Genomic DNA, 72,089 nt, shown 5'->3' on the forward strand with positions numbered 1-72,089 from the left:
TCACGTGACTTTTTATAACTTGCAGATTTATCTCTTGGTATATAAAATCAATATTAGGTATTTTTTGCGCATCTGACGTAATTATTGTATTAAGTGTACACTATATGACTTCAAGAAAAATAACATAATGCTATAGTTTTGATTTTTGTAACTATCATATGACATTTTAGCTTGTCATCGACTAACTGCATGTTTTCATATTTTAAATATCATCTAAGTACTTTCACTGTTAACGCATCACCTGCTTATTCGGCTTGTTTTGCTCAAGTGGCATTTTGTTTCATATTGTAATACTTCAACACCTTAAAAAGCATCGAACATCACAACATTCGGGCATGAAAAAAATCATGCCTAAATTTTCATATAGCGCATTTAGCTTATTAACTTCAACCATATCAGTTCAATAGCATATCAACAGCATATTATATCAATCACATCATATCAGTAGCACTTGGCTTGAATTTAAAAATTATTATTAAATTAATTTTCGAGATACTCATTTCTATTGCGTTGTCGTTGGGGTTACATGACATCACGCACATCATATGACTGCTAAGGCTCGCATTCACATCACATCTGATCATTTGCCCAAATGATGGCCAAACATTTTTTTAGTATTTTTTTAATATATATATACAATATATTTTTTTTTTTTTTGGATTTCAACGCCTTTCAAATCATCCCAAATCACATCATACAAATTTTACACGTAATTTTTTGTGCAGTAATCTCATCTACTCGCGCCACATCATACGATAATATATTATATCACAGAATAATTTTGGTACCATTTAAGAAAAAACAAATTTCCTTGTTCCAGATTAAAATTTGCACCCTCTGTGCTGCGTGCCGCGGAGCTCCTTCAAGAGAAACCACATTACAAAAATGTCTCCAATGCCGCCATTTTGTAAAATTTTTCGATCAAACTTTGTAGTTTTGTATTTTAGTATATAAGTAATAACTTCGCAAATCAGAGTGATTGTTTCCCCTTTCCTTCTATACAAAAAAATTCTTTAAAAATCGTGTTTATTTTACGCGTGTACAGTGGTGTTACCCCTTAATATTTTACTTTTTGCATTTCTATTGTAGCTTTACATGCTTTTTGTGTATTAAATTTTTTTTACAATTGCATTCAAATTTTTTTTTCATAATTTTTTTTTCAAATTTATTTCTTGGCAGTGCTCGCGCTCCTAACCACCATAAAAGTGTCTGAATGTGTACGCCACCAAATGCCCAACTTAATTGTCTTCTCCAACAAAGATCAGCAATACATACACATACACCTACTCTGAAGAGCTTGCACACCTATACGTGCAGCCATATTTACAAATACCTACATGGCGACTCGCTGCATGAATTTTATAGCGAATTCGTGACTTTTATATGGCAACTTTTATCAAATAAGCGCACAGCATTTAATTATACCTATTTTCGTGGGACATTAACTATTTGGACATATTAGCAACAATGCAGCAGCAGCAACAGCAACAGCCGCGGCAACATCAGCAGTCACAAAAGCCATAGCACAAAGTACAAAGAACAAAACAACAACAATAAACATGGCACTACATAGGCACCCAAATAAGTGTTGCGAGAAAATGTTGCGCTGCATCTTCTTTGAATTATGGTGTTAGTCTTCGTTGTTGGTGCTGCTACTGCTGCCAGCTAGACACGAACAAATAGGCTGCCACTATTTGTACTCGTAACTTGTGGTCCACGGCTGGAGGTTTCGCGTTGTTTAGGACAATAAAAGGGTTTCCTAACGAGTGTGCTCGTTGAACGCATAAATATCAAGCAACTGGTTGCTGGATATGTACATTTGTATGTGCATAGGTGTAGTATTGTGAAGGGCAACAGTGTTGGCAAGCAAATGTGTGGTGAAGGGCGGTAAACCCATATGAGTGTATGAGTTGAGAGTGGCGCACCAAGTGCTGGGTAATCGTGCACTGGCGCCTTTTTATTATCGCTAAGTAGAGTGTCCGCGTTCACAGTGTGTGTATGTGTATGTGTGCGAGTGTTTGCATCTAAGTCTAGCCGCACATGCATTTGTGAATTCGAAAGCTCCTATTAGGCTATTTAAGTACTCATTTTATTGAGGTATGTGTGGCTACAGCAAACGTTTGCTGAATGTGTCATAAATGTTGGCAAATGCGTCATTAAGCTAAATGATTGTGGCAGGCAGTAAAGGTGCGTTGCTGTTGGTAATTAGTGAATGTTATGCAAAATGTGTGTGTATTTATTTATTTATTTAAAATTTTTCTCTTTTCTCTTTTGCCAAGCGCAGAATGTGAGTTGCAGCGGAAATAATGCAATTTACCTCGCTGTTTCGCTTTAAAATGCCTTCAAACTATTTTTGTAGCAACTCATTCACTTTTGCCATCGCTTCTTCGCTTCATTAATTTTTCCGCCATTTTGCAGCATATTTTTGCTTTTTCTTAGCTTCTTAAAGTCTTGCCTACAATTTTTTAAATTTAATTTTTTTTGTTACTTAAACTGCTGTATCAATCACTGTCGGTTGTTATGCGTGACAAAATCTGTCATGCCAATTCGATGGTGTAGCTAATCGATCGGGTATGGCGTTTGAGTTACTGCAGCCAAGCCAAAACAAAATATAATTTCTGACAGATATAAATACAAATGCAGTGAGCGCCAAAGTCAGCAGATATAAATGCAGAAATGAAGATGAGTTATAGGCTAAAGGCTCACTGAATAGCATCGACACTGCAAACAGCCATGAAGGAGTACCTAGCTGAGATATTGCAAAGATAAAGAAACTAAAAAATTACAACCAAGCGAAATGGTTTGGTGGGTAGGAGTAGCTCCTGCTAGAAGAACGGTAGTAGTAGATCAACATAAAGGGTAATTTTCGGTAAAAAAATACTTTGATGGTGAGATTCGTTGCTAGTGGGTTTTATGCCCGAGAGTGTGGGCTTCCCAAAGGAACCGACTTTGCTTTACGATATGGCAACTGATATCCGTAGAAGTATATGGGATTAGACTGGCCACACCCTAAGCAAGAGCTTAGATAACATCGCCAAACAAGCGCTGTGATGCTACCGCTTCCAACAGCCAGGATTAAATGCAGGCAGAGTACAAAACACCTGGCGGCGTTTAATGGAGGCAGAAATGAGGTCTTTAAATAAAATTTGGAATGCATAGCCAGGATGAATTGTAGGCAGACCACGAACCACCTGGCGGCGTTCAACCGAGGCAGAAATGAGGTGTTTGAATATGACTTGGGTTAAACTTAAGGCCTTGGCCGAAACCGTGTGCGATGGCGAGAAGGAGTTGTTCATGGCCTATGCTCCAACTAGGAGTTAGAGGATTCTATACATGAATCACCTTCCAGGCGAGTTAGAAAGCATCTCTTTATTTACACTGACGAGATACAGGACCGAATACATCTATTTGACTAGACGGTATATAGGCAAACATTGAACGGCATTTATCGGGAGGCACTTACCATCTTCTTAAACTACGGCCTCTCAAACGCCATCGTCGGAGTCCAGTTCCTACACATCGCAAACGAAGAACTTCAGCTGTTTCTTGAAATCCTATTATCTATTTGCGTTAAGGATATTGCTTTAAATTAAACTCTTTCCTGTCCAAAATTGACCCATAAATAGTCAACATATGTCCGGCATGTAAAGGTACCCCGCTTAATACTAACTATTACTTATTCTATATTCTGCTGTTTAGTCACAGAACTTCATTAAATCCTTGACGATGGGTTGTGAATGGAAGACCATGGGAAGACCAATTCGAAAATCTCTTTGTCCTATGATAAATGAAAAGCAAAAAGTGACTTACTTCAGAGAGAGCCAGTACTATACGAGGGGTGCCTTTTATATGTCGGGATTAGAGAACAAAAACAAATTTTAATCATCGAAAATCACTTTATTGTTTTTCAAAATATTCTTCATGAAGATCTATACACTTTTGCATGCGTCTGAACCAATTGTCGAAGCACTTTTGCCACTCTGAATGAGGTACCTCCAAAACATGCATTCTGAATGCCGCAACCGCTTCTTCAGGTGTCGAAAAACGTTGACCTCTCAGTTTGTTTTTTACGTACGGGAATAAAAAGAAGTCATTCGGTACCAAGTCAGGACTATACGGCGGATGACCCATTAATTCGATGTTTTGGGTGCTCAAAAATGCAGTTGCTTGAGCCGATGTGTGAGAGCTCGCATTGTCCTGGTGAAGAGTGATCCGTCTTTGGCGATTGGTTTTCCTAATTTTTTGGAAGACAACTGGCAAACAAATGGTTGTGTACCACTCAGAATTTACTGTTCTGCGTTGTTCTAGTGGTACGGTTGCGACATGCCCAGTTTTTCCGAAAAAACAGGCGACCATTTGCTTGGAAGTGCTTCGTGCGCGAACAACTTTTGTTGGATTTGGCTCATACGCGTAAATCCATGATTCATCACCTGTCACGATGTCATAGACGTGTTTCGAAGCCCCGCGATCGTATTTTTTGAGCATTTCCTTCGACCATTCGACACGAGCCTTTTTTTGAGCGATTGACAAATTGTGTGGGATCCAACGCGAACAAATTTTTTGACAGTCAAATGTTTATGCCATATTGAATGTATGCTGGTCGCACTAATGCCTAAGATTGTCTCAATGTCACGATAGGTCACATGACGATTGCAATATCAGTTCGCGCACAGCATCAATGGTTTTTGGAACAACAACTGATTTTGGACGACCTTAACGAAATTCGTCTTGGAGTGAACTACGACCACGATTGAATTCACCATACCATCGATAAACACTGGTCCTTGATGGAGCTTCATCGCCAAAAAATGAATTAAGTTCATCCATGCAATGTTGCTGAGTTAATCCACGTCGAAAGTTGTAAAAAATAATTGGACGAAAATGTTCACGATTTAATTCCATTTTTGGACCGAGATGAATCTTTTAAGTTACTGTAAACAACACAAATAGCGCTGGTATTTCAAAACGTTCTGAGTACGTAAAAGCCCAAAAATGTCAAACTTTGCGATACAGCTGTCAGATGCCAGATTTCAACACCAGGGTTGTCAAATCCTGCCAAATAAAAGGCACCCCTCGTAATGTACTATATATTTGCCTGCGGGGCAAATAAACCCTGCCAAGCTCACATTGTCTTATCATCAGCAAAACTCATTTGATACTCAATTACGGCATAAGGAAGTACTATAATAGGGCTCTCAATATCGGAAGGAGAGAGCGTTCTAGCGCATTTCTGATCGAAGGTTGATGGTTCAAATCCCACTTTGTTGTTGTTGTTGTTGTAGCAGTATCTTTGCCCTGTCAGTGTAGCGTAATCACCGGTCGTCTTCGTCTAGCTCATCTAACGGTAGGCCCAGGAAACTAGCTGTTTTGACGGGTTGGGTCCAGAGGGACTGTTAGACGAGTGGGTTTAATGGGGAATGTGAAAAGGTGGTTAGTGTCGTGCGGGATACCTTCACATGCTGGACATATGTTTAGTATGTCGGGGTCGATTCTGGATAAGTAGGAGTTTAACCTGCTACAATATCCAGAACGTAATTGTGCCAAGGTTACACGGGACTCTCGGGGAAGTTGGAGCTCTTCGTCTGCGATTGGTGGGGGTTGGACTGCGATAAGGGTATTCGGGGGTCGGGAGCTTCAGAAGGTGGTGAGACTCTCCCGATGAATGTCGTTTATGGCCTGTCTGTACACTGTCCGATCCAGTAGCTGTCTGTTTGTTTTGTCTGAGATCTCGTCCGCGTAGTTGAGAAAATGCCTCCTGATGTGACTGGGAGGTGGTTCAGGCTCGAGCAGGTGTCTGCATGGGTGAGGCCTGCGGTAACACCCTAGCAGAAACTGCTTACTGAGCAATTTGTTATGCTCCTTAACAGGCAGCATCAGGGCCTCATCATGTAGGTGTTGTATAGGTGACATCAGAAGACATCCTGCAGTGTTTTGGCAGGTCTGAAGCTTCGTCCACTGCGAATCACTGGTTCCAGGCGACCAAATAGGCGCACCATAGTTTAGAACCGGTCGGCCTATTGCTTTGAAAGTCAACAGCAACATTTCCTTGTCTTTGTCCCAAGTGCTGCCGGTGAGCGACTTGAGATCCTTGTTGCGATTCTGTACTTTAGTTGCAATAGCGGTTGTATGCGCTGAGAAGGGAGCAAGCTGTCAAAGGTAACTCCCAATATTTTGTGTTGTTAACCGTCGGAATTTGTGTATCATCGACTTTTACCTTGAGTTGTAGCTTGACCTCCTTTGTCCAGGTGGTGAAAAGGGTCGCCGTGGATTTAGTGGGACAGAGTTGTAAATTCCTCGCAGTGACGAAGCGAGAAAGGTTGGCGAGGTAGTCGTTTACCTTGGAGCATAGGCTATTAATGTCATTGCTCGACGCCATTATCGTGCAGTCGTCGGCGTATGAAACCGGGGAGACTCCCTCTGTTGGCTGTGAGAGTTTCGAGATATAGAAGTTGAAAAGCAAGGGGAAAAAGACACTACCCTGCGGTACACTTTACTTTATTTTCGTCTGTTTAGATGTTTAGTCTCGAAATATCACCGACTTTCGATCGTCGAAATATATCCCACTTTGTCTTATAGTCAGCTTGCTTCTTTAGGTGCTCCATTTCGGAAGGAGATAATTCTCTATTTGGTGGTCAGCCAATATTTATAATGTCTATAAATACTTCCGTTCGGTTTTTTGAGCATCCGTGAATACTTTAATGGCGTCATCATCTTGGTTTTCGTGAATTCTATGAATTTTTTTTATCAAATTAAACTAAACTTTTCTAACTAAACAAATTATTTCTCAAGAAAGCGCAGAAAAGACGGAGCTCCATTTCTTCATGTGCTATTTTGAAAACCCTTTGGTTGCAGTATAACATATGAAGAACTCAGAAAGCGCTTTGGGCGCCTCGCCATTCAATTTCCAAACTTCTGGCGGTGTTTACCCGTTACTGCACGATCGGCATACACGCGGGAAAGCTAGGGTTACCATTTAACCCCCATTGCAGAAGTAGTGGGGACCTTTCAGAGAAGAAGACTGTTGAGCAGTTTCTCTGTAAATGCCCGCGTTTGGCAGCTAGACGACTAAGGCCACTGGGTGCTCCTTTATACGACAGCCTGGGACAGTGCGCCCAACTAAATACCATCAATCTTCTCCTTTATATCAACAGCTTTGGCTGGTTGTAGATATCTGGCTGTTGGTGGTCTCACAATTATATCAAAACGGCGATTCAGTGCTACTTGAGGAGTGCCAGACTGGCATTTGAACCATTTCCCCTACCTACCTACTAAACTTTGCTTGGGTTCTTCCAAGCATAACTTTGAAAATTGAAAAAAAGGAAATTGAAAAATATTGCAATCTGGCAAAAATCGCACACACTTTCTTCATCGTTAAAACTTTGATTTCCACCTGCCCGGCATATTCAGCTGAGACTCCTCTAAAGTTTTTTCTATCAATTATTTTCTAAGTTGCGCTTTCGTATTGTCTTCCGTGTTTTGCTGTTCATGCCGTACTACAGCAGTTAGTTTGTTTCGATTCCCAGAATATGATATTTCAGAGAAGCAGCAAGTAAGGTCAGGTGACTTCAAGCAATTACAGGACCTGACCCATCTGATCCTCGACGACCAAAACGTGTTGCTTAGGAATATACAAAAATATTTCACCGCACTGACTGCAGCACAAAAATCAGCGCTCGCATCTACTCGTACAACCCAATCAAACCCAGCCAACTAAGCAAACGTCAACATTCCAATGGCTTGGGCAGCAAATATTTGCTTACGAACATTTACATTTGCATTCGCATTTACATTTTACATTCTTCTGCTGATGTCTGCTGCTGCTGCTGCTGACTACTTGCATTGTTTTTGCTATTATTGTTCTAGCTGCCTAAGCAACATTAATGTAGCGTGCTGTTGTTGCTGCTGTTGTCATATTACATTGCTGCTGGTTGCTTGTCACTGTTTCAGATAAGCTGTGCCTCCAACGATTGCTGAATGCATGGCTCTCCTTGAATGCTGCACAGTTGCAACTACAATTTAGCTGTTGAATTTTAAGTAGCTGCTGTTGCATGTTGCTGTTGTTGCTATCTGCAACTGCAACATGCCTACATATGTCAACTGCCACATATATGTACATACATACATACAAACATACATACTCCTACATATTGTTACCACAGAGATGATTCATTACCTTGCAACAGTGCTTATTTAAATATTTGCTACCTGCCGCAGCATGCGTGCAGCAAATGCCACAGCAAAATGCATGATGTTGTCATGCTCACTATATGCACCTATGCATGTGTTTGTGGCAAAATATGTAAAGGCGTTGTTTGCGCAGCTGTGCTGCTTGTAGTGATTTTTTCTGCAAATTTTCTGTATTCCCTCCACCTTTTTCACTTTTCAATTTGCTGTTTATTTTAATTTTCCAATTCTTCTTTTGCTGTCTTCTGTCTTCTGCTTCTGTTGTCTGCTGGTCTGTGTGCTGCTGCACCATTGTCATTAGTAGCAAATTGAGGTGTTAAAGCAGCAATTGTGCGTGTTGGTGCAACACATAAAAATCGAAACCAAAAAAAAAAAAAACACTCAAACATGATTACCAACAAAAATCAACGCCAACAACAACTAAAAAAACTCTACTAAATTAACAAGCTGGCAGTAAGACAGCAAAACAGCAAACAGCAACAACAAAAGCTTAGTGTAGCATCAACTTGACAGTAAAAAAATTGCTGCCAACTACAACAATAGCAGCTCGCAGCATAGTCAGTAATTTGTTTACGTCGCACAACTTTGCGCAGGCATTGATTTGTGGTACAGTGTGGTAAAAGAGCTAATTTTTTGGGAAGAAGAGGTGATATTAATAGGTGGCAAGGCTATGTAGAAGTTAATATCGGTCAAAGTTAAGGCAAAGACATTTGTGGAATAACATCGAGATGCACGCCACAAATAGGAGGAGAAGCTCGGCCAAGCACGGAAGTGTTACGTTCCAATTATTTATTTATTTATTTTAAAAGTTTGGCAAGAAACGAACAATGTTTCTAAATTGTGGAAATTTAATAAAAAAAAAATATTAATAAATAAGTCTGTTTGCGAAGTTCATAGAGCACTGGCGGCTTCATCGGCCCTTATTTCTTTCGAAATGGGAATGGGATTGGCGATCGCTATGAATACATGCCTACTGGATTTTTTGTTTTCAAAAATTAATCATAATTCAAACCTCGACGACATTTAGTTCCAACAAGAGAGCGCAACTTGCCATACAGCGCGCTTAAGAATCTATATTCAAGCCACCAATGATGCTATACGGCCAGATTTATTGGAAAAAGTAGTCAAAAAAATGAACTGATCGAAAGGACCATGTAATACATAGCCGCGGCGGACATATGCCGGATATTATATTCAATAAAAAAAAATGCTATGAAATTATCTACCAGAATATAATAAAAAAAAAAATCATTCCAAGAATATTTCTGTTTTTTCATTATCATTTTAAGTTCTGAAGCTCTTAAAAGAAACAACCGATATGAAACAAATTATTATATCGCGTGAAAATTTAGATAATTACATAGCATAGGGTCAAATAGAGTTATTGTATAGTGCACCTCAAACCCGAATTATATGTTTAAGTAGATCTGCGCTTGAGGCTTGTTATCCTTTAAACCTAACAAAAAAAAATTAAATGAGTCCATGAATTATCATATGATGTAGTACGAGCATCACTTGATGTTAAGCGCCTAAAAGCCAATGAGAGTGATCATACGATATGCTTGGAGAATAATCATTAAAGCATAATTATCACTACTGTAAGTAGGACTACTGTGAAGTAGGAGTAGCAACACTTCAAATAAGCTACTCTGTGATGCAAGCAGCTGCTATGGAACTATTAATCTAGATAAGAATAGCTAGAGAAACACGTAGGGGATTTAAAAAATATTTATTTTTGTGGAATTAGCAAGCATTTGAAGGAAAAAACTCTATTTTGGACTAAAAAAACGGCACTTAAATAATTATAACAATCGTTTAAATTAATCTATCGAAAATCCCCTACGCTCTTCTCTTAAGAAGGTTATTATACAGACGTAGTGAAAAACCTGATTAAAAATATTTAAAATTGTTTGAGTTATGCTGCGTGCCAATTTCAGAAAACGTGTTTTGAGAAAAACGCGTTTAAAGTTTGGAAATTTGGAGAAATCGTTAGGTAGCAGTCACTAACGCTTGGTTAAAAGCTTAAAATATTTATGAAATAGACTTCGGTAACGTATAAAACTTTTTGTTCTGTATTTTAAAAGGTTCAAAGAATTTTTTAAGCTTATAAAAAAAATCAATTTTTTGAAATTTCTACAGTGGTGTTACCCCTTAAACAAAAAAATAATAGAATGAAAATTTTCGAACAAAAGGAATTTTAAATAAAAATTAGAAAATATAAATAAAAAAAAACAAAAAAATTAAATTAAAATTTTAAGGAAAAAATGCAATATGTAAAAACAAAAAATTTCGAGCAATAAAGAAACTTTATGAAAATTAATAACAACAACAAAAATTACAAAATATACATATATTTTCGGAAAAAAGGAATTTTAAATAAAAGTTAGAACATATAAATAAAGCAAACAAATAAAAACCAAATAATTTAATCAAAATTCTATGAAAGAATTGCAATATGTAAAAATCCAAAAATTATCGAAAATAAGTTTTCGAGAATTTTATAAAAATTATAAACGAAAAGCCAATAGTCTAGGTACAGCCAGCAAAATGAATAAATTCATGAAATGAAAACAAAAAAACAAAAAACAGAGACTATAAATTTTTCAAATATATAAAAATTAAAAACAATAAAAAAAAAATTTAAATATAAATTTTATGAAATCAAAAAATTTTGCATAAAAATTATAAAATATAAATATTCGAAAGAAATATTAATATTTTTAATAAAAATTTAAAAAACTGCAATAATTTAAAGACAAAAAAGTTTTAAAACTAAAGAATTTTTAGATTAAATTTTCGAAAACAATGGATTTTTTTCGTAAAAATTAGAATATACAAAATTTCTAAAGTAAGGAAAGAATTTTAACAAAAAACCACTAGTCTCATTTACAGCCAGTAGCATGAATAAAAACATTAAATGAAAAGAAATAGCCACACCCTTTTCAAACACTTTCTAAAGAAGAACTCTCTGGTAATCATTCCAGAAGAACTTCCGTGAAAGTAATTCCACACGATTTTGCCTTAAAATCGTTCCAGAAACCAACCTTTCAGACACTTCACAGAAGAGCTTCCTGGAAAGTCATTTCAGAGGAAATTCTTTAGAAAACAACACAATTAAATGTTGGTAAGTCCTCCCTCGCTTTGCTTGCTTATCAAGTCGCGTAGCCTCTTCTTTCTTGAATTGTGGCCATTCAATAATCTTCGTGATTTGGTCGACTTCAAAATTTCTTCTTTTCCACCAAAAGAAGCTCTACTCTCTGCCATAGGGTTTAATTTAAATACTTCCAGACCTGTGACATAGCCCACCCCGTCAGAGAAGAGATTTTACTTGGTGTAGACTCACTTAGCGTATTTGCACGGGGGGTTATCTTTTGGGTTTAGCTACTTAAAGCAGGTACTCAGGTAGATAAATTCTTCCACTAACTTCAAATCCTAACTACCAACAATAGCTTGCGAGCCATGATGCTGATACGTTGACTGATATTGATTAGTTGTTGTACCATAAATTACATACCTGTAGATCTTCTTTGCTTCGCGCACTCATCGCACTTATTCATACTCCTCAGTAATTATAAGCGAAGGCTATTGAATTCTACAGTTGACATTAGATTGAAAAAAAGCAAGCACTACAGAGCCACCAGGTTTGAACTTCAATTGAGAATTCAGCCTCTGCTCAATTGTGATGGCGTCAGAAAGTGAAAGGCTTTAATTCGAGTTGCTCTTGGGTGTCCATCAAAAACTGTTTCTTATTTTTTTTTTGTTTTTAGTTTATATATATGGGGCATTCTTCGCCAACCGGACACCCCCATCTGCCCAGAACAGTTTTTATAAAAAAAATTTTTCCCTATGCCGAAATAAAAGCTTATGGCATGTACTTTAATTTGTCATGTGGCACTTTTTAAATACTAAAAAGCCATTCCTTCCAAATCTCAAACAAAAAGGAAGTGATTATTAAAAGATTTTCCAATTCTCCAGAAGAAAAAAAAGTTTTACTGTGAATTCTCCTCAAACATGATGCTCGGGGGTTTCTGGGTTCGCTGCTGAATATAAATATTGAAGGAAATTGCTGAAATTGGAATTTTTTTTTCATAATACAGGATTTTTTTCACAGTAAAACTTTTTTTCTTCTGGAGAATTGGAAAATCTTTTAATAATCACTTCCTTTTTGTTTGAGATTTGGAAGGAATGGCTTTTTAGTATTTAAAAAGTGCCACATGACAAATTAAAGTACATGCCATAAGCTTTTATTTCGGCATAGGGAAAAATTTTTTTTATAAAAACTGTTCTAGGCAGATGGGGGTGTCCGGTTGGCGAAGAATGCCCCATATATATATTTATTTATTTATTTTTTTTTGTTTAATGCACCGCATTTTGGCTCGCCATACATGAATTGTGTGGACTCAATTACACCAAAAATTCATTTCGAACTGGTTAAATTAAAGCATGCATATGCCTGCTTTGCTGTTTTGTGTCCTTTTTTGCGAAATAAAGCTATTTTAAAAATAATAATGATTTTAATTCTGATAATTGTTTTTCTATTTTTTGATTTATTGAGAATAACCAAACAGCCGCTTTCACATCAACACTTTCTCATAATGCGTTAATCGGCTTTAGCACTTACATACCTTTGCGTGCCACAAAAACTATAGCAAATGACAATTGAAAGTAAAAGTTTTTCTATGGCTCTGCATATGCGTGTATGTAGTTCACTTAGTTGGCGGTACGTAACTGATCTAATCAGCGTCTCGAGAAAAAAATGCCAAAAATCATTAGCAATGAAAAAAATTAAGCCAAATCCGGTGAAAATTTGAAATACATTTATCAGCAAATATATTGAGCAACGGTAAGGTCAGGTATATAATACATATAAATAAAAGACGTCAACAGTAAAACGGAGCGCAAAATAATAAAAAGAAATTCAAATTGGAAGAAAGCAAGTAATAAGCAGTTATACAACAGCACAGCTTCATTAGTGATGGTTAGCGATGGGTTGAGTTGATGAGTGACTGATTGTGTGATTGCATATGGCACGTAATAAAGTAATTAACGGTTCCACAGTACCATTAACTGTCATCCGACGCTTCCTCGTTTGTACTTATAAGTAGTTGAAGAAAGTTGAAAGTGCGTAAGCGCTCTCGTTTATTATGATAATTTAAAAAAGCATGCATATAACAGTAATAAGTTTGCAGTTTCTTATTAATAAAGATTTCCAAGATTTCACTCAAAATCATATATTTGTTCCTATTTCGTTAAAAAGTAATTCAAAAATCACATTGGGTGATCAATTTTGCACTTGAAATATGGATATGGAACTTCAATTCGAACTATTAACTTCAGTGCTAAAATAAAATATGTCAGAAGTTCAGTTAGGTATCGCTTTTTGCTTGAACAAAGTAGCGAAATATTAAAATCGAATACGGAAAACCAAAAATCCATAAAGCAGCCAAAATCGCCAAATGTGCCAAATAATCGGGCCACCTATAATCTGCGTTTGGATTTCATTTGACTATTTTTTGTGTGAGACCCCGTTAATGAGAAATGTCAAGTTAACCCTCCAGAGACGATTCAAGAGTTGAAGCATGAAATCGAAGTTGCTACTGATGAGATAAATGCCGAAATTCGTAAAACTGTACTAAAATCCTACAATCCTATATGACGATTAAGAGTGGAAAGGAGTTTTGTTGAAAAATAGAAGCACAATAAATGGTAGAGTGTAATAAAATCTAAAAACTTAAAAAAATTGGCGTGGCGTCATGGGCTACTGTAAAATTTTGAACTTTTAAAAATTTCTAAAATTTTGAGAATTTTGAATAGGTTGGAATTTCAAAGCCGAAACATTGTCAGTTTTTAAAGAAATTTCGACCGAAATGCCAACTAAACTTTTAAACATTTTTAAATATTGAAAATTAGGGAGTTTTGAAACCGAAACGATGCTAATTTTTAAAATAAATTTTGGTTGATTTATGATTTGAAGTTTTAAAAATTTTGAAAATTATACAATTTGGAAACCAAAACAGTCAAAATTTTTAAAAAGATGTTTTGAAAACTTTGAAGAATTTAGAATGTCGAAACCGAAGCTTTGCAAGTTTTTAACAGAAACTTCATCTGAAGTTATAAAGAGTTAGCATTTTTGGAAAAATTTTAAAAGAGATTTCGATTGAAAGATCATCTGAACTTTCAAAAATTTTTAACTTTTGAAAAATTTGGAGTTTTGAAACCTGAACGATGTTCATTTCAAAGAAATTACGCTCGGTGTGTGATCTGAAGTTTTACAAAATTTGGAATTTAAAACCTTGGAATTCTAAAACCTTGAAACCGAAACAGTGTAAAGTTTTTAAACGAATTTCGGTGATTTGACGTCAGAAATTAAAAAATTTGTAAAAATTTGAAGTTTCGAAAACGAAGCAGTGTGAGGTTTTAACAGAAACGTTGGTCTTTATGTCATCTGAAGTTTGAAAAAGTTGGAAAACTTTAAAAAACTTGGACTTCGAAATCATAAAAATGACAATTTTTAAAAGAAATTTCGGACCATTCACCTCAATTGAAGTTTTAAAATTTTTGAAAATTTACAAAATTGTTGAAGTTTTGAAAAATTTGGAGTTTTGAAACCGAAACGATGCTGATTAAACAAAAAAGCACGGTCGATGTATAATCAAAAGTTTTAAAAAGTAATGGAGTCTCAAAAATTAAAAAATTTCGAAACCGAGAAATGTAAATTTTTAAAAGAAATTTCAGTGACTTTTCGTCAAAAGTTTTAAAAAATTTGAGTTTTGAAACCAAATCATTGTGAGTTTTTAACATAAATGTTGGCCAATATATCATCTAAAGTTTTAAAAATGTGAACTTTTTCGTAGAATTTGGACTTTTAAATCGGAGCGATGCTAATTTTTAGAAGAAGCTTCTAACTCAATGACCTCTGAAGTTATAATTTTTTTTATTTAACAAATGAAGAGTTTTGAAACGGAAGCGACATCTGAATTTTTAATAAATTAAAAAAATTTCAAATTAATTAAAAAATTTGTTTTTCTTTTTAATTAAAAAAAACACTATATTTAATATTTCAACTCAAATAATAATTTAAAAAACTTAATTAAACATTTTTTTTTTTAATTTTAAAAACTTTTGAGTTTTAAAACCGGAATAGTGTAAATTTTTTAAACACACTTCGTCGGTATTTCACTCAAAGTTTTAAAAGTTTGGAATGGCAGAAAATGATGTAGGTTTAAAACTGAAACGTGTAATTTTTGGAAAGAAATTTTAGTGATGTATCTTCTGAAGCTTTGAAAATTTTAAATTGCCCAAAATATTAGCTTTTAAGGCGAAATTTCGGTCAAGATACCATTTGAGTGATCTATTCAATTAAAACTTCTCATCTGGATTTGTTTTAAGAATTAATTGCTGTACTACGGTGATTTATTTCGAAAGTAAAATTCCCGAGCTAAACTTTTTTTCTTGTATATTAAATTAATTTTACTCTTTTCGAAATGAATATATTACAATCATTCATATGGATTCACGCATAAATCAGTCGGCTGATGTGTAGATACCAAGTGGTTCTGTTTCTAAGACACCATAGGTTGAAGCAGCGAGATGTAGTACAAAGTCTTTAACTATATTTTCTTGAAGCAATACGAAAGGCTTGAGAGTTCAAGCCAAATTATTATTTGTTCTCCTCAAAATCCATCCAGTACGTAACATTAACAGAACGTCGTTAAAGCTTGACTAATTAAGATGCACCAACTTTGCTATATGGGTCCAGTTGTCTTAGTAGGATTAAGAAGTCCAGCATTGTAAGTTTTGCATTAAGTTTTACACGATGAGAGAAGCTCTCCCCTTTGCTGCAAAAACTAAGTGGACACAAATTTAGTTACTTTTGGTATGCACTGGCGTTAGTTGTTCCATGGAAGAGGAAAAAATTAAAGATCCATTCAAGAATCCAGTTTTCGAATTATTATCAGTTTTCTGAATAAATCGGCATGTCACTATATATTTGGTCGTGCTACCCTTTTGTGATTGTGTGTACAAAAACCCATGAGCTCATTCGAATTTCTAGATACCCGGGACTGCTCGTCAGCACCAAATAAAATATTTATGTCCGCTACAAGCAAATATTCAAATATTTGCAACATGCACTGCTTCTTTCAATTACACATTCTAATATGCATATTGCAACCCAATTCCAACATTTCTTTCAAGCATACCCGCCCCCATCACCCTCAACGTTGCCTGCCATACACCAACTCGTTTACATTAAACTTGCAACTTTCCAACATTTGCGGCATGCAGTCAGTAGCATAAACAAAGGAAATGTAGTCGAAGCTGAAATAGAAGTAGTTGGCTGTTCAAAGAGCTGTTGGTCAAAGCATTAGTATTGTTGTTACACTTTTTTGTTGGCTATCGGCGTCCACTGTAACCAGTGAAGCGGCAAAGTGGTAAAACTAGTGGCCAACACCAACTCAACTAACTGCTTAGCTATTTTAGTTAGTAACCTCCTCAGTGCCAAATATGTATGAATGTTTTTTATTTGTTTTTGTTTTTGCTTCTCTTGCAGTTAACTCGTTTCTTATGTGATTGGCGGAGTAGATAAGTTGATGCCTGTGTTGTATTTCTATATATTTGAATATATGAGCGTAGGTGTATGTGATTGTTAGCGCAACGAATTGTACTTAAAAAGAATGAGGAACCAAACTTTAATAATTTTTGAGTTCTTTACTGTGATGAAATATTTAGTTCTAGTACTAAATTATTGTTGATTTAGCAATAACGCAGACCTTCATGACTCTTTCAAAATAAGCGGAGCCTAATTTTTTCGAACGTTGAAGATGAATCTGGGGTCAAAAACAATCCATCATCCATCAGGTTAGATTTTTTATAATTTTTTAAACATTATTTTTTGAAATAAGAGGGCATAAAATCCCACCAATAAGCATTTTAGGAATCTTAAAATGGTATTTGAAACCCAAAAACTAGCGTTTTTTATATTTTCTCAGGAAAAATAAATTTTTGAGAAACAACTAACTTTTTGAAGAAACAGTTTTTGGAAGAAATTCGCTTTTTGAACAAAAAAATAGTTTTATGAAACGAGTAAATTTAAGGAAACAATTAGTTTCAGGAAATAAAATGCTTTATGAAAAAAATTGGTTCTTAAATAAATATTTTTTATGAAAAAAAAAGATTTTGGGAGAAAATTATTTGTTTGAAAAAACAAAAAATGTTTTATGAAAAAAATTTGGTTTTCGAAAAAGTTTATATTTTTTATAACTTAAAAACAAATTGGGAATTTTACAATAGTTTTTGAAACCCAAAAACTGGAGTTTTTATATTGAATATTGAAAAAAAGTTGTTTGAAGAAAAATACGTTAAAAAAAAAATAGATTTTGAAATAAAATGTTTTTAAGGAAAATTGTTTGAAAATAATAAGTTTATGGAAAAAAATAGTTTTTCAAAACAAAACACAAATGTTTTATGAAAAAATTAAAAAAAAAAAAAAACAAAAGGTTTTATGATAAAAAAATAGTTTTCTGAAACAAATGAGTTTTTGAGAAAAAAATGTTTTTGACAAAAAAGATGTTTAACTACTTTAAATAAAATTTTTAAGAAAAACAAGTATTTTGACATAACATAACATATGCAATTTTTCTAACAACACAATTACAACAAATACCATTAAAAAAAACACTACCAAAAAAAACCTTTTTGTGTAGCATCTTCGACCGCATTTAAAAAAAAAAGCCGTATATTTATTTCAAAAATTATCAAAAATACACTTTTTCACTATTTCACCGCCTTTTACGAGTATTCAAAAATATTTTTTGCAAAATGTCCAAATTTTTAATAAAACCTTTTGGTTTTTTTTTTCAAAATGATGGAAATTCCTTCTTATACAAAATTTTTAAGAATTTACACCGTCGAAGAACGAAAAAAGTCGATGCATGCATAAAAAAATTAAACGAAGTAAAATCGAAAAAAATCAAAAAAACGAAGCTAAGTTCAATACAGTTGTTGTTGGTGCCATTGCTGCAATTTCCACTTTGCGGTCCTTGCTGCTCAGAACTTTCTTGAGCCTCTTTTGCTGCTACATTTTGCCCATTAATCTTCAACAATTCAACTTGTCATCCAATTTTGTATTTATTTCTTCCTCTTTCACTTTTTTGGTTGACTGATTTTTGTAACCCCATATGTTGGTTGCTTGTCGCCTTGTTGCTGGCTTGTCTTACTTGTTTATAATTTTCTTCGTTTTTTTGTGGCCCACCTGTTTCTTGCTGCTCATGTACCACTTGTCACCAGCCATCACTGAACCGGTCAGAATTAACCCACTTTTTGTAGCCGTTCTACTGGATTAGCAAAACTTTGGCGTCGAGTGCAAGAATAATTGCAGGAAAGTTTGAGGGGCTAATATTTTTGCAAGCTGCAAATGTTTTGTACTAGATACGGGATACGCTGGTGGTGGCCGAAGAAAGAGAGTCCATCCAGGGAGAAAAATCTGGCCTTAATAGCTGTTCCTAATTGCAAGCCGGTTTTTCTGCGGAAAAAATTGCTGGTCTGTACATTTTGAGAACAAACGACATTTAAGAAGACTTAGAGCTATTTTCAGCCATCATATGTAGTCTTATAAGCGTTCTTTCCAAGCTTCAAATCAAGCCCTCCAGTGAGAGTGTGCCTAAACTTTCCAGATTCTGGAAAAAGGGGTTCACTAGAAATCTGAAATCATGGACGGGGCATTCGCATGGAAAGTTGTGAAAAATTCTACCTCCTACTCCTCTTTTGAGCTGCAAGAAACTTGGCAATCATACAACCAATAATTCAGTATTTTCTTAGTATTCCCATTACAAATCGTGTTTTGAGTGAGTGAGTCGGGAGTTTGAAAGTGTTTAAGCTTCTTTTAACGAGAAGTTCTGAGAGATAAGACCGTATTTACTTCATTTATTCATTTTTTCAAACAGGAAATCAAGAGAACCTTAGCTCACTAAAATTTCAAAAGATGCTTTTAATTGAAGTAAAAATTTTAATTCTTCGTAAAGCAAAGCCTTTCTTGCTTTCATATTTAGTAGGCCAATATTGTTTAGCAACAGACAAGCTTCACTTTCTCTGCCTCCTGGTTAAAATTAAAAAATATATATATTTATCCAAAAAATACTACAAATACAAATACACTTTTAGTTTTTCTAGCTACAGCTTTCCTAGCTTCTGTGACTTTTTCTTTTCCACATATAAGCAAAAAAACAAAAACTTACCAAAACACAATCAATAGTGTGCGCTAAATTTACATTTCACGCCCGCGCACGTTAGTAACAGCACCACCAGAAACACCACAAAACAACAGCTAAAACAACAACAAATAATGTTGCTGGTATCTGCCCGACACAAGTGATGTTGAACAATTTTTTTTTTTGTTTTTTTCAAATAAATAAAAACAAAAAACGGAGCATTTTTAAAACAGCTCTTGGTAGCATTGTTGTTGTCTCACTACTAGCTATTCTTGTTATTGTTGTTCTCGCTTGCCCTTTTTTCGTGCAAGGCATGTTTTAACTCTTAGCGCTTTATTTGCATTTATTACCACTAGAAGGAGCTCAGCAGTACAGCTCTAGTGCTTACCATGTAATTTACATGGCGGCACACAGATATGAAAGACTTAAGCGACAAACTTCATAGGGTATACTTGCTCGCATGAATATTTAAGCGGTGTCACAGTGTTGCGCAGCAGAAGTAGCGAAAAAGTAAGACGGGTAAAAGTGTTATAGTGCACGATGTGGTTGGGTGGTGGTGACAAATAGCAAGTGAAACATGGGGCCAGCCACAACACAAAGCACAACTTTAAGTGATAAGCAGCAGATATAACAGAAAAAAAATTAAACTCCAGCAGTGAAGTAAAGCGAGTTGCTTGTGCTGGCTATGAGTCTTGGATGTCTGGAAAACCTGGCAAGCATGTGGTGGAGAAAGAAATGCTACTAAAATAAAAACAAATAAGTAAACAAATGAAAGAAAACATTAAAAATGAAATGAAAAAAGGTATTAGAGAAAATATTACTAAAAATTTTATATAATATTTAATGAAATATTTTAAACTTAGGAAAATAGACCATTCGATGTCCATAGAATACAAATTCTGAGGATTTGAAAAAAGCTGAATCGAAAACATAAAAGTTAAAATAAGATTTTTGCAGATTTTTTTCAGTAAAATTACAGTTATAATAAAAACTAATATTTTTTTGTTTTTAAATAAAGAGAAAAAAATTAAAATAAAATTGAAGATTAGAAAACAAAAAATTGTAAAAACAATTAAATAAAATTTAAACTTTAAAGCGGTAAAATAAAAATGTTCAAAAAAATATTTTAATTCAAACCAAAGGAAATATGAGGAAAGATTAAAAAATAACGAAATAGCTTTGCAGAGCTTTTAAGTGAAAAATATAGTATTTTTTCAGAAGTTTATGGAATGCAAACTCCAAAAAAATTTCAAAAGAATCTTCATATTAAATAATATTAAAAAAAATTAAAACCAAAATTCAAATACTTTTATACAAATTAAAAAATCTTACCAGACCGATATAAAATTTCAAATATACAATTAAAAATTAACAAAACTTTTTTTTAATTTAAATTCAAAACTCATAAAAAAAATTTTAGTTCAAAATAAAGTAAATAATAATTATAAAATGAATTAAGAGCTTTGTAGAAGTTTTTAGTCAAACATATAGTAATTCTTCAGAATTACATCACTTCGAAATCCGAAAACGACTAATAAAATATATTTTAACATATCCAAAAAAATTTTAGTCATTTCTAATAAATTTAAAAGAGTCAAATTAAAAATTAATAAAAATATATAAATAAAATTTTAAAATATAAATAGGTAATACCAAATAAAACAAAATTGTAATACAAAATAGTATAGCTCAAAATATATAAAATATTGATTAACAAATTAAATAAAAGCTTTTTACAACTTTTTTAGTGAGAAATGTAGTAGTTTTTCAAAACTTTCTCAATGAAATCAAAAAAAAAAATCGATATTTAAATCAAAGCCTTTTTACATAAATTTAACAGAGTCAAATTAAAAATTAGTAAAAACATATAAATAAAATTTTAAATTATACTACAAAACAAAATGAAAATAACATAAAAATCGTCAATTAAATCCATAATAAAGTCAATAAAAAGCACAAGTAACAAAATGAATAAATTTTTGTGTAATATTTTGCGTTATATTTAATTTTTTTTTTCTTTTTAATTTTTTTTTTTTCACTATTTATTTTTTTACAAACATTCAAAATCCACAAAATTCAATCAAATGAGCTTGAATTGTACTTATATACACCGTTCTTAAAAATTCCAAACATTTCCATTTAAATTGTTTACTGCACCTTTCTTCCCAAAGCGGCTTTTCGTGAATGCCTTCACCTAAAGGGTAAAAAAGGAAAACAAATACAACACTGCTGCATCGCCATTAGCGCGCAAGTGCTAGAAATTTTGTTGCAAGTCTCTTCCTTAGTCCTATTGTTTTAAAAGTACGTACAAACTTGCAACAGCAACACCAGCAGCATGTGGCAGCATGCATTCAACCGAAAACAAAAAGCTAAAAAGAAACGAAAAGATAACCCCATCACAAAAATACGTGCACACTCAAGAGAAACTGCAGAAAAAGAGAGTGAAAAAAAAGAAAACTCGCATTAGAGACAATGAACAATGGTCAACAACAGGGTTTTGCGCTATTCTATGGCAGCAATAACTAACCAACGAACCAACCAGCGCACCGCATGTGGTGTTGCAAAACGATAAATGAAGCCAACTTAATATTTATATATACTTATATGTATGTATATGTGTGTCTGTGTGCCGCCCGCAAGGAAATTCACGTGCATAGAAGTAGAGAGATACCTATGAAAATGTGGAATGGGTAGATTTTATACACCGATGTGCTGGGACGTGTTAAAGGTCCAACTTTACAATTTTAATAATTTAAAACTAGTACTAAATGCGACAAAAGAAATCTAAAATGATTTTCAACCATTTTCGATAGTTCAGAATTAGTACTAAATTTGTACTAAATTCAATAGATAGAGGTCTAATACGCTCTACATTGGTACGTTGACAGATTAGATCTAATAAATTTCACATCCACAGTTGCTATCAAAACTACTCCGTATCACTTTTCCATAGTTCCAAATAAGTGCTAAATTCAATTGGTGATAACTAAGATTCCGATAGTCGAGAATTAGTACTAAATACAACAAGGGAGATCTAGTAAGCTTTGCATCCATTTCCAATGATTCCAAACTAGTACTAAATTTCTATGCTCTACGCCCGCTTTTGATAGTTCACAGTTAGTACTAAATTTAGGAGATGCAATCTTATGCGCTTTGCACTCATTTTAGACAGTACGGAATTAGTACTAAATTCTACAGATGATACCAAAAATTTTCTTCGTCATTTCTTCATAGCTTATAATTAGTACAAAATTCAACAAAATTCCAATGATTTTCAAGTAGTACTAAACTCAACACAATGCTCTGCGCCCGTTTTTCGATAATTCATAGTGGGTACTAAATTTGACAAGTGAGGTATAATACGCATTGCATTAATTTTAGACAGTTCGGACCATGTACTAAATTCAACAAATGACACAAAATTTTTTTTAATAAACTTTCCACAATTTAGTAGAGAATTCAACATGGGATCCAGTAAGCCCTGTATTCATTCCCAATGATTTCCAGCTAGTATTAAATTCAAAAGAGTGCTCTGCACCCGTTTTCGAATGTTCTCAGTTAGTACGAAATTCATCAAATTAGGTATAGTAGAATTTGCTTCTCTTTCCGCCGATTCCCAACAAGTACTAAATTCAACAAATAAAATCTATTATTTTCACAATCAGTGAAATGTTACTGAGCCTAAACCAAAAATTCTATTTCCTACTTCAGATAATCCCTACAGGGAAAGCAGCTAATCTGACAGCCCAGCGCCTAGCGCATTTATGCAACGAATTTCTGTTGCATTCGCTATTGAGGCAAACATTTCACTGCGCATTGCTGATGTTATTGTTCCTGTTCGTATTGTCGTTGTTCTTGTTTCCGTTGTTGTTAGAAATATTTTAACAAGCCACAGCGTTGTTTATGACACCAATGAAGCATAAAGTAGTCAGGTCGACGAGCGCATAAATAAAAGTTATGGCTATTGCAATTGTAGCAGAAGTTGAACGACTGGAAGAATGCTGGCGGATGGGCGCAACTATTTAATTTTCTTTCGCTTTTTTTCTGTTATAGAGATAAAATTTTACGCAAAAAAATAGTTCGCCATGAATGTTCATTGGCAATTTTTATGTTATTTCGTATGGTTTTTCGGTTGTTTTTTTTTTCGTTTGAAAAAGGTAAAAAAATACCAATTGAATTCTTAATAAAAGCATCAACTGTAGACCAGTAATAATGGAGCAAGCGTAGAAATATTTTTAAAATATACTATTCGTCTCTTATTAATACTTTTTAAACAAACTGTCCCAGTAGATGGCGCTCGAATCGAGATATTTTGAAGAATCGTATTTCTAGTCAATTTTAGATCAAATTCCCAAAATATATTACTTAAATGAAAATTCGTATTCCTGCAAAAAAAATTTCCCCTTAGAAAGTGCAAAAAGGTACATGAAAACGACGGAAAAATAGTCAAGGCGAATGTGCCCTGAATCCATTTTTGTAGCCCGTTTATTAACCCGCTAGGTAGCTCTGGTGCTGAGCTATTTTGATAATTTATTAGAAAAACATTGTTTATCATACAAGCAATATTTCAGAATGCATATGAACCAAATCGAACCACATACGCGATTTTTTTAATATCTTGACCGCAGCGCCACCTACAGGATCAGCTTGTAGCCTATAGGGAGTGCTGATGTCTAAGGAATATAATTCAAATATTTCAATGAAACTCACTTAGTAGTTTTTAAGCCATTTAATTACCAAAAAAGGCATTTATTTCAAAAAATTTGAGGAATAAATTAAGTACAATAAAAAATTTAATATATTTAAGTGTAGTAAGCGGCCGCCGTAGCCGAATGGGTTGGTGCGTGACTACGATTCGGAATTCACAGAGTGAACGTAGGTTCGAATCTCGGTGAAACACCAAAATTAAGAAAAACATTTTTCTAATAGCAGTCGCCCCTCGGCAGGCAACGGCAAACCTTCGAGTGTATTTCTGCCATGAAAAAACTCCTCATAAAAATATCTGCCGTTCGGAGTCGGCTTGAAACTGTAGGTCCCTCCATTTGTGGAACAACATCAAGACGCTAGAGAAACCAAAACAGCCAAGAGCTCTCTTCATTTTGAGGCTCTTTAAATTCGAACGCCAGCTTTCTGATGCACTGATGCTGTCAGATACCTGTTGGACGAGGTTACTTTGCGTGCAAAACGAAATCAAATCCTTCATTCTCCAGATTTTTGGCGAGTAACCTTAGATTAGGTTTGGTTAGTTAGACAGGCTGCCCTTCAATCCAGAGCTCAATCACCAACTATGGAGGACAGATTTTGATGTCCAGAACCAAATTTCAATGGAATTTTCAATTTTGATGTGTAAAATATTTGTCTTTATATTGCAAAGTAGCCAGTAACTACAGGCTGGTCCAGGCTGGTGTTTGGAATCTAATTTACCTGTATGTTTTTGAGCTAACGCTTACCAGCTGTCGCATATTGCAAAAATATTTAACGCAAAGAGATTTTTTTTATAATACTTTTAAAATTTACTTCGTTTCTTGCTGCTATTTACTGTTTTTTATTGCCTAAAAAAATCATACATAAAAAGGAACAACTGAAATGTTGCTAAAAAAGTGTTTCCGCTAACCCCAGGCTGATCTCTTAACAACTAAAGCAGCACAGCTACCATTTTAACCCCCAACTATACACATATACACACTCACACATCTATATGCACGCGACTATGTTGGTTTTTGCGCCTTGCGCATTTGCGTTGATTTGTGAGATTATTGGCAAAAACATTGCACCTATTTCGCCTGTGTCTGTGTGTGCTTGCGCTGAAGTTTTTTTGCAGTTCATTGAACCACTGCTACTAAAAGGCACTAAATGTTGAAGGTGCCACTCGTATATACTTACATGCATATATATAGAGTAGTTGCTTAGCCAGGTAGTTACTTGGTTACAAGAATCAAAAAACGAGAAGAAAAACAAAAATTACAGCAAAACAGCAGTCAAATGTTTTTTACTCATTCTGCTTCTTCTACTTGCCTTGCAATTTTCTATACCTTTTTTCCAAGGAATTTCGTGCGCTTTTACTACATTAACAGCACACTGGGGTATGCGTATATATGTATACATATATGTATGTGTGTGTAAGTAGCATCAAGCGTGCCTCACCCACCAACACCACCACAAATGCAATCACAACTATCCAACAGCTACAGTCACCATCGTTTTTGCATCCACTCCACACCAGCTACTATTCACTACTTCACTCAGCTGAGCCACTAGCCAATTGTGAGGGTATTTGAATTGCAGCATTCTCCAGCCATCTGCCAACACTCCATCCCATCCACTACGTTGGGCATATGCCCGGCATTAGATGAAAATCTCGTAGTTGTGAAAGAAAAGCGTTAAGAATGGCAAAAACACGCCCTAACACTGCGAGGCACTGCACAAAAGGCATGTGCGCTTGTGCGGGGGGCGTTAGCGAGCTGAAGAGGCAGCCTGAAAGAGGGAGAGTGTGATAGATAGAAAATGTGTTTATACCTAAATTGTAAAGTTGATGATGGTGGTTGTGGTGTTCTAGCTGGTGGCAGTAGATAAGATTGGCGCGCACAGGCCACGGGCAGTTTTAATGTGAAAATTTTCCACGGAAAAATAGCTAACAAAAGGCGCATTGAAACTGTGTTATTTAGCTATGTACGAATATATACATTTGTAAGTATGTACGCACTCGAGTTGAGCAGTGCGATTTAGAACAGGTGAGTTTGAAAGTTTGCTGCTTAAGTTGTTGTTTTGTTGAAGTCGCAATATTTTGATCTACCGCATGCGGGAAAGAGTCATATCGCTAAACGATACTCCAGCCGATGGGCAACACCAGAAATTGGTATTGTGTAAACAAATAGGATTTCTATAGCAGCAGACACTTTCTTTGTTTATTGCGTACGTCAATGGCGGCAATTCTAACCGGACGCTGTCCAATAGGAATCAATGCATTGAGACTTAATAGCAATGCAAGTCGCTATTGTGATTGCTGTATGGCGGAATTAACTCAGCACATTAATTTATTCTTCCCAGCTGCTGTGCAAACGCGGCGTAAAGATTCTAATCTCTTAGTTTGAACTTCATAAACACTACTGAGTGCCTCTTTAATAGCCTTGGTTATTAGCCGTCTAAGGTATTTACTTTCAAGTAAGCAGTGCTACTTTAGTTGGACTTCTAATTCATTGCCATTCACATTCGCATTCACTTTCTCTTTGTTTTTATGTTGTTCCGCTTAGCTGTGTTTTCTAATAGGGATTAATATGGCGGCCATATTATTTTGGCGGCGTCTATCAAATGTATTGTTCCGTATTCAGTAATCGACGAAAAATCACCACTGCAAGTCACACGCTTGAGCAGTACATCGTCATCATTATTTTCTTTACTCCCCATTCGAGCATAGGGCCTCAATTAAGCATATCCACTTGGTCATATTTTTGGCTAGCAATTTTAGTGCGTTTCACAATTTCCCGCTTTCCTCAACTTGGTTTTAAAGCGATCTTCTGCATGTAGTCTTAAATTGGACCCTCTTGGGCTTTCTTGGGAGTGCCAATCAAGAGCTTATCGACAGACTTCCATTACACCTTATCACAGTACATGCAAAGAGAAAAAAATCATTATAAACGATTTAAGGAGATGAAGTGTACTAACCAGCAAGATTGTGCGCTTTGACCCTTGTGGTGTTTTCTTCTGGTGTTTTTAAAGTTGCAGTTCTATGCAAATTAGCGTCATTCTACAGATGCCCTCAAACTTAACATAACCCAACTTAGTACTCAAATTCAGCCGGTTTTATGCAGCGGAGCTATTGAAAGTTGGCTGCACCTTTCGGTTTCGTGACCAGCTATCAAATAGAAAAGCAGAACTTTGTGAGACCTCCCACACAGTCTATTTTATGCCATTTCAACAATGAGCCGCTTTTACTGGAAACTCCTAAACTTCACATTTGCAATTTAGTTTCTATTTATTTAATCCAATTATTATTTTTTTTTATTTGAATTTAACAAAATTTATTAAAAATATAGGCTTGCTGTCAAAACTATACTAAATTCGCTTTCTTCTCTTCCATTGCAGTTCCCCTACCAAAAGTCACAGCAGCATTGTGACAGTTTTCTTTTCAAAAAATACAACAAAGGTAAGTCACAAAATTTATCAGCAACTATATCGGAGGGGCTAAAAGTAGGCACCCATATTTGGTAACACTATTTTGAAGCACATAATAGCGGTTATCTGGAGGCAGTCTCTGGTGACCATTAGAAATTAAAGCGACTAATCGTTGTTGGCTGAGTTAATGCATAAAAAATTTTCGTACAAAAATAAGAATCGTTATTACAAAAAAACGAGCGGAATTTTCCACTGATTCGCTGCACGTATTTGAATATAACTCCCACTATGAAACTTGCAGTTATTACTAGACATAGACTAAGCTCTTATTAAGAGCAATAAGAAAAAAATCTGAGTAGGCGTATCTTTCCAAAAATGATGAAGAACTATTTTTTCATCAACAATTTTTAATAAAAAATAACTTTTTTTTTAATTTTTTGTTTTAATTATTCCAAAAATGCTTTCCAAGAATGAAAGAGGGGTTTGCCCCAAAAATTCAGCAAGAAATTTTTTTTTTAATATAATATTTTCGTTTTTGGTATTTTTCATATTATAAAAAAGCTCGAAAAGTTATGTGCATCCCATAAGTAAACTTGCAGGGACTGCTGAGCATAGTCTGAGCTATTGTTGAAAAAAATAAGAAGGAAATCTGAGAAAACGCGTTTTTCCAAAAGTTGTCAAAAATTATTTTTCCACTAAAAATTTCTAACAAAAAAAATTTTTTTTAAATATTTTTTTTAATAATTAAAAAGTTCTCGCCTCAAAAATGTTTCACATAAATGATTTTTTTTTATATTTTTCTTTTAAGTATACATACTTTGTATTTGAATATAACATGCAAAGTTATCTATATCCCATTAGGAAATTTGCAGGGATTACAAGGCAAAATGTAAGCTATTATTAAGAGCAATAAGAAAAAAATCTGAGTAGGCATGTCTTTCCAAAAATGATGAAGAATTATTTTTTCATCAACAATTTGTAATAAAAAATTATTTTTTTTTTAAATTTTTGTTTTAAATAATCAAAAAGTGTTTTCCCAAAAATTTTACAAAAAAAATTTTTTCTTTTAATATTTTTCTTTTAAGTAAATTATATTTTAATATAACTCGAAAAGTTATGTGCATCCCATTAGGAAGCTTGCAGCGACTACTTAGCATAGTCTAAGCTATTATTAAAAAAAACTAGGAAGAAAATCTGAGGAAACGCGTTTTTCCAAAAATTAATATATCAAAAATTATTTTTCCACTAAAAATTTCTAACAAACACATTTTTTTTTATTTTTTTTTAATAGTCAAAAAGTGTTAAAAAGAAATTATAGAAAATTAGATTTTCACCAAAACTTGTTAACAAAAAAGATTTTTTTTTGTATATTTTTTTTAATACTCAGAAACGTTTTCTCCCATAAATCGTTTTATCAAGACAGTAAATATGTTTTTTTTGTTTTAAATATATTTTATTCTAAAAAATTAAAAAAAAAATACATAAACAAATTGAAAAGAAAGAAAGATATTTCACTTCAAAAAACTGTATCCTTTAATTTTTAATATAAAAAATTCGTGCAGTTAACTTCTTTTTGTACTCACGCCCACAAATGGACCATTTTTAAGAAGTATTTCTAAAATACTTGGATCACTTGGCATGATCTCCTATGCATTTCTAGTAATTGGCGTTTTTTTCGTTAATAGAAAGCCAGTTTTTATGCTAGTAACTATTGAAATGATTTAACAACACTTAACAACAAAGTCATACCCCTCAGTCTAACAATCTTTTCCTACCAGCCCTCTCAGAACTCCTAGTGAAAAATTGTAAATTACCTGACCGCATTACTTCAACAGCAACTCGCTTGTATTTCATTTAAAGAAGTAAATCAAAAACACATGAACGAATGCGACAAAAATGCTTGGCTAACGCAGCGAAGCGCGCAAGTTAGTAGAAAATTGTCTCCACTACAAAGGCTGGTCTTAGAAAAATGGTATGGCAGGCAGCAGCACAACCGAAGCCAGAAGCAACGCAGCGACGAACCAAAAATGCGCACTAGGTCACTTGTACGCCTCAGGTTGCAGCTGGAGTTTGTTGTTGTGTAAAACCAACATATCAAGCGTCCATAGTTTGCAATTTAAGCCAAACTATTGCTGTCAGCATTGAGTGATAGCAGTGAGCTAAGACAATCAGGCGCAAACTGGCGATGGCAGTGGCAAAAGCAGTATTCCATTATGCACGGTGCACCATATTTACTGGCTGGCTTACTTGTCGCCTTGCTTGCTTGCTAGCTTTACTGTTCCAAAGCGCCCGTTGTGGCAATCAACTAATGTGGCCATATGTCAGTGGCGGCAAATCTGTGCAAGTTTGCTTACAATTTATTTACCCACTTATGATGCCGTACGTTTCTTTGTTATTTTTCATTTAGCTTAGAATACTAAAAGATTTGTTGTAGTTGTTGTTGCCATGCACGGTAATTGTGTTGCACACAAATGTCACAGGTGTCTGCTACGTCACTCGGCCACTTCGGCCGGCACGCGCGTGTGCAGTTAAATATTGTGCGTACACCAAGGAGTTTATGCAAATGTATACAAGTATTTGTGCGTGTGTGCACGTGAGACGATGACCAACAGGTGGCTGCCACACAAAGCTGGCGACAGGCCATCAGAAAGCAACCAAGCAAATAAGTGGGTCAAGAGGATGTAAAATGTGCAAAACAAATGGCATTGTTGCTATTGTGGTCGCTTGTTGTGGCAAGTGAGTGGTCTATGGAGAAATTGTGATTACAATGTCAGTGTTTTTAACTAAAATTGCATGCAGTCCGTTGAAAATCTTTGTATTTGTTGAAAGTGCTTTCTTACTAAAGAATTGTGCTTGGTGGCAAAAAGATGGGGTGGAGGAGCGGTAGAGAGCTTAGAAGTAAATTCAGGGAATGGTAACACAAAATAGTTGCTTTCGACATGATTAAACTGCATAAAATCACCATTAACAGCTGGTGACAATTTATGGCTTCTTGCAAGTTCGCTGCTTAAGTCTTTTAATTTTAGAACTTGAACAGGTCGATAGGACTTTTGAAAATGTAGTGAAGTACAAACGTTAGTAAGTGGCTATAGTAACAGGATGTGTATGAACGTGACTTATGGCCTCTGGTGACGGTCAAGCATTGTTTGACAAGAACTTTATGTGCGTGCGTGTCGGGTGATTGACGCTAATATCTAAAATTTTTGATTTTTACCGACAACAAGTATGTGTGACACGACGCCACCCGACTGCACTAACACATACAAAGCGCAGTCAAGCATGCTGTATCGTCACCAGAGGCCATTATAAACGGCTAAAACGAGGACGGTGCTTCGAAATGCAGTTCGATGCTGCAGCAAAATCAGATGAGAGGCTTTTTCTAATAGCGATTCAAACTTTTATTTTATTTTTGTTTTTTTTAATAGTAAACTAATAAATATGAATTCTAAATTTATTTCAAAGTATTGTGAAACATGATACGCAAATGCTTTCACATATTAGTCACGCATTGAATCTCTCAATTTCATCTATCAGTTGTTTTGCTCAGCCTTTTCAATTACATCAAAAGATTGAAAATTTGTAGGCGAGTGTCAAATAGTGAGAAATTTATGCTATTAATGTAAAATATTGGGCACCTATAATAGATTGAAATGTCTCAAAAACCACCCAATTCCACCGTTTTACATAAAATCGATTTAGTTGCCTTTAAAGCAAAACAGATTTAGATGCCTTCAAAACCGAAAAATTCTTTCTCTTTATAAAGGGTGGTTAAGTTTCAAGAGCCGGTGTTGATTTGGAATAAAATACAATTTTTTTAAGAAATTATTCTCATTTCTCTTTATTATGATAATATTGGTATGGCTCAATTACGTATGGAACTAAATATCGGCCAAATGACCGCCGCGGCCTCGGCGGCACACCTCCATCCGATGGTCCAAATTTTCGATGACGCTGAGGCATAATTAAGGTTCTATGCCATTTATGTGCCGAATTATCTCATTCTTTAGCTCTTGAACTATTGCTGGCTTATCGACGTACACCTTTTCTTTCAAATAACCCCAAAGAAAGAAATCCAACGGTGTCGTTGACGTTTAGGTGTGGTTCACATTCAACATCGGCCTTTGAAATTTAACCAACCATTATAAAAAAAGCACAAAAAATTGATGAGTTAGGATGGAAAGCTCGGTGAGAATGCCCAAATGCCCAGCTGCGAATGCTGTGTCTATGGCAAAAGGTAGGCAAGACAAGCTAAGGTGTTCAAAAAATCGTATAGCATTTTGGCCGACAAACAGGTATACTACACCAATCTGTAGATTACCAATGGTGTTTTCAAGCACATTAGAGGAAAACTTATGTAGATATAGAACTTTGACTGAAATAATTTAGTAACTGCAACTTAGTGCCAATAATATATTTTTGAGTGACACGAGATTGTTGTTCCATGTTCATAAAAAATTCAGTTATGATAAAATGAAATTAAAAAATTATAAAAATAAATGCAAGACTATTTCGACATTAGTTCGAAGCAAACTTTTTCGCTGAGCTAAGCTATTCACTTTGTTTTTTACACAACAACCCAATCAGGCGTCTCGAAGTAACCTCCCATTTTTGCTTGAATTGAAATGTCCCAAAAAATTAATCATTATATACTTTAAGGCGCTCGAAAAAAACGAATTTTGTGTGATCAAATGTGATCTGTATATATTCTCTATTACCAGACCTTTATAATGTCACATACATATATGCACATAATAACAAAAAAATTAATTATCTAAAGCGTATCAGGATCGTACTTCAGTTGCATTACTTGGAAGACTTTTTTCTAAGCGCAATAGTGCACTCTGGCTTAACACAATAGCCTAATTATATAGCCCGAGTTGACTCACATTTTCGCGTGAACTTAAAAGTTCATCGAAATTAAGCAATGCATACTTTAAGGCACTTAGTAAATTTTAGAAAATTGTTGGAAAATGGTCCTAATAGGATTTACTGCTATTATCACTTCTTGAGTATGCAAAGTATAACGAAACTATTTGCAATATTTAAAAGTGACTATAATAAATTCTAAATAAAAAAAAAAACAAAGCTAAAAAAATAAAAAATAAAATTATTTTATTTTAGGCTACTTTAAGATAGCCGCTTCAGTTGAATGGGGTTTGTTCTTGATTAATTTTTAGTGTGTCCGCGTTCATAGCCCACTGTTGGCATAAAACCTCAAATAATAGGGAACTGTTTTTAACAGCAGTCGCCACAGGCCCAACAAAGGCTTCTGAGTGCATTTCTGAAGTAAAATAAATAGTGCTCATGAAGACCATCTGGCTTTTGGAGCAGGAAAAATATTTTCTATAATTTTTTACATTTTTTCAGATAACACAAAAGACACATTACAAATTCTGGTAAAAGCGTGGGCAAACATCTAATAAATGTTGTATGTGACTGTTAATCCCTTTTTCACTAGTTTTAAGAGATTGAGAAGTTAAACTTATGCTAAAACAAAACAAATATTGTTGGAATGATTTTTAATGTAATTTTATTATAATCTGGTAGATACTTTCATTGCATTTATTTTTCGAATATGATATGCTGCTTATGTCTCCCCGGCTACGAGGAACATGATCCATTCGGTCAGACCAATTTTTGCCTACTCTTTCCAATAAATTTGAATATAAAATCTGAATGATCCCGATCAGGGAAAATGCAACGCAAAAGATGGTCATTTGACGTCAATTCTTGCGCGAGCTATATTTTATAGGCAAATAAGCTAAGATTCTTACGTAAAATTTTCGACGTAGTCGAAGGACAAAGACTAACAAGTTAAGAACAACGACAAATGAACATTTACGCGTCTTCTTCAACAATTCGCTCTATGAAATTCGAGCAGATGTAGTTTTTTTTCTGAATAAACTCCTTAAACGCTGACACTGAGCCTCGAAATGCATGATTATTCAGTAAAGCGGTTACTTATTCCAATCCAGCACCCGAAAGTATGCAATAAGTTACTAAAAAAATTAGATTAAATTTAACACTTCTTCTACCTTCTCGCGCTAAACTTTTTTACAGTTTCTAATTTCATATAAGACAGAAATCTCAATAAAAAAAATAGCAGTATTCGCAACACTCTTCTTAAATTACATTAAAGGCAAATCAATTTCCTCGAAAAGTAGCCAAGCTATTACATCTCCTCAGCATTCGAAACTCGCCAACTATGTTGCCGCAAACAGTAAAGATCAACACTTCAGCAGACTGACTATCGCTGGCATTCACAAAGCCATTTACGCATAATAAGGCCATATAACGGCTTGCAAATGCAGTTACATAGCGTATACCTACTTATACCGTGTACACGCATACCACTACAAACAATGTATGAGTGAGAGACGCTAAAAAGTTGCATCGCATCTCGGCGGCTAGGCGTAGTTGGAGAATGGCAGCTGTAGGCGAGTGGCAAAAAACGAAGCAACAAACACGTAAGTGACTGCAGCAGCTTCTGCGCCCAGAGGTGCTACTTTTCGTTTCCTCACTGCTACTTAATCTATTTAATAGTTGTGCTAAAAGCTTTTCAATGCTAAAGTGTGACTGAACTGACTTTTGATAGATTGAAGCGAGTAGTGGGTAATAGCTGAGTGTAGGTAATTAATATGATGTGAGATGAAAAAAAGATAGGTACCAAAAACCTTTTCAAACACGTAGAAGGTACAAAAAAAGTAGAAAAAAAAGTTTAAAGAAATAAATTCTAAACTTTCCCACTCAGCTGCTAGTCTCAACCCATTACTCAAACTCCACCAACACGCTATTAAAATTTAGACAAGCAATTAGACTGTATTTTGTCTAATATAAATAAATCATTTCATTTGCTCTACACCAACAATTAAACCTTCAACTATTTTCTAATAACTTAAACAAATCATCAAGCAACGCAAATCTCAAATACTAAAAGCATCAATTAAGTAAATTTAGCCAAGTCGTTAAGCGCATCAGACCAAAGTTCCTTCCACATCATTTTGTATGCCACAATTAATCACTTTTGTTGCAAAGACTGAACAACTCACAGTTGCTGCGCCGATGTATGTAGCTGCTCTGGGAGCCACTTGTACACTGTTGGTGGCATTCCAAAATGGTTTCCATGTTGCACTCAGTGCATCAACAGTCGGCTGATGTGATCAATCGATCATTATAGTTCTTCGATTTTGATTAATGAAGGCAGTAATATTTGAGAAAATTTTGAATGAAGTTCTCTAAATGAGCTTTTACGTAAATCAGAAATAAATTAAGCTGATTACGATTTGTTTTGGGAAATATTTCTTGAAAAATTTTCAAAATTAGTAAAACTAATTTGTGTGTTCGGAAAAAAGAATAAATTATAATCGAAATTTACAAAAAAAAATTTAATTTTGATAAAAAAATACAAAAATTTAGAAACCACAAAAATTATGATATAATTAAATTAAAGTAAATTCAAAAATTTTTACTAAAGCTAAAATATTTTAAAAAATATTCGCAATATATTCAGTGGAAAACTTAAATTAAAATAAAGCAAATCTCAAGATTTTTATGGAAAATGTTCTTAAAAATACTGAAAATATATTACATAGAAAAACTAAAATTAAAATAAAAGCAAATTTAAAAATTTTTGCTGGACCGATGGTAAGGCAAATAATTTTAAAACTATTCAGAATATATTAGAAAGAAAAATTAAAACTAAAATAAAGCAAATTTCAAGATGTTTGCTTTGCAAATTGTATAGAAAATTTTTATTTTAGAAATTCTGTTTTTTTTCTGAATTTTTAAAACTAAATTTTGTTTTGTATGAAAACTTTTTAAATGAATTTTTTTATTTTTTTTTTTTTAATTTTTAAACCAATTTCAGTTTCGAATCAAAACTTTTCATATGAATTTTTCAATTTTTTTGGGACATTTTACTAGATAATAATTAAAATATTTTTTTGTTGGAGAAAGTAAAAGCCAAGTAAAAATATTGGATAGGATAGTGAATTTCAGAAATATATTTTAAAAATTGTCAAATAATTTTAGTTTTAGTAGAAGTAAAAAAAAATTCACCTGCCCGAGATTTCTTAAAATTATTAATATCTTTCATAATTCAAAAAAATGTTCACAAATATTCAAAATTACAAAAACAATATTCTGAATTATAAAGAAATTATTAAAACAAATGAAACAAATCAACTTCACTTTTTTTCAATAAATAAAAAGTTGGAGAAAGTAAAGGAAAGTCATTTTTTCAAAAATTCAAAAGAAATTACCCTGAATTCTAAAAATGTATTATTTTGATTTTGAATAAAATCAAATGTTTTTTTCTTAATCGCGAAATAGTTTGAATAATTTTAAGAGCTTTTAAAAAAATTTCAGAAAATATTGTACAAATCGCCTAATAGTTTTATAGAATAAAATTCGATGTTTTTAAATACCAATATTTTAGAAATACCAAAGATTTTTCATAAATACCTCAAAACTTTGAAAAAAATATTTTTCAGAATTTTAAAAGTTGATTGTAGTTTTGAATCAAATTAAAAGTTTTTTTGTTTTTTTTTTTATTCAAATATTTCAGATTTTTTCGAAACACCAATATTTTTAATATTCAAAAACTTCTTCAAAAATATTCAAGAATTTTCAAAAACAAATTTATTCTGAATTCTAAGAATTTATTTTGATTTTGAAACAAATCGAAATCGTTTTAGGTTAGAAAATTTTTTTAATAAATACAATCTTGAAGAAAGTAAATGCTTAGTCAAAATTTCTGATAGACTTCATTTAAAGACTTTCGAAAATATTCAAAAATGTTTTGATATTGAGTCAAATCAAATGTTCCTTTTTAATTGCAAAATATTTGAAGAAAAATTTATTCTAAATCCTAAAAATTTATTTTGCTTTTAAATCAAATCAAATGTTTTTTAATTCAGAATTTCTAATGAACTTGTTTAAAAATTTTTTCAAATTTTTATTGGAAATTTTCTAAAACAATGTATCCTAAATTCTAAAAATTTATTTTATATTAATAGGTCTATCGATAAGTTCGTGCGGTTTTACAACAGATGGCGTAACTTGATTATTATTCCATCGATCCACATTTCCAAACATTCATTGGAGAGCTACTGTCGTAAGGCACAAACGTCAGTATAAGTTTTTTATTTGAAGCGTAAACAACAATATTTTTACCACACTTGAAAATGTCGAATTTCGTGCCAAATAATGTGTTTTTGCGGGGAATTTTTTAATATGAAGAAAAAAGCAGCCGAAAGTCATCGTATATTGGTGGAAGTTTATGGTGAGCATGCTCTAGCTGAGCGAACGTGCCAGAAGTGGTTTGCACGCTTTAAAAGTGGTGATTTTGGCTTGGAAGACGAAGAACGCGAGGGTGCGCCGCCAAAGTTCATGGATACCGAATTGGAGGAATTGCTCGATCAAGATCCGACTCAAACGCAAGAAGAGGTTGCAAAAACTTTGGGAGTTGATCAATCAACCATTTCCAAACGTTTAAAAGCCATGGGAATGATCCGAAAGGTAGGCCATTGGGTGCCGTATGAATTGAAGCCAAGAGACGTTGAACGCCGTTTTATGGCATGCGAACAACTGCTTCAACGGCACAAAAGAAAGGGTTTTTTGCATCGAATTGTGACTGGCGATGAAAAGTGGGTCCATTACGACAATCCAAAACGTCGGGCAACGTATGGATACCCTGGCCATGCTTCAACATCGACGTCGGCGCAGAATATTCATGGCCTGAAGGTTATGCTGTGTATCTGGTGGGACCAGCTGGGTGTTGTGTATTATGAGCTACTGAAACCGAATGAAACGATTACGGGGGATGTCTACCGACGACAATTGATGCGTTTGAGCCGAGCACTGCGAGAAAAACGGCCGCAATACGCCGATAGACACGACAAAGTTATTTTGCAACATGACAATGCTCGGCCACATGTTGCACAAGTGGTCAAAACATACTTAGAAACGCTCAAATGGGATGTCCTACCCCACCCGCCGTATAGTCCAGACCTTGCGCCATCCGATTACTATCTCTTCCGATCGATGCAACATGGCCTGGCTGACCAGCACTTCCGTAATTACGATGAAGTCAAAAAATGGATCGATTCGTGGATTGCGGCAAAACCGACCGAATTTTTCACAAAGGGAATCCGTGAATTGCCAGAAAGATGGGAAAAAGTAGTAGTAAGCGATGGACAATACTTTGAATATTAAATTTGTAACCATTTTACGTCAATAAAGTTTCAAATTTCGAAAAAAAACCGCACGAACTTAAACATAGTCCTAATACTTTTGAATAAAATCAAATGTACCAAAAATATTTCAAATTTACGAACAAAATGTATCCCAAATTCTAAATTATTTTTTTACTTTTGAATAAAATCAAATTTTTTTTTTAATTGCGAAGAAGGTTGAATAATTTTAAGAGCATTTAAAAAAATTCACATCTGCGATATTTTTTTTTATATACAAATATTTTTAAAATTCCAGACAACCTTCAAAAATACTCAAAAATTTTCAAAAGAATGTATTCTGAATTCTAAAAATTTATTTTGTTTTTAAATTTCCGAAATGGTTTTCCTTTTGTAGAATAAAACTCACTTTATTGAGAAATTTTTTTTAAACTCTAAACCTTTAGAATTTCAACAATGAATTCTTGTTTTAACACAAAATCTTTCTTAAAAATATTGGGATAAAATTTAATCATACCTCCGAAAGGCTTAAAAAAAATTTACAAAATCTTAAAAACAACTTAGTTTTTACATTTCATTCCTCTTCCTACCTATGACTACCTACTTTGCTTCATCTCCACCAAAGAATGCCACCTCTCAGCCATATTAAACTGCATACTACTCTTAGCTCTTTTTTAATGCTGGACGAACGATTTACTGTGCCTACAATGGCTTTAAGTTCTATTTTTATGGTATGCAATTATTTCTGCCTTACCAACTGGTCTTGCAACAGTGCCAATTATAAGCGCCGCCATTGAAAAGAGAAATAAGTAAGAAGACAGTGCAAATCACACAAATGCCGCTAGTAAAGCAATAATGTAATTTGAAGCACAAGCAAAACCAACAAATTTTTGTAATAATGATGCAATGCATAGTTGTCCAGAAAGAAAAAACATATTAATGAAGATTACAATTCAATGCAAATTGACGGTAGAAAATCGCTGTGGCAGAAATTATTGCAACACAGGCAGGTTTAACGCAGCAATCAGTAGCAGCTACGAAGAATTGTGAGGATGAGTGAGTGGCAAGCATTTGACAATACTGCAGGAAGAAGAAAGAGTAGAGAATTTCCACCGTGCAATGATAATTTTTAGTTGTTTTACTGCGCTTTGTAGTTGTCCTTGGCTTTGTGACTATGCGGCTGGGTGTAAAAGCTGCAATTTATCAACAAGAAGCTCTGACAAAGAAATGCTGAATAGAAAGTCAGCATTTCTGGATCCAGAAAAATGGCTACTTTCTTATTGTTGTAGCAATGGCCTTCAGTTGACATTGCAGCTGTTGGGAGTAGCAGCAGTAGAAAGAGAATTAGTAGCTAACAAGCAGTGGAGGGTAAAATTGTGCTAAAACCACAGTGAAGTAGCAAATTCAAGAAATGGAAGAGTGTAAGATTTATCAATTAATTGAATGGAATTTTAAGATATAGGTATACTTTTTATTGTGAGATTTGGGAAAAAAATTATTTATAAAATTAAAATAGTCACTTATGCCAAAGAAATTTGTTAAGCATGAAAGTTGTTTTTCAGACCATGGAAGATAGCCCGCTTTACTTATTTTGAGCATAAAACACCGCTGAAGTAGCAGAACCTGGCCGAATATACATTCGCGTTGTTCTGGTAACTTAAAACTGGCTGTCGTGTGAACGTGAAGGAAAGGACTCTACTTTTCTAGAAGTATCGCTGACAGTCTACTGCCTGATTACAACACATGTCTTTAAAATGGATATCACAAACGAAAAATAATTGCATGAAATTCGTTTGAAAAGTTTAGACCGAGGAACATTTCTATGTTGATCTCCAGCACTTAGAAAGTACCACTCAGGCTGCTGAGAGAAGAGCTGCTACAGAGTTTGAAATAATAGCATAAAAATTGGCAACAAGACGATGGCGCTCATCTGAATAATGAGTCTACAACTTTGAGAGTAGTAACGCAATGTGAGTGCACGGCCGAGGTTCGACTGGCTTAGGTAATTGCAGAGGCTCAGCAGTAAATCATCTAACCTTTCATACCTTTCATGTCCATAGAGGGATCCTTTGTGGATGGGACCCTTACTTAAAATTTTAGGGAAAGTATTTAGTTTAGAATTTTGATGCCAAACCTGGTGGCTCTTCAATTTGTTAATGTATCAGTTGTACAACTTGCTTTCCGAGGTCTACAGAAACAGAATTCGTATCGAATTAAATAAGCCCGCTTTTGCACCAGTCAGTTTAACCTAATCTTCTTATAGACAGCATGCGATTCAAGAGATTTTCAATAGATGTTCTTCCACAGATTTTCCTCTTCTTTTCTGTTTCATGATTTCTTCTAAAGTGGGAAAAGAGCAGGGTATCGGTGAACAGCGTGCAGATTGTGTAGGTGACGAGGTAAAGTTCGATATTAGAATTGAGGTTTGGGGGTTCAGAACTTCGGAGAAGTACTTTACCTCATCAGCTACACTTCGGAGAAGTGCCTGAATCATCTAGCCATTTGTTCACATCCCGATGAAATAAGGAGCTCATTTTTGGGTTTAATGGGACGATTTGAGCTTCTGTATTTGCCAGTAAGCTCCCGGGTCAGCCTATACAGTTCACAAAGGTTTTTCTTTCGAGCGGCATTCTCCATTTGGCATGGTAGATTAGAGCTGAAAACTCGCTTGTCCGTACAGCAAGACGTAAAACGCTTTAGGAAGAGATCTGTATTGGCTATCAAACATTGTTTTCTGTTATTTCAAAGCAAGAGTTGCTTAATTCGAACAACAAATACCCAATCGAGCTCAGCATCAAACGCGGAGGATTCGGCTGGAAGGGCCACACTTTGCCCAAAGATACCAGCGAAGTATGCAGGACTGCACTATGATGGAATCCGCAATGTTTTGGGGGCCATGGAAGACCAAAAACCTGCCGGCGCTGCATTGTGGACTCGGACTTATAGAATTCAAATACAACCTGGAATTCTTTAAACAACTTGCTCACAATCAAAATGATTTCAATACTTTTGTGCTGACCCTACGCTTTAAGATTGAACCTCCAATGAGAGGCAAATGAACTCCAGCGCACTGACTACGACTCATACAAACACTGAGTGATCCACCTAAAATAGGAAGTATCTATATTACGCTGTCAAGCAGTTCTTTCCCTTGTCATCTAGCGAATACATATAAAAATTCACACTTTCTGCACCAGCACTTCACATCGCAGAAATGAGCTGCTAACAAATAATTTTGCAAAAAAAAAGCTGAGTGGTTTTATCTTTCCAAGCAAGGCTATATACTTTTCCTTAACATAAATAGTATTTTACTCCTAACAATGCATAAATTTTTAATAATTTTATAATAACTTTTCTGTATCGCTGCTCATCTAAACCAACAACATTTTACTACTGTATCTTTGCCAGATTTCTGAGGCTCACTACTACATGCACTTTGCCCGTTAATATAAGAATTTACGATGCCAATGGATGCGTCGATGTTTGGCAGAGATATACAATTTTTCAGTCCTGCCTGAGATTACTATTTCAACCCGCTTTTATTGTTGTAGATCGCCTTGCGCTTATTGTAGCTGTCTTGCAAAGGTTTTATGTGTTGTTGGTTTATGGCTGTAGCTGGTTTATGGCATGAGTGGGCGTTGTAACTGCCCATTCTAACGGTGGAATTTGGTTAGCAGCATTTTAGCTGGAAAATGGCATTGGATAGATGATAGAAGAGGATTTGTGGAATTTTTACACATAAAACGAAATTAATAAATACATAAACAGACAGGAGTTGCATTCAGAAAGGAAGTGAAATGAGTGCAATTTAATGACTTTTATTTTAATAAATATTTCTTGAACTATAAAATATAAAATTTATGGACATTTTGGGGAAAATAAATAATAAAAGTATAAAATATTAAAGCGAGGAAGTGCAAATTTACTCAAATGATGCTTTTAATTTTTGAATGAAAATGATAACCTATAAGGGAGTTCAACACTAGCAGCCAGGGTTGCTATCTAATTCTGAAACAAAATATTAAAAACAAAAACCGAAGCACAACTTAGAGACTTAAATCTTTGGCAGCGCATAATGTTTTACCATTTAAAATTTTCAATAGCTACTTTTTTCCAAATAAAAATCATTCCCGATGAAAGAGTAAAAAATTCACTAATTTTTTAGCAAAAATAGAAAAATACTTCTTGATATATTTTTAATAGTATTGGTAATATAGTCGGACACCAGTGTCAACATGTAACATGAAAATTATAAAATTTTTTTTCTCTAACTACACTCGCCTCTTAAGGAGCTAGAGCTCCGTGTGTATTTCTGCCATGCACATTTTTTCATAAAACTCCTCTCACGCTCGGAGGCGATTAAGTAACTCCATTCATAAGTCGCATAATAATAATGATAATGATAAACATAATAATTATGTAGGTGAAAGGTAGTAAGTACTATTATGGCACTCCCCACTCGCCGTTTCGATACCATTATGAGACCTCCAACAGGCAGATATCTACAGCCAGCCAAATCTGTTGATGTAATGGAAAAGATTGATGGGATTTAGGTTGGCGCACTGTCCCAAGCTGTGAAAGAAAGGAGCACCCAGTGACATTAATCGTCTAGCTGACAAACTCGGACATTTACAGAGAAAGTGCTCAACGGTTTCCTTCTCCGAAAGGACCCCACAGCTTTTGCAATGGGGGTTAAATGGTAAACTTAGCTTTTACGCGTGTGTGCCAATCGTCCAATGAGCGGTAAACACACAGCTACGAATTTCAAAATTGAATGGCATGGAGTCCCTAGGACTTTCTGAGTATTTTGTCTATTGTACTGAAGCCACAGAAGAAGAACCACAAAGGTTTTATTATATTCTCTCAAAATTACCCGGTAAGCTTTTTGATAGCAATTATTGAAAATTCTCCCAAGCTTCTCTTTCAAGTCGGTAAGCGTCTTGTTCCACCAGGAAAGAGAGTCTTTCTTGGCTAAAGGTTAGTACAATAGAAAGACCACTTTGAAGGCAGTCTGATAGTACTTCTTTAAGTGTTCAACTTCCAGTTGCTCCGAAGCGGAAATGATGGCGGAAGTATTTGACGAGTGAGTAATGTCAAGAACTTCCTCCCAGCCGCTTGATGTTTCCGATTCTGGGAAAATAAACGTTGGCGTCTTGCCCTTGATCCAAATGAATACATTACGACTAATTGTAAAATCAAAAAGGGAGCCACCTCGTTCGTTAATCTTACTGCTGCCCCAAATAGTGTGGCTGGCCTTCGTGTCGCAGTTGATCAGGATGTTCTTTTTCTTGGGCAAGCGAGTATCCCCAGATGCTGCATTTTCTGAGGAAGCGCTGAATCGTCATGGCCCGTATATGCAGACACCAAAGAAAAACAACTGCCGCTGGATGATTCCACCCTGACCATCGTCACAACCGGTGAACTGAAATTAAAAAGCAAGAAGCCGTTAGTTGTATTCCTAACTAGGATGCAAACGTTAAGCTTACCATCAGTTTGGATATGAAAAAGATCGTAAAATCTGTTCTTCAATCACATGATTTTACGCTACCAGATCCAAGTCTCTTAAATCAAGCAGATATCGATGTCTTCCCCACGGAGGATGACAAGTAGGCTATCGATGGCTAGTTAAGAATGAAGAAGGTTAATTTGGATTACTCTTAACATACTGGTTAAAGGGTACTATCTTCAACCCTACTTCATTGGTTCGAATTCTGCGTTCATCCCAGACAACGGCAGATTGTCGAGCAGCTTTTTCGTGTCATCCCCTATTTCCTCAAAATCGTCGAGGTAAAGAAGACCTTCACTTTGGCCAACCTGAGGCCGAAGCAGAGTTTAAATTGCTGCTTTTCGCGCGCCTCCAGCACGTTACTAATCAGCAGCAAAACGAGAGAGCTGTGTTGCTGAGATTCCTGTACCTTGATGACTAACCAGTCATAAACCGGAACCCAAGAGTTTTGCTATTTAAGACAATGGACAATTCCCGAACTGTTTAGCTTCATTTTCGGCCACCACATTCGGGTTTTTAACAAAACTTAGACTTTTTGTTTAGACTACTAACTTTCTAGTTTATCGTGGGATATTCTGAATGTCAAAAATAATGCGACTATCTTAAGCGCAATGTTTCTAACTACAGTGGCGCACAACCTTACATCTCCCTGCTTGGTCTTTCCACTTCTCGTATATCGCCGAACTCACTGTGATTGTAATTTTCTGTGTGCTACACAAGCTGTGTGCCAAACAAGTTGAGCTCAGCTGCCACCATCGATGCAACATTTCGACTCATGTTTCTCTCGCTACTCGTTTCAGTTGCAAAGCAAATTGTTACAATATACCACATAATGTTGCAAGCTCTCCAATACACATATACATACACATACACATATCTGTCCATACATTCAGCTACTTAATCAACAGTTGCTTACAGACTGTGTATGTACTTTTCTATGTCTAAGCTCAGACTCAGCCTCAGCCATCAGCCATCAGCCATAGAGAACCAACTGGAGTTGTGGCCTCAGTTTTTGCCGTTTCTTTTGCGGTTACTTGTGCCGTTATTTGGTATGACTTCACCGCAACATTGTCATTGAATGCGGAAAGTGTATGGGGCCGCGAGCAGGCGCGGTTGAAAGACGAAAAATCCAAATCAAGTCGACTATCAAACGGACCTGAAATGTAATAAAACCGTAAAGAAAAAGAGAAGACCGACCACCAGTGATAATTTCTGAGCGGTTAATTTGTGTTTTGTTGTTACTCTTGTAGCTCTGTCTAAAACAATGTGATGTGTTGAGTGATGTGAAACAACAAACAACAAAAAAATAGAGGCAAGGAAATTAATTTTGCTCGTGTAAATACAGTGGATCACAGCTTATTGGATCCAATATTTGTTTTGTATTCTAAGTTGCTATTATTTTACAACAAAATTATAATGCTGTTGGCGTACAAAGGCGCTAATAAGATTGTTGATCTCCCTACTAGAAATATATTATATATATCCAGCGGTGAATGGAGCTTCTCTACATATTGCGGAGTCTTGCGTATGGAGAAATAAACCACTAGTCATCATCTGGAAGTTGCAAAAGACTTTGAGTACTTAAGAACCAGATTAAATAGCTCCAGGCATGGGATAAAGCAAGGAAAAACTCTTGCCTGGAGGTGTTGTTTTTGGGATCTTCGGATTACTGAAAAGCTGAGTTCGCTTCCATAAATAAAACCATCCTCCACAAATCCTTCGTCATATCTCTATTTTCATAGTTAAGGCACAAATATGAGAAGCTACTCGGAACACAACCCTAGAGAGTTTCAAAACGTGAGAGTAAAGTATGCAGATGGCCGTTAGAATTCAATTCTGTCTAAGTCAGTCTGCCTGCTGAAGGTGCGCCCAACTTAGCATTTATTGAGGTCGCAGAAGCGAAAAGGTTATCTCATAATATTAAAAAACCATCAGCTCCAAAGAGCAGACAATAGGAGAATGTGGCAGGACTTCTTTCTTCCAGCTCACATCGTATTAAGTAGTAATCTGCGAGAGTTGGATCGAGGGTCTAGTTCTAAATCTGTCTGGGTCTAGTTCTGGCTGTCTGTAACGATTACAGAATTCCAGCGAAAAATGTCATTTTTGTTGATAGATGTATTTTTTTACTGCACAGAGACTTTTGCGGATCTTGTTTCCTAGAATCGTACATGCATCCAAGACACTGAAAGCATGTTGAAGTTTTTGATCAAGAGACAACCAGTAGGCTGACGGATCCTTTTGAGCGGAAGACTGCTGCACACACCCAGTGCTTTCAACCCTTCGAAGTCGACCAGCCTCAGAACATTGATTAAAGTTTCATCATAAAGGCTAAATTTTCCTACTCTATCCCCAAAGATCTTTTACTTGCCCACAATTCATCAAATTCGGCCTTCCACTTCTTGGAGTCGGTGGCGTACGAGGCAGCTGTTAAAGAATCTCATTTAGATACGAATTGTGGCGATGTGACTGTTGAATGATTTCTAGTACTTTCGGGCACTTAGAAAATTGTTGTTTGTGTCACTGAGACGAATATTTTTTTCTGCTCTGCCCAGATCAAAGCCTCGAAATTGTTGGTTGTGTTAATGTTACCAATTTAACTTTTTTTACTTTATATTAATTGTAACTAAGTCAACAAATATCGTTTGCTTGTTGTCCTATGTCCTTACGAACGCCTTGTATACACCCACATTCACTCTTTCCCATTTATTTCTCTTTACAGATGCGATTGCTACACCGTCAAAATCATCCCATTATGTCCGGCTGGACGGCGTCTTCGACGATCGCCAATATTCGCTTTGCACTCTTTCTCTGCCTAGCCGTCGCCTTGCTGCCCAGCCCTGGCGCGGCGCGCATGGCATTCGAAAAGCTTACAGACTATGATTTCGCCGGCACCACATACTACAGCGTCAAGAATCTGTCGCTGTACGAGTGTCAGGGCTGGTGTCGCGAGGAGGCCGATTGTCAGGCGGCTGCTTTCAGTTTTGTCGTCAATCCTTTATCACCATCACAGGAGACACACTGTCAGCTGCAGAACGATTCGTCGGCACACAATCCATCTGCGGCGCCGCAACGCTCCGCCAATATGTACTACATGGTGAAATTACAATTGCGCAGCGAGAATGTCTGTCATCGGCCGTGGGCGTTCGAACGTGTACCAAACAAGATTATACGCGGTTTAGATAATGCGCTCATTTATACTAGCACAAAGGAGGCCTGCTTATCGGCGTGTCTGAATGAGAAACGTTTCGTGTGTCGTTCGGTCGAATATGATTACAATAATATGAAATGTGTGTTGAGCGATTCTGATCGACGCAGCTCCGGACAATTTGTGCAGCTGGTCGATGCACAAGGCACCGATTACTTTGAGAATTTGTGTTTGAAACCAGCGCAAGCGTGTAAGAATAATCGTTCATTTGCCGTCGCGCGTGTGGGTGTGTCCGAAGAGAAGGTGGCTCAATATGTTGGTTTGCATTACTACACCGACAAAGAATTGCAAGTGACTTCGGAGTCGGCATGTCGTTTGGCTTGCGAAATCGAAACGGAATTCTTGTGTCGCTCTTTCTTGTATCTTGGTCAGCCACAGGGTTCACAATACAACTGCCGTTTGTTCCACTTAGATCACAAGACACTGCCTGATGGTCCCTCAACTTATTTAAATCACGAGCGCCCACTGATCGACCATGGCGAACCAATTGGACAGTACTTTGAGAATGCATGCGAAAAGATGACCTCGCCACCGGGCGCTTTGGATAAATTGGACACACTGCCTGTAAGCCTGGATACCACCGAAGATCCCAACTTGACTAATATTACAAGGAATGACGTGAATTGCGACAAGACTGGCACCTGCTATGATGGTGAGTTCACAGGAGGGATAAAAAATAAGTCATTGAAGTTAGTATAGATTTGTAAAGGAATAAAATGGCTTTGAATTTTTGATTATATCCATTACGAAAAGATATTCGTTTGGTTAGCCATATTTAATACTATTCATGCTAACAAATTTCGGGTATGGGCTTCCACTTGAATCTCCTTTAATTCTATGGAATTTTGGGTTATATTCATTACGAAAAGACATTCGTTTTATTATCAAACTTTAATATTATTCATCCTAACAAGTTTGGGGTATGGACTTCCACTTCAAACTTCTTTAGTTCTATGAATTATTGTCTGAGTAATAAAAGCAAAAGGCGCCTATCAGAGTAGATGGGATTCCAGCTCGTTTACTATTTCTTTTTTCAATAAATTCACCTTCTTTCCTCCACAGTTTCCGTTCACTGCAAAGACACCCGCATCGCCGTTCAGGTGCGCACCAACAAACCATTCAATGGCCGCATCTATGCCTTGGGACGTTCCGAGACATGCAACATTGATGTCATCAACTCGGATGCATTCCGATTGGATCTAACCATGGCTGGACAAGATTGTAATACGCAAAGTGTAGTGAGTATATTGCGAAGAAAGTTTTACTTGACACCTCCTATAGTATTTTGTGGTAGCGTCCCTGTCGAAAATAAGTTTGAAAGAGTAAAGTAACTCAGTTGCTTGTCCGCGATTTATATCGTTTTTTTACGAACATATTTCAGCCTCGGTACTAAAAAATTAGCCCCAGAAGCACTTCAACTGTTGGACTACAAACTTGTGAAACATGTCTACTTTCCGAACTCATTTGGTATTACTTTTTAAATCATCTTGGGTTTCTAATAAGTTATCTTCTTTAAAACAAATTTTTTGCACTTCCACTTTCGAAGATGTGCGCTTCCATGGAGCCGATTTCGAAGCCACGATTTTTCAGCTTAAGAATAACTTCGTGTGCCCAATGGCCGACACTTCGACATAAAAGATCTTTCAGCTATCTTCTTCTGCCTTTATTTACATGAGAGGAACTCTACCATAATAGTTTCAAAAATGTGATGGCTTTAGTAACCGATTTTCTCCATGTCTTTTTTAAACTCTGACTGGTTCCCACACACATCTTCTAATAGCGCATGATTTGCAGATCAGAGATTTTCGAAAATGCTTCTATGCTGTCATATTTCTTAAGCTAATCTTATTAAAAGTAGTCCAATAGGCATGTAGAAGAAGATAAATTTTTTGAAACGATCTAGCATTTGGGCATCATGATTTTTCTTACACATCAATATTCCTAAAATACATGTAAATTTGAAAGCCCATTTCTTCTACAAGCAAAGCTTTGAGGTAACTATTATCCGTATCAGCTTCTTTCTGTGTTGCATGTCGGGAATCAGTACACAAATTGTGCTTATTTTCTTTACACAATCTTCTTCTTAAAACATACTTTCTCACTCCATCCCCCCGCAGACTGGCGTCTATTCGAATACAGTCGTTCTCCAGCATCACAGCGTTGTTATGACCAAAGCCGATAAAATTTACAAAGTTAAGTGCACATACGATATGAGCTCGAAGAACATCACATTCGGCATGATGCCAATACGTGATCCCGAAATGATACACATCAACTCATCGCCTGAAGCTCCACCACCAAGAATTCGCATACTCGATACGCGCCAACGTGAAGTGGAGACTGTACGCATCGGTGATCGTCTCAACTTCCGCATCGAAATACCAGAAGACAGTAAGCGAAAACTTAATCATTCAGCACGTCTGGACAAATGTCAACTAATGATTGCATATTTTTTTCTTTTTACTCCATTTGATGTTGCTCAAGCTCCCTATGGTATCTTTGCACGTTCCTGCGTCGCCATGGCTAAGGATGCGCGCACCAGCTTCAAGATCATCGATGACGATGGCTGTCCCACCGATCCGACAATCTTCCCCGGCTTCACCGCTGACGGCAATGCACTGCAATCGACCTATGAGGCTTTCCGTTTCACCGAGAGTTACGGTGTCATCTTCCAGTGCAATGTCAAATACTGTCTGGGACCATGCGAGCCAGCTGTGTGCGAATGGAATATGGAGTCATTTGAATCGCTGGGCAGGAGACGTCGTCGTAGCGCTGTGGAGAGGTGAGTGAATGCATTTTTCTTCTTTTTTTTTGTTTCGAAGCTTCTAATTCTTTACGTGCTTTTGTTTACTTTTTCACGAACTATAGCAATGAAACTAAGGAAGCCGATGATGATATGAACATTTCGCAAGAGATTCTAGTCTTGGACTTTGGCGATGAGAAACGTGAATTCTTCAAGGCTGATCCGAGCGCAGACTTTGCCAAAGGTAAGTGTCAGTTGAGTAATATTTTATGAAGCTTAAGAGCTTCCGAAGCTTTATATAATTCTCAGAAAATAACGCTTATTACTTCCCTCTTCAACTCTGTTCTACTCTACAGATAAGACTGTGACCATCATTGAGCCCTGCCCCACGAAGACCTCCGTGTTGGCGCTGGCCGTCACTTGTGCGCTTATGATTTTACTCTATATTTCGACGTTGTTCTGTTATTATATGAAAAAATGGATGCAACCTCATAAAATTGTAGCATAAAAATAAGTATCACACATACATACACACTCACACACATTCTTATACTAAATCCATACACGTTAAAAATCTAAAGTAAACAAGAAAAATCGCATGGAACAAAGGGGTAATTGGACTAAAACAGAAAACTCATTTAATTTGTGGAGTTTAACAAAAAAAAACTAACTAAAAATGGATATTTGAAAAAACTCTTGCGAAAAAAGTTTTGCAAAGAAATTTTAAAGCAAAAACAAAAAATATTTTAAAAGCAGGAAAACTAGTAATTTAAGTATAAATTTAAAAATAATAAGAAAGAATAATGCATTTCATAATATTAAGCTTAGAAGAGTCTAAAAAAATGCTGAAAAGCTGATTCCCCCAATCGGTGGTAGAGAGAGTTTAAAAGTTGAAAAAAAACATTGCATTTTTCTGTTGGGGTAGAACCAGTCTATTGGCGTGCAAGGAATTATGCATTAATAAGTAATGAAATACTACCAATTTATATTAGTTTTAGTTTAATCATATGAAAGTTCATACGCAATAAAAGCTCAGTGGAATAGAGCTTTTACTTGAAATGTTAGTCTTAAATTTAAAATGTATTTCCTACGAGTATTCAACTACGCACACCACTTGTTCTAAAAAATATGTATTAACTATTAAAATTGTGGAGCCAAGCTTATGTGTGCTTTTGAAGCTTTCAGAAGTTGTATAAAAAATTATATCTATTGCAAAAATTTTATTTTTTAACTATTAAGAGCTTAATTATTTGCCACATTAAAGAGCTGTTTGAGAGATTTTAAAACTTGAAGAGGCTTCTGAAAACGGTAATAAGAGCTTTCGGCAATTGAAGTTGCTCAACTGAATTAGTGTTAAACAAAACTTTCTACTAGCCAAGGAATCAGCTGGAGACAGCTGTGTGGCATGCAAGTGTCAAAAAAGCGCATTTAAAAGCTACTTTCAGGGCTTTTTAGGCCATTTAGAACGCAGCAAGTCATTACAAAGCCAGCAATCGCACAATGACAATGAATCAGGAGCAGAAGAGCGCAAAAGGCACAGCAGACGTAAGCTTTGAAAGTTAGAAGAAAGCGAGCTTTAGTCAGCCTATATCACATAAACGATAGAAGTATTTAGAAGTAGAAAATTTTAGGATTTCTCGCGGTAAGAGCACAAAAAACTTTTCATAAAAGTGCTTACGAAGAAATCAATTTTTACCAATTTCCGCAAATACCGCTAAACTGCCATTTTTCGTTAGCTTAAACGCAAATGCGTGTAAAAGCTTTTAGCGAATGAAAGAAAAATCTGCAGGCAAAAAATCCTTAAATTAGATGCAGTTCAAATATGTCGAGGCAGAAATATACATAAAGAACTGAAGGAACTCATATGTATTTATGGTAAATTACAAGCTCATGCTTGATAGGTGCACCTTTCTTACAACCAACTCGCTTATGGAAAATCGTTTTTTGCAGTTAATATAAAAACTTTTTAAATCACAATTGTTTGCTGTGAAAGCTACTTTAAAAACTGTTAGCAGAAGCCAAATACTCTTTGAAGTGAAAATTCTAGAGAAAGCTCCGATGAAAGCTCTTATTTCATGATCACATATTCGGTTTTAGTAAAATCTCTGCCAAATTCTGTTGATCCGTTATAGCGAAAGCTCTGACGAAAGCTCTGGTGAAAGCTTTCATGCACTTTCTTTAATTTCGCGCTTTAATTACAGTGGCACGCATCTCAGCTCTTGGCTCTTTCACAAACATTTTAGCAATATTTTTTTTATTTATTTATTACTAACACACACTCTTCTTTACTTTTAAAAAATTTAAGTATTTATCTTAAACTCGACTATTTAGCAAACCAGGCACACTTTCTATGAGGTTCCGAAATACGCACATTGTTTGCGGCTTATATTGTCTCGGACATGAATTTCGGAATCTACTTATAGAGATTGAGCTTCAACTAAAACAAAAAAAAAATTAAAAATATTTAATTTTAAATATTTATGCAGACTTTACACTTATACTTTTTACTATTTATTTAATTGTATTTAATATTTGACTAATTTATATTTAAAGACTAAAATAAAATACACGAAAATACTTAAAAAGGAAAACTGTGCTTATTTATATTGCATTTATCAAGCGAAGAGCAATGAAAAAAACTTATTTAAGAAATTTAGCAAATTTTATAACTTAAAAAAATAAAATTTGAAATACAAAACAAAACCGAGGGCACTCACACCTTAAAAATATCACAATTACTTTAAAACTATCTATGCATAATCGCCAATTTTTCTTATAATATTGTAAATAAGTTCGTTAAACAAAACAAGGCAACAACAAAACTAAAAACTCAAAGTAAAAGGAAATTTGGTGTGTGCAAAAACACAGGCAATATAAATTTTAAAATAAGATGAATACTCAAGCGACATTAAACAGAGAAAAAGAACCTTTACGCATAAAAGCGCATACAGATTTATTCATTCGCACACAAACACAAACTGGCACAAAGCTGCCTTGTAGACATAAAGACAGAAAATAGTAGTTATTATTTAACTTTTATAAAGCGAAAATGAAGATAAAACTGTAATAGGTGAAGCTAATTTTTAAAAATAATTTTGAAAAATAAATAAAGTGAACCTTTATATAAAATTTATGTGAAATGAGTTTTATTGAAAATAAATGAGAATTGGCTGACAGAGAGAGAACCAACCATGTGGCGAGGAGGATGAGACGGCGGGCCACTTACTGTGTGTCTGCCCAACCTTCGCTCGAATCAGGCTCTTTGGCACTGATGTATTGGCACCACAAGATCTACTCAGATTTCTTCGGAGGTCGAGTAGATTTAAAAAAAATTAAAAAGGGAACTCGAGTGCAGTACAAGGGACTTAATTGTGTCTGAGTACTGTACTTGCTAGTCTGTCACGACAAAAAAAACAATAGTACAGTAAAAAGATGGGTTACTGAATTTAGATCGGGTTACTAAATTAAGACGATCCACGTCAAGGGCGTCAGGAACAGCAACAACATCAGAAATCGTAGGAAAAATACGGGAAATCGTATTGGAAATTCATAGAGGAAGTGAAAGAGTTTTAGTAAAAGCCCCAGTCATCTCAATAGGCAGTGTAAGCAATATTATGACTGCAGTATTGGGCTTCAGAAAGCAGAACCATTCACTAATAATGGAACTAAAACATATTCGAATGCGACTTCCTCAGCAAAATTTGGAGCGTTTTTGAAAGGAGGAAACAGATTTTGTGCATCAATTCATCACTGTGAATAAGGTTTGGGGTTTATCACCGTGATCCTAAATCAAAACAAGAGGCTAAAAAGTGGTGTGTACCTGGTTCTTCGGCTCGGAATCGAGTTGGTGTCCAAAACTCGGCCAAAAAGGTGTTAGCATCAGTTTTTTGGGATGCAAGGGGAATTTTCTTTGTGAATTACATATAAAGTGGTAAAACAATAAATTCTGAAAATTACTGTAACCTTTCAGAGCAGCTGAAGGAAAAAAATCCGAGAAAAAGACTCAGTTTTCAAAAGAAAAAAAATAGCAACTCTAGCGACTTCTATCTTTTTTCACACCTAAAATACTTCGTACGTGGAAAGCATTTATCAGCGTCATAACAACTGTGAAAGCTAAGTTTGCCGATTCTCACTTCAGAGATGGAATGCATAAATTGGAAACTCATTGGAACAAATTTATTGAGTGCATTAGGAAATGGTGGCCGACAGTTAGTTGTGGTATCCCATAATGAGTTACACTCCCATCATAATTCAAGATTACTAGGTAATTAAATGCGCAGGTAAAACTTCTTTCACCAAAGAAAATCAGCTTGAAACTAGGATCGAGTTTGACAAAAGAAATATCTAACAAGGCATATACACCTCGTAGAGCTCACACTCGCTCCGCAGAGTCCAATAATTGACTCTAGCACTAATAATTCTCCGCCTGAATTCTGTGTCATATAAAGTTACGGTTTTGATGGCTGACAGAGCCTCTGGTCAACCTACAATCAGTAACTATCAACTCAAATAATCAAGCTTCCATTAAGTAAAGTTGCCTCAATACTATACACCGCTTGGATACAAGGTCACATAAAAATACGCAAAGCAGAGAAAAGGAGCCTGTCGGATATCACAACGGAGGTACACCAATCATCTTGCAAACTCTGTCTTGTACAGGCAAAAGATGATCAATAGAAGCCAAATGTGGACAGCCCGCAAATCTGGTCTAAATTCGATAAGAGATGGTCTGGCTCTCTAATTCATTTGGAAGATCGCAGCGCCGTGGCCACAAAGACTGCTACTACTACCATGCTTTAGTGAGGTCAGAGGGGCACTCTTTTCATAAATATATCCTTGGCCTTCGGGCAGACCTGATTTTAACAGAATTAAATTATAAACTGTTATTTCCTATTGGACTTAAATGGATGCAGTCACAATTAACTCAATCAACACTCAATCTCCATAAGCGTATAGAGGGAGCCAACTTAGGTCTGTATGACCACTGTGATACCCCTAGTTTGGGCTCAAGTACCCTGTCTAATTACCAGTGTGGTGAAATCCATCGTAAAAAATCTTTCTAACCACGACTGAATCGGAAGTGCTGGAGGGATCTTCTGATGTTAACAAAATCTTAGCACTCGAATTTCGTGGGGGCCCTATACACTCTGTGAGATTCGGCATCACTTCGAGTCTTTTTTGCGTCAGTTATATGGAGATTGATGTGAAATCTCAGCAACTTCTCCCCTTCCGCATGGCTATAATTTAAGTATCTTGGCTCTCATCTCTTTGCAGAAATGGCAGGCATTGATATTAAAAACCTGATGAGCTTCATGAGTAGTACGAAGCGGCCAACACCACCGTAAATCAGTCATCGTTTGATCGACTTCAACAAATACACATCTCCACCCCCTCCCGTCCCTCTTCCTAGCTTTTTTCTCTCATTTACTATGGTATCACAAAGGAGGAATTTCCGATTTTCGTCCAAGTGTGCCCTCTCTATGGGCAACCATTTCAACTTAGCCTAACCAAATTCTTCCACAGGTATTAAGATTTATTGATTGCCTTAAAACGACATTGATTCTGAATTAGGTGAAACGCTATGAGCACTCATTATAGTTTAAATACTCTTTCCATTTCCAATTTCAAAAAACAAATGTAACAACTTTCTGACTCTTTTAAAAAAAATTTTTTATGTAAGCAGAAAAAAAAAATTTCAAGATCGCAAAATTACTTTCATTTGTTTCTCTATAAAGAGGTAAGTTAATTTGACCAAGGAACTCATTACTAAATAAAATCTACTTGCCACAAGAAAGCTGAGTTCCAGAACCACAAAACAGAGTAGAAAAAAATGAGGCAAACTCAGCGTAAGTGAATGTTGTGCGAAAAGTACAAAGTTAAAAATTCATTTATAAAATATTTGCGGTTTGGCCAACTTTTTTGTGAATTAAATTTCTTAACCGTGCGTATATTACCACTCACACACACACATACATATGTATGCCAAATACTTCCGGAACTAATGAGCGCAATTTCACACTTTCCATGCGTGCAAAGCAAATAAGCAAATAAATGAAAGCAAATGTGCATTTATGCGAATTATTCAATATTTGATTGCTTTGTCAGAAACGAAAATTGAAAAACATTTGGAACTAAATCATTTGAATTGAGCCATAAACTTTCTGTTAGCAATGCAGCCAATTACACGCTTTACCGGCAAGCAAAACTAATGCAATTAATAGGAGAATATGAGAGCGCAAAATTATATGTGCAGACACACACATGTGTATGTAATGGAATACATGCATACATATATGTAATAAAAGTACACACATACATATAATAAAAGTACACACACAGAGAAGAATGCAAAGACAAAGTGGTAGCTTCACAGAAGTTAGGAAAAGGGATAGTAAAATACGTAGAAGAAGCACCAGCAGTTAAATCTAATGGCACCCTCAATTGCAAATTACTTTAGATATAAAGGATTTTGTGAATTTAGTTCGGAATGATCTGAGCGGAGCAACCACGGAGTGAAGAAGAGACTCAAGCAACAAACGCGCTAAGTTAAAATATTTAGAAAGGACTGACAAAGCGAAATTGTGCGGGGGTAGCCATTTGACATTTTAAAAAAATTGTATTCTCCACTGCCTTTGACAGTATGATTATAATTACCAGTATCATTACCATTACAATTAAAATTAACATTACAAGTACCATTACCATTACTCTTGTTATTACTACTAACATTACAGATACCATTACTATTACCATTACTTTTATCATTACGACTAACATTACAAATACCATTACCATTACCATTACTTTTATCATTATAACTAACATTACAAATACCATTACTATTCCTATTGATATTCCCAAACTATTACTATTACCACATCCACTACCATTCCATTGCCTTTACTACTGCTATTATAATTACCATTACCATTATTTGCATCTTTAAATAGGCAGACAAACATGGTAAAGCGAAAAGTTGCATAGATAGCCACTAGGGATTTAAAAAAAATATATTCCACCACCATTGACAGTACGATTACAATTACCACCATCATAACCATTACAACTAAAATTACCATTACACTTACTGTAATTAATAACATTACAAATAGAATTATCATTCCTAATGGTATTTCCATTCCTACTACCATTCTATTGCCTTTACTACTGCTATTATAATTACCATTGCCATTATTTGCACCTTTAAATAGGCATGACAAAGCGAATTGTTGTGGGGGTAGCATTAGGGGTTTAAAAAAAAAGTCGTTCTCGGTTACCATTGATATTACGATTAAAATTAGCATTACACTTACCATTACCGTTACCATTACGCCTACTACAATTATTAACATTACAAATACCATTACTATTCCCATTAATGTTCTCATAACCATTATGATTGTCTTTACTATTATCATTACCATTACAATTGTCATCTCTTTTGTCATTATCACTACCATTACCATAACTTTTAACTTTATTAAAGATATTACAATTACGGTTACGATTACTATAGTGTTTACTATAGCCATTACCAATACAAATTCCTCTACTATTTCCATTACCATTAAAATTACCATCACCCCTACTATCATCCCCACAATTATCTTCACCATTACTATTACCATCATAAATTCGTTTAATATTGTCATTACTATTACGATTACTTTGTCATTACTACTACCATTATCATAACTATTCACACAACATTTACCATTGCTAATACAGTTATCATACCTGCCATTACATTATTACCATTCCATTACAAGTATTAGCACCATTACCATTTAAATTACTTTCACCGTTATCATTACCATTACTAGGAGCACTGCCACCACTTGTTACTGGTCACGCCCAAATACTATCAAAGGCTGTTCACATACATACATATGTACACATTTAACGACTAATTACTCCTCTAATTAGGCTCACTCACCAACACCTCAGTTTTCAATGTCATTCGAAGACGAATATAATCTTCATAAAACAAAGCGAAACAAAACGTACTTCCTTCATTAAGACTTTAAGCCACTCACTTCAAATAATTACAATCATTAGTTGTTAATCTTAGCATAAATAAAAACTGATCCTCACTTATTAGCTGTGGCCGTTGCGCTCATTTACACATACACCGGCACATGCACGTTGCACTCGACCATGCGCTTATCCCTACCAATCTATACATACAAACATTGAAATGCTTCTTTAGACTCATTCCGCTCTATACTAAGCCAATTATCTGGTCATTTACTGACACATTGACTCAATACCTCAATCAAGCCGTTGATCTCTTCATAGAGTTCTTCTTTCTGTGAGTACTCGTATGTATTTTATGAATGATAGCAAAGTCACGCGCCTTTTTTATTGTTGTTCGTGTGCTTTCAATGCTAGCGTAGTTTAGATCGAAGATTTCCACTGTGGGTGTGTCCGTGGCTTTTATGTTTTTCTGGCTTTTTCTGCTAGAATAACAGTGCGTTACAATCGCAATGTGGTTTTGTTCTATTTCTCTCTTTGCTTGTGTGAATGTCCATTTCAACTTTCAACTTTTGTTTTTAACTGTAATTGCTGGGCAATTCATAGGCCTCGGCGAGCAAGCCACTCCTTTGCATTGCAATGGTCTTTCGGTTTTTGTATGATTTTATTCTATGTATGTGAGTAGGTTTTTTTAAAACAATTGCCAGGCGTTGCTTGTGACATAGGTGCGTTTGCTAGGCGCAGAGATGATTTGGATATACAAACTCAAAGATACCGAGGAAAAGTAACAAATAGAGTGAAATGCTATATATGATTTTAAATTAGAATACCAGTACAGAACCTAAATATACAATACATAGCTTTGGAATTTTATATTTTTTGTAGTTTGCGTTCAAGCTTCAATTTTATTAAATATTTTAAAATGAAAAAGTTGAATTGAATTTTTTGTTATCCGTAAAACATGTTTTGCTTAGGAAAAAAATCTGTTAAAAAATTAAATAAATAATTTTATTTTCTGATAAAAAAGAAACGGTGTTTCTTGAAGAAGTCTAAGTTAAAAAAAACAAACATATTGTATTTTAATATATTTAAAATAATGAAATGGAAATGAAAATGTGAAATAATGAAAATTTTTTTTCGAATGTAGGGAAGTATTTTAAATGGAAACACGGAAATATAAATTTAAAAAGAAAAAGTTTAACAGACTAAATTTACTCCAAAAATTTAAATTATTTATTATATACTTTTCTTGTTATATTATTAAATTTACAAAAATTTATTTATTTCAGTTTTTTTAATTCTGTTCTAAACACTTTCGATTTTTGGTTTTCTCTTATTTTTTTTTTTTTTAATCTCAAGCTTACTTTTGCATGGTAAAAAAATAGTAAGTTAAAATAAAAAAATAAAAAAAGGGTATTTAAATTTTTTTTTTAATTTTTTTCGTTAGGTCTCTTTGGATTTAGTTAAATATTTTTAATGAAAAAATATATGCACATAAATTTTCAGTTTACAAAAATATTCGTGTAAAATATTATAATAAATAAAAAAAATTATAATAAATAATTCCAGGAACTTACTGGCAAAATTCGACAAAATTGTTGGGCTTAGAAAATATATAAGTCACAACTTGTCTGTAGTGGACCGCTGTTATCATTTGATTTAGAAATACACAGGGGAGCTCCGCAAGAATCGTTTTTTGATCCTCTTCTATTTTCTTTGTAATATACATCAACGATCTAAAGGGTGATCAGCTAAATAAATAAATTTATATAAGAAAATGTAAATAAATATATTAAGTTTTTCCGTTAAATTAGCCATAAATTTTTTAGTAAAAAATTTTCCTTTCGTAAACATTTTCTTCTTGAAAAAATCAAAAACAGCACCTGAAAAAATTATAATATTGTATATAAGAAAAAAAGAATTAAAAAAATAAATTTATATAAAAATAAATGTAAATAAATGAATTTATTAAAGTAAAAATTATAGTTAAATAAATATTAATATTTTAGTCTAGAAAACTTTTGACTTAATAAAAAAAAAATTTTAATATTTAATAAAATTTAACACTGTATTAAATTTGAGTCTTGTTCAAGTAAAATATTAAAAAAATAAAATAAAATAAATAAATTTGTCTCGAAAAATGTTTTTTAAATAAAGGAATACATTTTTTTTATTAGAATCAAAATAATAATTCGTTAAAATTAAATTTTTGAAAATCTTAATTCAGTCAAAAAATGCATCTGAAGAAGTTATAATAAAAAAAAAAAATTAATAAATACATTTGTCTCAAATAATGTAGTTTTTAGTTTTTTTTTTTTTGTCTTTATTAAACTAAATTTTTTTTTAGTTTCTATTTTACTAAATACAAACATTTCTAAAACAAATCGAATATGTTTTTTTTATGATTATGTTTGTAGCTTTTGAAGTTTTAAAATGTTTGTCATTAGCGCTCAAGTTCTAATCAAGTCAAACATTCTACAACAAAAAATGCAATCAGAAATTCTCATTCATTAAAAATTCTCATTTTCTTTTAGAAAATTTTTTACTCAATCAAAAAATGCGCTAAAAAATTATAATAAAGAAAAAAAATGTATTAAAAATTATAAATAAATACAAAGTTTTAATAAGTATAAAGTTAAATAACTAAATGTATACAGAAATATGTAAATGAAAGCTCTTATTTCTTTTTATTATACTAAAAATTAAACTAAAATAAATATCCATTTCATAAAAATTTTATTTTGGAAAAGCTTTTATTTAATAAAAACATGCGTCAGAAAAAGTTTAAATAGCCCAAAAAAAATTAAACAAATAAATTTGTCTAGAGTAAAAAGAATTTGTAGATGTAAATTAAAGAAGTTGTAAAGTAAAATAATTTATTTATTTTGTATTCCCTGGTATTGCGTGATATTGCCTGGGGCAGTGCGCCAACCTATATCTTTTCCATTACATCAACAACTCTGGCTGGCTGTAGATATCTGCCTGTTGGAGGTCTCATAACGGTATCGCAACGGCGCTTTAGTGCTACTTGAGGAGTGTCAGACTGGCACTTCAACTATTTCACCTAACTACCTACCTATTCCCTTTTTCTGTCAAAAATTATAATTAGAAAAATATACAATATTTGTAAGTTTTGAAAGTTTAAAATTTGTGTCATTAGCGCTCAAGTTTTAATCAATTAAAGTATTTTAAATAAACAAATAAAAATATTTTCTTTTAAACTTTTTGTGCAATAAAAAAATCCATTTAAAAAGCTTAAATATATTAAAAAAAAGTTTGTTTAATAAAAGTTTGTTTAAATTTCAATAAAAGAAAATACGTTTAAAAAATTAATTAATTTTGTCCTTTTTATTTATTTTAATTTTTTTATTTAAAAAAGAGAAGTTTTTCTTCATTAGAAGAGAAGTTTTTGACCACCAAACTTGGCTTTTTTGACCAAAAAATCGGTTTTACCTTTCCGGAATAAGGCAAATATATCTATAGTCAGAAGCGATAATCGTTTAAATTGACTTAAGAAGGACTGAGTTATATATTTTGAAACTCTTGTTTTTTAAAGGTTATTAACAAAAATGTGCTTTTTAACGCAGGCAATGATTGTGTGGGGCCACTGTTACGTGATCGATTGTCCCTTCAGTAGCATGCGAAAAACTATATGGAATATAATTTATTATGTACCATAACAACAACGGACAAAAGGTCCTATTTGGATTCTCCTGCAATAACTCCACCTTGCCTTAAGCCCCACTTGACAGCTTCCCAGTGATTTTGTTTTTAATATTGGGTCGATTCAGAAGAGACTTTCATACTTAATAAAATTTTCATTTTTATAATAATCAAATTTTCAAACTTAAAAAAATTTTCATTTAGTTTTTTTAAATTTCTGCACAGTGAACAAAAAAAATTTGGTGCAGTGAGCCAGTTTTCGATGGCACTTTTCAGCTCACATTTTTCTATTTCCATGTTTGTCTATTTATTTAATAGTATTTTTTTTTTTAATAGATACTAAGCATACCCAACTTAGTTATTCTTGTTGCATGCCAAGGTCGAATGAGAGTCACTGCTACAACAACAAGCCATGAAGCTAAAAATGAATCTACAAACTCAGCCTTTATATTCGCAAAAATCCTGTGTCAGAAAGTTTTGTTGGTGCGGCCTTGCAATCACAAACTTAAAGACAAGGACAAATATAGCAAAGCTACTCAAAACACCTACAAATTGCCGTTGTACAGCGAAAATGACACACTCCAGCAACTTACCAAACTCTTGCCAAGTGCAAGCCTCTCACTCATTCCTCACAATTCTTCATCACTGCTTCTGATTGCTGTTTTTTTCTTTTTGTCACCGCCTCCTTAGTCTTCTTTGCTTCTGGCCTTAACATCCTCGTCTATTTTAACGTAGTGGTAGCAGCTCTAAATCTCACATCTTATACGTTCTGCGCCGCAATCATTCATGCCACAGCAATTTTCTGCCATTGATTTGCATTGAATTGTAATTTTCATTAATAATTTTCTTTTTTCGAACAGAGCAACAAGAACATGCCTTGCCACTACTAATATATTAAACATCAATTTTGGTTTTGCTTCACTTAAGGCAATCGGGTAGTTCACTTTGTCTTCTTACTTATTTTTATTTTTTATTTTTTGCTTTTTTCTTTTACTGCTGGCGCTCATAATTGGCAGTGTTCCAAGACTAGTTGGCAAGGCAGAAATAATTGCATACCACAAAAATAGAATTCAAAACCAATGCTCGGCATGGAAAATTGTAGGTTGAGCAAAATTTTTTAGTAAATAGGCAGTGTGCAGTACATTTGGTGAAGCAGAAGCATAGAAGATGATGAATAATGGAAAGTGGCGCTTAAATGGAGTAAGGAATCCCATGAAAGGAAGTGATGGAGGGCATGACAGGAAGTAGGGGAGTAAGAAAAAGAGGTAAGGAAGTAAGTGAGTAAGGAAGGGCATGAAAGGAGGTAAGGAAAGAAGGAAGCGCAAGTGAGCCTGCTTTTGCTTATAAATGTCATGAAATAAAACAACAAGTTTTAGTTCATATCCGAAGGTATGGTAAAGTCATCTTTCGAAGGTCTTCGAATTAGTCAAGCTTAGGCAGTCAAGCGCTTTTCTTTCTAGGGACTCTTTTTTAAACAAATCCGGGTTTCGAAAAGGGCATAATTCTATAACTGCGCTGATTGACGTTATCAAAGATATTCGTTAGTCCATTGACAAGGAAAAAGTTACTTTCCTTAGCCTATTTGAGAACTCAAAGGCTTTCGATTCAATTAACTATAGTATCTTATTGGCAAAACTCGACAAATTTGTTGAGCTTTCTCTTAATTCCGTACAGTTAATTGCCTCTTTTTTTAGAAAATATGTAGATCACAAGTTGTCTGGAGTGGACCACTGACATCATCTGTCTTAGAGTTTCACAGGGGAGCCCAGCAGGATCTTCTTTGGTACTCTTCTCTTTTCTTTGTACTTCTGATCTGAATGGTGACCAGATTTGAGGTACTTTTTACCATAGGTTTGTTTGGACAGACTATGCGTGACTACTGTCAAACTAAAGACATAATTTTATTTAGTATTCAGCGGTGAGGCCCACTATTGGCTTAATGTCTATGTCAATAAGTAAAATTGCCGGATTTGGGCTGAAGAGCTACCCGAAGCCATTAAGGAACAGCTATTACATCCTTTGAAACCAACCGTTTGGTGTGACCTAGGAGCTGGGGGAATAGAAAGCATAGGCCGATATTTCTTCAAAGACGAGGCTGGTCCCAATGTAACAGTGAATGACGAACACTATTGTGCCATGATAAACGACTTTTTGATACTGGAATTGAAGCCCGTGATCTCTACAACAATTGGCTCCTACAAAATGACAATACTTGTCATACAGCCCGTGAAACAATAGATTTGTTGAGTCGTCGTTTCGGTGAGCAATATATCTCTCGTCTCGGACCAGTGGATTGGCCACCAAGATCATGTGATATCACACCTTTGGGCTTTTATGTGTGGAGGCATGTAAACCCTAAATGCTTTGTAGATAAACCAGCTTCGATTGAGACATTGGAAGCCAAAACTACTAAAGTTTTTGACGAGATACCGACCGAAGTCCCCCAACGAGTCATTCAAAATCGCAGAAAGCTCCTCGACACTTTAACTTTCCCAAGAATCTGAAAGTGATTAGGGAAGCGATATTACAAATTTCTAAATTAAATTAAATGTCAGCAACTGACCGAGGACAAAACGAAGTACCTCCTGTATCGACATTATTGACAGTTATGATTTTGGGGTTGTAAAAGGCTCCGTTTATTTAGGAACCAGCATTAACTTCGATAACAAAGGCAGCCTTGAAATACAAGGTAGAATCGCTCTTGCAAACAAGTGCTACTTTGGGCTAAGTAGGCAATTGAGTAATGAAGTTCTCTCTCGACGAACAAAACTAATACTTTATAAGGCGCTCATCATGCCCTCCGCCCTAACGTTAGCGCAGAAGCTTGGAAGATGGTATTATCCGAGGAGGCGTCCTTTGAAGTGTGAGAGTGAAAGATTCTGCGGAAGAGTTTTGGACCTTTGCACCTTGGTGACGGAGAGCCAGCAACTTCGTTGACACGATCATGTCGTCCGAATGGATTCAAATGCTTGCTCTGAAAGTATTCGATGCGGTACCATCTGGTGGTAGCAGAGGAAGAGGAAGGTCTTCTATGCGTTGGAAAAATCAAGTGGAGAAGGACTGGGGTTTTCTTGGTGTTTCTAGTTATGTAGGTGAAATGGTTGAAGTGTCGGTCTGATACTCCTCAAGTAGAACTAAAGCGCCATTTCGATACCATTATGAGACCTCCAACAGGCAGATATCTACAGCCAGCGAGAGCTGTTGATATATTGGAGGAGATTGAAGGTGACCTTGACCCAATGACCTTAGCTGCCAAACTCGGATATTCACAGTGAAAATACTCTACAGTCTCTTTCTCTGAAAGGTCCCCACAGCTTCTGCAATGGGGGTTAAATGGTAACCCTAGCTTTTCCGCGTGTGTGCCTATTGCCCAGTGACCGGTAAACACAGCTACGAGTGGTATATGCAGTAAGCGAGGGTTATAAGTAACTCATGCAACAACAACTTCATGAACTTATGCACCTGACCGCAAATATGGGTAAATTGAATGATGAGCTGTAAAAACCAGTGACGCCGCTGTCCAAGTCGTGTCTTAGGACTGTGCAACACCCAATTTCGAGTCGACTTCTACGCTACCAAAACGGCCTTGATTTTTGGTATATCCGGTAAAAGAAAGTCACCTCAACAGATTAACCAAACATTTATGGTAAGCCCATGGGCACAACAACAAAAACAACCGCCGAGTCGGTGCTAATAAGCTACATTTTAATAAAACCCTCCGCCCCTTCGATATATGGCATTAAAAAGCTGGCAAATTTTATTGAAACAGGTGTTCAAGTAAAGCACCAACATTTTTTTAAATATCTACATACATACATATGCATGTAGGTATGTATATTTGTAGGAGTAACTTGCCACATGTTTATAAGCATGCAACTTACATCCAAGAAACAGCTCAGTTGGAAAGTAATCAAATGTCATTGAAATGAAAAAATAGGTCAAGTCTTCGTTATGCTTTGTGCACAATAACAAAAAGAACAAAACGCTTGGCTGATTAAAGAATGGCGTTTAGAATGAGGTAGCTCAAAGTGTTAAGAACATTGTAATGCAAAGCAACAAAAACAAAAAGCGAAGTAATCCAAAGCTGAGTAAATCTTAACTAGTAGAACAAAGCAGAAAAGTATTTGCTCTAGACCACAGCGGCTACCACCAGCAACCACAGCTATTAGTTGGCGGCAAGATTGTCAGCTTGATGAACAACAACGGCAGCTGATTAGCATCAGCAGAGCAAAGCAATTTCATCCAAACAAATAAGAGCTTAAGTGTGTGTGCGTGTGCGTATGGATGTATGGCTGTATGAGTGGTTCAAATGTAATTCCTCCGCCACTTGGCTGTGTTCAACGTGAGCGGAAGCTGTTAATCCGCAGCGTAGTGTGCGCAAATTCTTCCATAAACTATGCCGCACTTGCCACACAATAAAGAACGAAATCATTGCACAACAACAATTAAGACTTGATGACAGCGAACGGGTTAAATGTAGGTCACCATACTCTTTCGAGCTATTGGTAATGGGGACTAGTAAAAGATTAATGCAAATTGATTGAGTATCTTAAAAACGAAAAAAATATAATCCATAATTGCAACATTTTTATATTTATAGGTAATTATAAATTTGATATTTTTTTAAGTTCGCTCTTGTTATAAAAAATTTCAAAAATTAAATGCTGGCATGACAACGTTTAATAATTAAATACGTCGCGCATTTGTAAAAACTGACTACTAAATTGATTTCCAATTAAAAACTGTATCTTGCTATAAAATTATAGCAACTCAGATTTGTAAAAATCTGGTAAGAGCTGCCTGCTAAATTGATTTCCAATTAAAAACCTCACAACTGTATCTTGCTATAAAATTATAGCAACTCAGATTTGTTAAAATTTCCTAAGGGCTGTCAGCGAAATTGATTTAAAATGAAAAATCTGGTAAGGGATGCTTGCTAAATTGATTTAAAATGAACAACAGCAAAACTTTGTCTTGCTTTAAAATTATAGCAGCTCAGATTTGTAAAAATCAGGTAAGGACTCACAGCTAAATTGATTGGAACTAAAGAATCGGAAAACTGAATCTTGCTATAAAATTATAGCAAATCAGATTTGTAAAAATCTGGTAAGGGCTGCCTGCTAAATTGATTTAAAATGAAAAACTATGTCTTGCTATGAAATTATAGCAACTCAGATTTGTACAAATACAGTAGGTTCTGTTTTTATGCGGTAGATACGTTCCGCAAGAAACAGCATAAAAAAAACAGCATAAAAAAAGCTACTAGTTCTGTAGTAAAACTATAGATACGTTCCAAAAGTGCTAAAACCGCATAAATCTGAAATAATGTAATAAAATCGCATAAAAAAGGGCACTAGTCCCATATTATAACTATAGATACGTTCCATAGACCGCATGAATCTGAAATAATTAAATAAAATCGCATAAACAAAATATTGTATTTTTGAAAATTATATCTTTATTTAAGAAACGTCAGAATCGAAAAATAAATTTAAGTCAGAAATAGAATCAGACAATACCCACATGTTTCGCGTTCGTTTAGGATTTGGCGTAAAATCACTTTCGTCACTTTAGGAAATGTACACGTCTGATCTAGATAGTTATGCAGGCGTTAGCATTTCTGATGTAATCTGTGATGAGTTTTTGCTTAGCTGGTTTAGAATCTTGTTTATATGTACAATTCCCGATAGGTCGACATGCATTTTGTAATTTAAAAAAAACCGCACTATTTCAAAACCACATAAAAAAAAGCCGCATAAAAACAGAACCTACTGTATGTTAATATATAATACGTGTTAATGTGCTTTTTAGATAAATAAAAAAAGGTAATTTTAGTTGATATAAAATTATACGAAATAAGATATGTGCCGTAAATACAAAAAAGGTAGTTAAAATTTCATTACAACTAATTTTGTAAAAACTTCTTCTAAAACAACGGTCAGAAATTGTACTAAAAATTAAAACAGTTTAAGTAACCAAAATTTTAGTAACACTGATTGAAAGTGCTATGAGAAGAATAACCATCAAAATTCCCTCTAAGCCCTTAAACTCGCCATGAAGCTGCTAATTTCTTAAATAAAAACGTGCACTTGCGTTGCTATAATTTTTATAGTAATAAAATTTTTAAAATTTTCCGCAATTATACAATAACGCTAGCTTGTGTTTCTACAAATACTTAAAATCGAGAAAATAGAAGTTGCTATGAAAATTATAGAGAAATTATTATAAAATAAGTCAGAACAGCTTATGTGCTATAAAAATAATTGTTTGGCTGCTTATTTCTTAAATAAAAACGTACACTTGTTTTGCTATAATTTTTATAGTACTAAAACTTTTTAAATTGCCTGCAATTATATAATGCCACAGCTTGTGTTTTTATAAATACTTTATAAAAATTATAGGAAGTCGCATGTGCGGGAAACCATTAAAACATATGTCTTCCAAACTCGTTTGCTAAAAAAGGAATTGCTTGACAATTTATTTGAAGATTCTATGAAGAGAAAAACCATGAAAATTCGCTCTAAACCCCCAAACTCGCAATCAGGCTGTTTATTTCTTAAATAAAAACGTGCACTTGAGTTCCTATAATTTTTATAGTACTAAAATTTTTTTATTTTTATTTCCATTATAAATTACAATCTGTTAATATTAACAATGTAATATTGATATTAATAATTTTATTATCAATAAAACATTATAAATTTTGCCGCTTAAACGGCAATCATTATTTTTTTTTTGTTTGAAAATTTAATTCTCATTTTTTTTTGTTTTTTTTGTGAAAATTTAATTTCAACTTTTTGCAAAGATATTAAAAAATAGTTTTCCTATTCTTTCCCATATCAGAAATTTCACTTTCCGCTATAATGAGTTTGCTGAAATTTACTGCCCTCTCGCAAAAATGTGCTATATTTTGCACACAATCAAATAACGGTAGCACGCGCGGCCTGATAACGACAATATATTTACTTACATGTCATACAAATACATATGCATGCGGGCGTACAAGAGCAAGCCAGCGGTTCATAATATCCTACCTTTTTTTTATTTCTGTTTTTCCATTTTTATTTATCACTTGGACGGCACACTTTTCGTTGCGGTTGACTGCAAATCGCTTGAACGAAGTATAAGCAGTAGTATTGGGAAGAATGTAAAGGGTGGCTAAGTTTCAAAGGCCGGTATTGATTTGAAATAAAATAGAATTTTTTTAGGAAATTATTATCATTTCTCTTTATTATGACAATTTTGATATGGCTCAATTACGTATGGAACAAAATATCGGCCAAACGGCCGCCGCGGCCTCGGCAGCGCACCTCCAATAGTGCAAATTTTCGATGACGCTGAAGCATAATTGAGGTTCTATGCCGTTAAGGAGCCAAATTATCTCATCCTTTAGCTCTTGAATTGTTGCTGGCTTATCGACGTACACCTTTTCTTTCAAATAACCCCAAAGAAAGAAGTCCAACGGTGTCAAATAACATGATCTTGGCGGCCAATTGACATCGCCGCGACGTGAGATCATTCGGCCATGAAATTTTTCGCGCAAAAAAGTCATTATTTCGTTAGCTGTGTAGCAAGTACACCGTCCTGTTGAAACCACATATCGTCCACATCCATATCTTCCAATTCGGGCCATAAAAAGTTCGTTACCATCTCTATCGTGAGAACACTATTCACAGTAACTGCCTGACCGGCCTCATTTTGGAAAAAATACGGCCCAATGATGCCGGCGGCCTATAAACCGCACCAAACAGTCACTCTTTGTGGGTGCATTGGTTTTTCGGCAATCACTCTTGGATTATCTTTCGCCCAAATGCGGAATTCTGCTTATTGACGAATCCACTGAGGTGAAAATGTGCCTCATCACTGGAGATGATTTTCTTCGAAAATTGGTCATTCACTGTTGCCATTTCCTGCCACCATTCTGACGCGTTGCTCAATTGTGTATCTTTCCATGGTTCAAATTGAGTTAGTCTGAAATTGAAAAATGTCAAATGAAATGCAGAAAAAAGCTTGAAGTTTACGTGTGGTTCTCATTCAACATCGGCCCTTGAAATTTAACCACCCTTTATAATTACACATATGTATGCATATACACATGTATTTATATATGTATGTATGGTACATATCTAAGTTCAAACACAGCTAACAGCTAGTAGTCCCTTTAGAAGAAAAGTCTTAAGGAAGCCGCAACCAGTTCCGCTATTGCTAACACGGTTGCCACACAAAAAAAAATTTTAGGACCAAAATGGTAAAAAGTGGACCAAATTATTTTTTTGGGGACATAGTAGCTGCGATGAATTCAAAATACTTACCAACAAACACTATTTTAAAAGCAACAAAATGTTTTTTCATATAACAATAACAGTTCATTTAATAAAAACAAACATAAAACATAAATTTTCCATACACGTACGAATATTAATAAAAACAACAAAAGTTAAAAAAAAATCAGTCAATAAAAAATTGGGTTTATCAGTGTTATGCGTTTGCACAAGTTTTCAAATTGCTCACACTTTGCAAATAATTGTAAAATGTAAAAAATTTAAATTATTGTTCCAACTCTGTAAGCAAAATTGGTAATTATGATTATTACGTGTTAACTAATTACATTATTTAAAAGGAAAACATTTGTGTAAATAAAGAAATATATACATATATATAAATGAATAAAAAAAATATATAAAAAGATATGAAAGTGAATATCACTATTATCCCGTGGTACATTTTTTTAATATTGCTATGAGGTATTTAATTATACAAGTGCAAAAGAAAATTGAATTTTAAAACCATTTTAAATCTTTCGTTGACCAAACGTAATGAGGATCTTTGATTTTTACACAAAGTTCCTTTGATAGTATAAAGTTATTAACTGTGCTAAACTCTAGTTTATTTCGAAGTTTTGTTTTTACTAGTGACAGCTCGAAAAATTTGCGTTCTGCCGCAGCGGAACTATGAGGTAGACATAGCAAAGTAAATATAAAATCGACCAAATCTTTAAAGCACGGTTCTTCCATTCCATTTTTGTATAAACTTATTTTTTCCCAAAAAATACTAATGTCCATATCACTTTTAAGATCTTTGTTTGTCAGCCTTAAAAGCTTCCATTGCGTAGTTATTACATCTAAATCACATTGAACTAAATGTTCAAAATCTTTTATCAAAGGTACTATGGATACTTCTGCTTCAGATAATACCATGCTAGGAGTTATAATACTTAAATTTTTAATTTCCGTTCTTCCAAGTCAAATCTTTTTTGTAACTGGCTTGATACCTAAAATGTATAGATTATCTATATTCGTTAAGAAGTAGGATTTTAAAAATCGGTTCCTGCTTCTGGCTAGAGCTGGGCATGTGCAAAAAAGGTGTTGAATTGTTTCCAACTCCTCCTCATTTCTGCAGCTACGACAGAAATCATGCGTGTAAACGCCTAATCTCTTTGCATGATTTCCTATGAGACAATGTCCTGTGAGGGCCCCGACTAAGGTCCTGATTTGAAGTCTATTCAGTTTTATAATGCTCTTGGACAGACGTAAATTTAGCCTTGGCCATGTTTGCCTAGCATTTTGACAGGTGTTAACGCTAATCCATCTCTGATTTGTAGACCTGATTAATGCGTCCTTAATGAGAAGCTTACAAGTTGCGAGAGGTATCTCCATAAGATTACTTATGTCTGGCAAGCAGGTACCTTCTCTTGCAAGTTGGTCTGCCCTACAGTTCCCTGGTATATCTCTGTGGCCTGGAACCCAGCACAAGATTATACGATATTGTTTGGCCATCTTGTTTAGAGATTGGCGACAACGTAAGACACTCCTTGATGTTGTTTGGAATGCATCCAGGGCTCGTAGGGCAGCTTGGCTGTCTGATAGAATGCAGATATCCGTTGATGATATTCTGTTTATCTTTAGCCATTTTAAGGCTTCATGAATAGCGTTTATTTCCGCTTGAAAAACACTACAGTGATCCGGTAGTTTAAAGGATTCACTAATAGAAAGCTCTTCGCAAAATAACCCTGATCCTACACCGGTATCCATTTTAGACCCGTCCGTGTAGATCTTAACGGGTGTGTTGGATCTTCTTCAAACCATTCCAGTCTAGAAGGGATTTTCATTAAGAAATTCCTTTCGAAGCAGAGAATGGGAGGATGATAATCGCGGTCACTGGGTATATCCGTGTAGGAGTCTAAGATGGTCGAATGTCCCTGTGTGACAGTCTTCCATTGTGAGCTCGAAAGCTAGAAAGTATTTCAAGAGCATTTTGTATTAGGTCTCTTAATGTAGATACAAATTTACCAGAGACAGCAATGACAACATCATCGGCGTAAGGCACCTTACAGCCCACCGATTCCAGTATTAACAGAAGTTTATTTACAACTGCGTTCCATAGAAACGGTGAGAGGACTCCGCCTTGCGGTGTACCTCTACTTACCGATCTCCTGAGCACCGATTCTCCTAGTTCCGCTTCAATGATTCTGCTATTTAGCGTTTTGCCAATGAAGACTACCAAGCCCGGTTCTACCCCAAGATCAGTGAGTGCTGCAGTAATTGCCCCCCCTTCGACATTGTTAAAGGCCCCTTCAATATCAAGGAAAGCGGCTAAAGTAAACTCCTGTTTGTGCAGTGAACTCTCTGCCGTGTAAATAAGGTTATGTAGAGCCGTCTCTACCGATTTCCCTTTCGTGTAGGCATGTTGTGACGTAGAGATAAGATTTCTATCTATAGTTAGGCTTAAATGAAATTCTATCAACCTCTCCAAAGTTTTCAATAGGAAGGAAGAAAGAGATATCGGTCTTAAGTCTTTTGGATGGGTATGTGAGTTTTTACCCGCTTTTGGGATGAAAACAATTTTGACTTGTCTCCACTTAAGAGGTATATAACCGTAGAGAAAGCAACCTTTGAAGATTGCTAGCAGCCAGTGTGCTAGATATCCGGCGGTCTTTTGCAGTTCCACTGGGTAAATTCCATCTGGACCCGGTGATTTAAAGGGTTTGAAACTTTCAATCGCCCATAAGAGCCGATCCTCAGATATAGCATCTATTCTGACTTCACGACAGTGTACTGTATCTTCCATATCATGCCCAGTAATGTCTGAGCAGCCTGGAAAATGAGTGTCGAGTAAAAGTTCTAAGGACTCTTTACTGGTTGTAGTGAACGAACCATCACTTTTCTGTAGCAGTTCCCAATTTTGAGGACTTCCCGCTAAGATCTTACGAAGTCTGGAGGTCTCCGTTGCCCCTTCGACCTCTTCACAAAAGGATTTCCAAGATTGCCTTTGGGCCTTCCTGATTTCCTTCTTGTAGATTTTC

At 35.0% G+C, this 72,089-nt stretch overlaps 1 protein-coding gene across 1 annotated transcript; it reads left to right on the top strand.

Moving 5' to 3' along the window:
- Positions 1 to 27,481: 27,481 nt before the first annotated feature.
- On the top strand, positions 27,482 to 49,758 carry LOC129239203 (uncharacterized). Its single transcript, XM_054874547.1, has 7 exons — positions 27,482 to 27,534; positions 45,922 to 47,059; positions 47,470 to 47,645; positions 48,525 to 48,798; positions 48,892 to 49,189; positions 49,276 to 49,394; positions 49,507 to 49,758. The coding sequence occupies exons 2-7, from the start codon at positions 45,922 to 45,924 to the stop codon at positions 49,656 to 49,658; spliced, it is 2,157 nt and encodes a 718-aa protein (XP_054730522.1). The 5' UTR covers positions 27,482 to 27,534; the 3' UTR covers positions 49,659 to 49,758.
- Positions 49,759 to 72,089: the final 22,331 nt, after the last annotated feature.

This window comes from Anastrepha obliqua, chromosome 2, assembly GCF_027943255.1.
Source record: "Anastrepha obliqua isolate idAnaObli1 chromosome 2, idAnaObli1_1.0, whole genome shotgun sequence".
Taxonomy (NCBI): domain Eukaryota; kingdom Metazoa; phylum Arthropoda; class Insecta; order Diptera; family Tephritidae; genus Anastrepha; species Anastrepha obliqua.

Coding starts and splice junctions, on each gene's coding strand:
- LOC129239203 (XM_054874547.1), top strand. CDS start 45,922: ATGCGATTGCTACACCGTCAAAATCATCCCATTATGTCCGGCTGGACG. Junction 48,799..48,891: donor CATCGAAATACCAGAAGACA/GTAAGCGAAAAC, acceptor ATGTTGCTCAAG/CTCCCTATGGTATCTTTGCA. Junction 49,395..49,506: donor GAGCGCAGACTTTGCCAAAG/GTAAGTGTCAGT, acceptor TCTACTCTACAG/ATAAGACTGTGACCATCATT.